Here is a 68710-nt window from a genome sequence, read left to right as displayed (position 1 = left end):
CACAGGTTGAACAAAAGGGTGTAGGCAAGAGAAAGCCTGGGTTTTGTGGGGGAATGCTGCATAATCAGTACTGTGGCTGGGGTAAGGGATCCCCAATGCCAAGAGGAGGGAAGTGGGCCTGGAAGCAAAGACTCGTCTTCAGGTGGCTTTTCTCACCTTCACCCAGGTCTGCCTGTCTCTGACAGCCAAGAGGCTGGCCAGCAAGAACTGTGTAGTCAAGAACCTGGAAGCAGTGGAGACACTGGGCTCCACGTCAGTGATCTGCTCTGACAAGACGGGGACCCTCACTCAGAACCGCATGACTGTGTCCCATCTGTGGTTCGACAACCACATCCACTCAGCTGACACCACGGAAGACCAGTCAGGTTTGGGAGTGCGAAGAGACAGGGCCTGGAGCAGGAGGGAGGCTTAGATGGGAGCTCGGAGGTTACTGAAGAGAACCTGGGAGGGCTATGCATTCATGGAGAGGAACTCCATCCAGATGGGCCCAGAGTCCAGGGCGGGGCTTGGTATGGAGTCTCAGGGGACTCTCAAAGGAGACTCCACACTGGGTCTGAAGAGAAGGCTCCGTCTTGGGGTATGAGGGAGGGTTTGGGTCCCACACAGGTCTGGAGAGGGGAATCCTGTCCTAAATTGGGGGAGGGGGGTTCGGTTGTGATGTGGGAGAGCGGCCGCTCTGTGTCTGGTACAGTCTGGTGTAGTTGCCTCGCGGCCCCAGCCTGGACGTCTGTCCTCCAGGGCAGACGTTTGACCAGTCCTCGGAGACATGGCGGGCGCTGTGCCGCGTCCTCACCCTGTGCAACCGAGCTGCCTTCAAGTCGGGCCAGGACGCGGTGCCCGTGCCAAAGGTGAGAGCCGGGAGACTTGGGGGATAAGGGGAGCCGGGAGCCTGGGACAGCCCGGCGCGCACCTGACGCCCTCCGCTCCCAGCGCATCGTGATCGGGGACGCATCAGAGACGGCGCTGCTGAAGTTCTCGGAGCTGACGCTGGGCAACGCCATGGGCTACCGAGAACGCTTCCCCAAAGTCTGCGAGATCCCCTTCAACTCCACCAACAAGTTCCAGGTGCGAGCCCACCCTGGCCGGCCCCCACTGCCAGCCCGCCCACAGCAAGCCCGGCTCACTGTAGTCTCCACCCACATTCGGGGCTGGCCTGCGGCCCGGCTTCGCTGTCTCCTCCCTCTCGCCCGGCTCCCTTCTCGCCCACCTCCAAAGCCCACCGATGGCCAGGCCACGCCCAGCCCTTAGCCGCGGGCTCTTCGCCTGCTCTCTGCTGTCAGGACTCCGACAGGTGCCAGACCAACTCCGGCGCTCAATCAGTCCATTCCCGGCACCCAGGCCCGTAACTACAGCCGCTCCCCAAACCTCCGCCTCTAGCGAGGACCTGCCCAGCCCCTACCAGTCAGCGATGGGGAACCTTTTGAGCTCGGCGTGTCAGCATTTTGAAAAACCCTAACTTAACTCTGGTGCCGTGTCACATATAGAAATTTTTTGATATTTGCAACCATAGTTAAAGAAAGATTTATATTTTTGATATTTATTTTATATATTTAAATGCCATTTAACAAAGGAAAATCAACCAAAAAAATGAGTTGGTGTGTCATAGTTTCTCCATCACTGCCTAGTCACCCTAAGGCTCTTCGGTCAGCCCCGCCCCCTTCCCTCTACACGCGGCCCACTACACCATCCGCTGATCGCCTGCAGCTGTCCATCCACACCCTGGAGGACCCCCGGGACCCGCGGCACGTGTTGGTGATGAAGGGCGCCCCTGAGCGTGTGCTGGAGCGCTGTAGCTCCATCCTCATCAAGGGCCAGGAGCTGCCCCTGGACGAGCAATGGCGTGAGGCCTTCCAGACGGCCTACCTCAGCCTGGGAGGCCTGGGCGAGCGCGTGCTGGGTGAGACGGCCAGGGCAGGGTAGTGAGGGGAAAACTGGTGTGCAAGAAGCTAGCACAGAGCGAGGCCAATCCTCCCTGCCCTTTCCTGGCTGACTGCTGACCTGCCCCAGTCTACACTCTCACCTTTGTTTCCCCCTATTTCACTCCTGATCTCTGCCTATGCCCAATTCCTACCTTGACTCAGCCTCTCCAGACCTGTCCTCACTTGGACCTTCCCTATCCTGACCCGACCTTTGACCCATTGGTTTTCCTAGCTCTTGCCCCAATTGATGATCTGCCTTTGCTTTCACCTCCACCTTTCAGAGTCCTCCTCTTGACCCTTTGACCTTCCCCAATCCCTACCTCAGCTCAAGACTTTCCCCAATCCTTGTCCTGACCTCTGAGACCTCCCCCAATTCTGTCCTGACTCCTTAAACTTTCCTAACCCCTTCCTCGGCCCTGGAAGGCACAGACCTGTGGTCTAATTCTGGAGTTTTCATTTCACTTGCTGTGCAATGACTGGCAGGAATTGTCCCCCTATCTAAGCCTGTTTTCTCATCTGTAAGAGGAGGATCCTAGTAGGCTCACAGGGTGGGTGTGAGGATGGATTCAGATAATGTGAATGAAGGGTGCAGCACAGGGTCAGGCATCACAGGTGCTTGGTGCAAGGGGCCTGGCCTTGCTAGCAAAGGGTCCACTCAGGACTTTTTCTCTGACTTTTCCTATTTTCTGATCAGGCTTCTGCCAGCTCTACCTGAGTGAGAAGGATTACCCGCCTGGCTATGCCTTCGACGTGGACGCCATGAACTTTCCAACCAGTGGTCTGTGCTTTGCGGGACTTGTGTCCATGATAGACCCGCCCCGGGCCACTGTCCCTGATGCTGTGCTCAAGTGCCGCACAGCAGGCATTCGGGTATGCCACTTGGGAAAGGACCAGGCAGGGGCAAGAACGGAAGATGGCAGTATTTGGGGATGAGGAACCCTGTGTTATCTGAAAATAGCTTGAATCAAAAAGGGAATATATTGGTTCATGAAACTAAAACTTCTTGGGAATGAAGCTTCAGATATAGCTGCATGCAAGTGTTCAGTGTCATTAGGAATTTGCCTTCATGTGCCAGCTCTCCTTTTCTCTCTGCTGGCTTTATTCTCAAGCAGTCCCTCCATTTTGGTAGACAAACATGACCATCCCCCAGCAGCTCCAACTTACCTGTTCAGCCGCCCACTCTTTCTGTGCCTCTTTTGCAGTTGTACTAGACTGGGTCACATGTTCATCCCTGAGTAGTCACTGTGGCTGGGGGATAGAATACCTTGGCCAGAGACCTCAACTACAAGCTGGGGGGAGGAGTGATTCCCCAAAGACAAAGCAAGGGCGGGAGAGCCAATGCTGAGCAAGCATCACTCCCAAGTCTTTCCCATGGTCTGGAGGACCCTGTAGACCTGAGCACAGTTACTTTTCGAAGCCCATTCCTTAGTTCTCTACCTCTTGTTCACTCCTCTCCAGTCATCTTGGCCTGCCTGTTGTTCCTCCAATAGTTCAGCCATGTTCTCACCTCTCTCATTTTGCACTGGCTGTTTCCTTTGCCAGAAACACTCTTCCCCCAGATTTCTATGTGGCCAACTCTTACCTCTTTCAGGTGTCTGCTCAAATGTCACCTTCTTGACGAGGCTTTCTCTGGACACACTTAAAATTGAACCACCACCCCCCCTTTTTTTTTACCCAACACTTGCCATCCCCTTTGCCCAGTTTAATTCCCCCTCCTTTTAACATGCTATATCATTCATTTCTAATTAAAAAATGTTCTGTCTCTCACACCACAATGTCACTCCACGAAGACAGGGATTTTTGTCTGTTTTGTCTCTGCTACTTCCAAGGCACATAGCAGGTGGTCACAATTGGTTGAATAAATGAATGAGTATATCACTAGGAAAGACAGCAAGAATGGGCTGATATGAAGGAGTCAAGGGTCTGCTGGTCCTTTCCACAGGTGATTATGGTGACAGGTGACCACCCCATCACAGCCAAGGCTATTGCGGCCAGTGTGGGCATCATCTCTGAAGGCAGTGAGACAGTGGAGGACATCGCTGCTCGTCTCCGTGTGCCTGTAGAGCAGGTTAATCGGAAGTAAGCCCCCTTCAGTCCTCCCCATGGATCTTCCCAGGCCCTATCCAGACTGAGGGCCCAGTGATGCCCTCCTACCTTCCTCCCCAGGGATGCCCGTGCCTGTGTGATCAATGGCATGCAGCTGAAGGACATGGACCCATCAGAGCTGGTCGAGGTGCTGCGCACCCACCCTGAGATGGTGTTTGCTCGTACGAGTCCCCAGCAGAAGCTAGTGATTGTGGAGAGCTGCCAGCGACTGGTGCGACCTTGCTGATGGAGGTGGGCAGAAGGGCTGGGCTGGCCCTGGGCTGGCCTTTCACTGACCACCTGCCCACCTCCACCCATTCCCTGCAGGGTGCAATCGTGGCTGTGACAGGGGATGGTGTCAATGACTCCCCAGCCCTGAAGAAGGCAGACATTGGTGTGGCCATGGGCATTGCTGGCTCAGATGCTGCCAAAAATGCAGCTGACATGATCCTGCTGGATGACAACTTTGCCTCCATTGTGACGGGCGTGGAGCAGGGTCCGGGCTGGGTCAGGGATAGGGGCAGGCAGTATGGGCACAGGAGGAAGTGTTCTGCGAGGAGGCTGAGGTACCTACTGTACTCTCATAGGCCGACTGATCTTCGACAATCTGAAGAAGTCCATCGCTTACACATTGACCAAGAACATCCCTGAGCTGACGCCATACCTCATTTACATCACTGTCAGTGTGCCCTTGCCCCTCGGGTGCATCACTATCCTCTTCATTGAACTCTGCACTGACATTGTGAGTTTATAGCCCCATGCCTCCTCCCACACGTGGCCATAGACGTATGTCCATAGTTAGACATGATGGGTAGAGACCACCACATTCACTCTTGGAGATAGACAGGCAGGAAGGTAGACACAGACAGAACTACACACAGGTAAATGCTTAGGTAGGTATGGACAAAACCCATGGACATAACCCATGGACACACATGGACTCAGATACAGATACTCAGATAAACAAAAGTATTAACAGATACAGATGTCTGGCTAAACTTGGATCATAGACAGACATCTCTCAATAGGTATGGGCAAATAGATACCATCAGATAGACTCAGGCAGACAGATATGAAAGAGCCACAAATGTAGCCAGAGGCTGGCCATATTGACATGTTTATTCAACAACTTACATAGTGCCTAGTCTGGACGAGGCACACATTAATTTACTTTTTCCTCATAGCCACTCTATGACATGGGCTTTATTTATCACCCTTGTTTTACTGATGAGCTCATTGGGCATAGATAGGTTGAGTAACTTGCCCCAGGTTACACAGCTAATAAGTGGCACAGCGGGGATATGAGGCCAGGCAGTCAGATGCCCCAGAGCCTGTGCTCTTGATCAGTACACCCTGCTGCCACTCTGTAGTCACACACATATGGGGTGGAGCATGTTTTTTCCTGCCAAGATCCATTTGGATATTTACAACATTATTTGCTTAATATAATTTACTTAATACAAGTTATGTTGCTATGAAAAAAGCTCCTAGACTTATTGGATTTTGAGTCCTGCATAAGGTTGCCTTGGCAGGGCCAGACCAAATGGTTTTGTGAGCCTCATATGGCCACGGGCCGGACATTCCCCACCCCTGGATACAGAGAAACAAAGATAGTGACAGACATAGAAGCAGGGACACAGAGTCACAAAAGCAGAGACACAGCCACAGAGAAAGATACCAGAGACGGGGACAAAGAAACAAAGTAAGAGAAGAAAAGAGAGAGGCCCAAGACTAGAGTACCCCAGAGTAAAAAACAGAGACAGAGAAGGAGGAGGCAGCAGTAAGGGAGGAGACAGATACAGAAATGGGGAGAGACTATGTAATAGTGTAGACAAATGCACATGTTCTGATAGAGATGGACAGCAGGACATATGTGGACACAGATGTGGAGTAGATATGCCAACACTCCTGACAGGGGCCAGCTGGACCCGGACTGTTCAGGCAGGTGTGGCTGTGTAGTCACTGCAGGTCTTACCTCCTAACCTCAGTCCTATCCCTGCTCACCGGCAAGGGGGAGGAGAGCTCCAGAGAGTTGGGGACTGGGGCCCAGGAAAACCCTTAACCCAGGTTGCTTCTGCTTCTGGACAGTTCCCATCTGTGTCCCTGGCTTATGAGAAGGCTGAGAGTGACATCATGCATCTGCGGCCACGGAACCCGAAGCGTGACCGATTAGTCAACGAGCCCCTGGCTGCCTACTCCTACTTCCAGATCGGTGAGTTACCCATGGGGCTGGGAAGCCTGGGGCTCTCCTACAGGGCTGCTCACCTGCCTTGAGGTCTCTAACTGAGGCTCTGGCTTGTTCTGGATTTTGGTGTCTGCATTTGATCCTGGGTCTCTGTCATTCTGAGTTTTATCTGTACATAATGGTTTCTATGATCCCGTGTCCCTTCTCTGCCTCTGTTCTCTATGATCCTGTCTCTGGGTTGTTGCCTTCTTCTGGCAATTTTGAGGTCTCTGGTGTCTCTGTCACTCTCTGTGCTGTCTTTAGTGTCCTTGTCAATCTCTGTGTCTGTCTCTCCATGTCTGCTCATGTCATTCTCAAGTCATCATTTCTGTGTCCCTGACTCTGTGTTTCCATCTGTCTCCCTGCCTCTCCCAGGTGCCATCCAGTCATTTGCTGGCTTCACTGACTACTTCACGGCCATGGCCCAGGAGGGCTGGTTCCCACTGCTGTGCGTGGGGCTGCGGCCACAATGGGAGAACCACCACCTACAAGATCTGCAGGACAGCTATGGCCAGGAGTGGGTGAGTCCCATGACTCCCTTATTTCCAATGCCACCAATCTAGGGTGAGGTACACATGCAAACTGAGCTCAGCCAGAGCATCCCAGACACCCAGACTCCCTGCCAGTTCTGGGGCAGAGGGCCTTTCTTTACTGTATCTTGCTCCTGATGATCCCAGCTGCAGATGGGTCCTCTCCCTGCCCTAACAGTAACACATCATCTCAGGTGTGGAACCAGGCCCCTATTCTGTTATTTTTCCTGTAGCACTAACACAGAGCATATGCATTTGTGGCTGACTTTAATGAAGGTCTGGAGCACAGAGGTCAGACCTGATTGGCAGGTGTGTTTAGCTTGTCCTGTAGAGTTACAGATCAGGTTATTTCCCTTAAACATTTACTGCCATGGTTAAGAATGTAGACCTTAGGAGCCAGACTGCGTTAGATTCATATAGTATACCATGTTCCTCACTGTGGTGTAACCCTGGGCAAGTTGCTCTGACTCACTGTGCCCATTTTCTCACCTCTAAAGTGGAGAGAACACTGATGTCTACCTCAGTGATGTTCAGTGTGGCCCCTAGACCAGCAGCATCAGCATCACATAGGAACTTATTTGAAATGCAAATGATCAGCTCCTACCTCAGACGTCAGGGGTCAGAAACTTTGGGGGCAGGCCTGGAATCTGTTTTAACCAGCCCTTCTGGGGTTCTGGTGCACACTGAAGTTTTGAGTACCGCCAATCTACCTCATGGGAATATTGGATTAAATGAGATAAAACATGTGAAACACTTGGAACCTGCAGCATAGGAAGTGTTCCCCACACAATGAGCTGGTATTAAAAAGTTATATTGAAGAAATGAACTGAGTAGTGACTGCCCCTTTAAGTGCTGTTCCCCATAGGCCTACCTGGTCCACTTATATTTGCCATCTGCCTGGGCCCTGGAATCACAGGACTTTGCAAATCCTGCCGTGGAATTCCAATTCCTTTTCCCTAGGTCCCTTATTTCGGGTGCCAGGAAATTCTCCCTTCCTTCTTTCATTATGAAAGCAATTGGATGACCTGTCACCTACCCATGCACTGACACCCAAGCTCTGCTAGACCGTTTCTGCACCTCACACTGTGGGGTCCTACAAACCTAGCAGATCCTGTGCCTCTCCTTTCCTCCCATCGTAGGCTCTGATGCAGGGGAAAAGGCAATTAAGGGTCCCTGGCCCCAGCCCGAGTACCAGGCTGGCTGCAGAGGCTCTCCCTTTGGGCTCAGGCGGCTTTTGTTCCCCGTTCCAGACATTTGGGCAGCGCCTGTACCAGCAGTACACTTGCTACACCGTGTTCTTCATCAGCATCGAGATGTGCCAGATCGCTGACGTTCTCATTCGAAAGACACGCCGCCTCTCTGCCTTCCAGCAGGGCTTCTTCAGGTGTCCCCAGCCCTGTCCTCAAGCCCTAGTCCCAACTTCCATCAGGTCCTGACCAGGGCTTACTGCAGTCAGCGAACACCAGCACCGAATGTACAGATGTGCCAGGTGCTAATATTCCTTATCGATAGCTGGTCGGTAGCTCCCACCATGTGCCTTTCAGCTGGCCCCTCCATGTTTCATCAACTAAAGGGATGATGCTGATAGGCCAGCACTGTTGCGGAGGGGCAGACCACTCCTGTGTCAAATGTTTAGAACATCTCCCTGCTGCTAATGGCATCTGACCCCCAGTTCCTAAAGGCTTTGTCCTGAGTCCGGCAGTCTGAGCCTGTTCTACCCTGTGCCACCCGCAGGAACAAGATCCTGGTGCTGGCCATCGTGTTCCAGATCTGCATCGGCTGCTTCCTGTGCTACTGCCCGGGAATGCCCAACATCTTCAACTTCATGCCCATTCGGTGAGGGGTCATGAGGTGTGACAGAGGGATGGGCATGTGGGACACAGACTGGGGATGGCCCTCACCTTGTCATCTCCCCTGTGCTTTCAGGTTCCAGTGGTGGCTGGTCCCCATGCCCTTTGGCCTCCTCATCTTCGTCTATGATGAGCTCCGGAAACTTGGAGTTCGCTGTTGCCCAGGGAGTGAGTGTGGAGACTGGAGGTCTGGGGGTTGGGGGCTCAAATGTTCTCAGAGCAGCTGTCCGATCTTTGGCCTTCAAACTTGACCTCCAAATCAAACTGCCACAACCTCTGAGACCCTGGCCCCACCTCCTGACCCCTCAACACTGAGAAAACACAGTCTTTGTTTTCTCTCCCAGGCTGGTGGGACCAGGAACTCTACTACTAGAGGGACTGCTGTCTTCAAGTCATCCCTGCCTCTACCACAGACAGGTTGGGGCAAGACTCATGGGACTGTCTGGACAGTCACCAAAACACCTGAGCGAGCAAGAGTCCTAGCCTGACCTGTGTCTGTTCCTGTGTAGCCCATGGCACCCCAACCTGGAAGGGACCCTCCCTACTGCCCTTCCCCATCCAAAAGGGGCCCAACTTCTTGGAGGAAGTCCCTAGGCCCAGTCCTCTGAGCTGGCCCGGGGAAGCCCCCATCTGAGGGGGGAGGTTTGATGGGGAGGAGCTAGTAGCTCCTGTGAGGTGGGGTGCCTGGGGGCTCTTCTTTAAAACACACTTGTGTCTGCGTAATAGTAATAAACCAGCTCACAGTGACTGCTTTTTAATTTGGTGTGGCACCATCTTAAGTGGTTTTCATGAGCCCCTCTGGTCCCACAATCCTACAACTTAGGGAATATTTGTTCAGGGCTGTATCTCCAGTTCCTCAAACACAGCCTGGCACACAGTAGGCACTCAATAACCCTTCCTTGGGAAAATAAAGTCCCATTTCTTTGCCTAGGGTTAAAGCACTTAATGGTGAGTTGGATGTGACCACAGGCACCCTCCAGAGCACTCTAACCACTCCACTAACCTAAACACTACCTCTGGGCTCTCTTTCTCAGCACCCATTCTCCCTCTGGGGAGACTCCTCCACACGGTGTCAAAATCTTTTCCATCTCAGGCTGTCCCCGCCCTCCAGCCTTCACAGGTGTCTCCAGTCTGACTCCACTTACTCATTCCTTTGCAAAGCAATGGGCATCCCAACCTACTCCTGGGATTATAAACTCACAGGCTCCTCCTTACACCCTCACTAAAAGTTAAGCTTCCAACTGCCAGAAATTTCCATCCCGGGCCTTCCACCTCCCTCTGGCCACACTCTTTCTTGTCTCTCTTCCCCTTTCTCTAATGAGTCTCTCTGGCTAGGCCCCTGGCTTCTCCCTCCTCTTCCTCACAGTACTCCTGCCCACATCTCAGTTGTCTCTGCAGTGTTACCCGCATCTGTCTCTAGCTTCCCCAGGCATGTCTGAGGGGACCACTGGTCTCTGTATCACCCTCCAAACCTGCTCCCATCCGCTGTCCCATCAGTAGGTTCCTCCTCCTAGGAAAATGTGATGAGACCTTGGGAAGGGCTCTTCACTCCTTTCTCATCTGTCATTTCCGCAATCCCCCCACCACACAGAAAAAAACAGGCTGTTGGTCACCACCTCCACTGCCTATAGCCACTCTCCTACTTCCACCATCCCTGTCCTGGTCCAGTCCTGATTTTCTGGCCTCAGTCTCCCCACCCAGTGGCCACAGAAATCTTCCCAAAGCCAAATCTGACCCTGTCTTCCCCTCACATAGAACTCTCCCTGGTTCCCCATTGTCCCTGGTCAATTCCTCAGCCCAACCCTCAGAGCCTTCTGGGATCCAGACCCTGACTTCTGTCTCACAAGTCCCCTTGGACTTGTTCCAACCAGTTAGGTTTGATGGAAAGGGAAGGCCCTGACTTCAAGGCCTTTATACAGGCCTTGACACCTGTTTTCTCCTCTTTGCCTCACTAACTCATCTTTCAGGTCTCAGCTCTTCCAGGGAGCCCCGCCTGCCCCGCCCCCCTCCTCCCCTGTCTGGGTCAGCTGGCTCCTTTGGACCACCACTGTTTTACCATCACAGCTCTAATCACTATTTTAGCTCATCAGTCCTACCACTCCGACCAAGCTTCACCCATCACAGCCCTGATTCCTCTGGCCTGTGCTACCCCCTCCCCCACAACCTTAGCCCCAACCACTCTGGTCTGTCTGTATCCCATGGAAGCTGGGATTAATTCATAGACAGCCACCAGAAGCAGGGCCTGGAGGTCCCTGCTCAGCAAATAGTTGTTGAATAATTCCTGCAAACTTCGTTTGTCCCAACACGTGTCAAGAGCTAAGTGGTGCATGGGATAAAGGTGAGAAAGTGACTCCATTACATATCCACCTACCTGGACTGGGAGAGTGCCTGCTCTAATCCCTTTTCAAGTCAAAGTCAGGGTGACCAATCAATCACTTCCCCATTCCTTCCCAAGATACCTGTGGACCCTGTCTTGACTAGGGGCAAGGAGATGGATCTAGATAGTGGTTGTATGTTCCCTCTGAAAACACTAAGACTGCCATAGTAGAGCTGAGCAGCTGTGCATGATGCTTTCCTAGGCCCAGGGTTAAATAACATTATGGCAGGACCTCCATTGGTAGAGTGAGGGAGGGGGCAACTGCCTGGTCTCACACCCTGGGGGATTCCACTGGGAAAACCAGGGCTGGGGAGCACATTCCTGGGTGGCAGGATTTGCATCAAGGTGGAGCTGAAACATGAAATTCAAAGTTCTGCCTCTGATATCCCTCAGGGAGGGGTCAGAAATAGGACAGGGAGCTGACCCCACGGAACCAAGAAAAGGTTGAGGTGGGAAGGGTGGCATCCAGGTCAATATCCAAATTTAGGGGTTCAAATGATCTGCTTGGCTGCAGCGGTCTCTGAACTCTACCCTAAGAAGACTCAGACCAGGATTTTATCTGAGGGCCACAGAACTGAGGAACTCAGAATTACAGAAGTCTGCCCCAACGGTCCAAGGTGCAATGGGGAGCTCTAGATCAGTGGTTCTCAACCTTCTGGTCCTTTAAATACAGTTCCTCATGTTGTGACCCAACCATAAAATTATTTTCGTTGCTACTTCATAACTGTAATTTTGCTAGTTATGAATCGTAATGTAAATATCTGACATGCAGGATGGTCTTAGGCGACCTCTGTGAAAGGGTCGTTCGACCGCCAAAGGGGTCGCGACCCACAGGTTGAGAACCGCTGCTCTAGATGGTTATAATGAGGATGAATTAATGAGACTGGGTTTCAGATAGATCCTCTTGGCTGCCATATAAAGGGTGGATCAAAGGAGATTAGGGATAGGGCTCTCGGAGGTGACCAGTGAGGGAAGGGCCCATATGGTAGAGGGCCAGGTTAAGGCTGTGAGAAGTCCCCAAGAACTTTGGATTCCAGCTTCCCTCTATCGCCTGTTCTCTAATTTGCCACTGCTCAAATATTATATACTTCAAGGCCTTCAGTCTACTCTGGAAAAACAAAGAGCCGAGGAACGGCTATAGGAACACAGGACAAATCAGAGCCAGGCTGTCTACCTGGCTCCAAAGCCAGAACAAGGGCCTCTGGGACACAGGTGAGTGTGGCATTGGCAGACAGCTCCAGAGAGAGATGTAGGCGGAAACAACTTCTCAAATACTGTTTAATTCACTAAAACCTGGAGACAAGGAAAAGGTATGTGAATGCCTGGGACCCAAGCCTAGGAGTGCGCGTTGACAACAGCAACATACAAGGCCAGGGTGCTGAGGGCCAACAGCCCTGTCACTACTGCTCGGGCCAGAAGTGCCGTCCAGCTGCCCAAGGAACAAAGGTGGACGAAGGTCCTGTGGGGAAACATCACAATGAAAGAAGGAAAACAGATCATCCAGCCCCTTTTGGACCCATCCTTGAATCCCACCCAACTCACTCCATGACAAAGGCCTTATAGACGCTGAGAAACATCAGCAGGAGGACAGCTGGCCGGAAAGTGTGGTACAGATCGTAGCGTGTTATCATCCACACCTGGGCAGATGCAATGATGTAATGGACCTGAAGGGAGGCAGGAAGTCAGGGCCAAGTATTGGGGAGAAGTACTGCCACCAACAGAGGGTGTGTATGGGACAGTAGCACTGCCTACCAGACTGATGTTGGAATCAATGCTCATCTGGATGTATTTCCAGTCAAATTCAATGCCCCGGGCTCCAACCCAGAGGGGGATGCAACTGAAAAAGGCAAAGGGAAGGATTCTCCAGTACCCAGAAACCCTCAGCACCCAGAATCTGAGCCCCCACCCTCCAGAACCTCTCTGAAACCCAGGTGTCCTTTCTCAGGAATCTGGGCTTCAGGCTGCTGCACACACCGGGACATAATGAGCTCTGCAGTGGCCCAGCCCAGGGCAGCAACCATAATCTTGTACTCCCCTTTGCCCGCATTCCGAGACATGACCAGGTTGAGGCCTACTAGGTCTGCCACGTCCACGCTGGCCTTCATGAACTCCTGTGGGTCGGGTTAAGGTCGAGTAAGTACAGATGCCAGGGGCCTTACTTCCGCACTCCCTCCCCCCTTCCTCGCCCCACTCACCCCAATGAAGTCATAGATGCCGCCTTCCCAGGTGGGAAAGAAAGTGGCCAGGAACAACATCTGAGAACGGAAAACAGAGGTCACCTCAAGGTGCGGGAAGTTAGTGTGTGCTGGTTCTGGGGTTCCCACATGGAGAGGGACCACCAGATGAGGGGGCAAGATGACAGGACCCGTGGAGATGTAGGGAAGAGGCCTGGAAGCTTTTCTGTGGTGATCACAGGGTCAGACCCGGAGGTGCTGGGCTGGCGGCCACCAGCAGCATTTGCAGCACCCGGTGGTGGTTGGTGGCTCTTAACCATACAAACCCCCTTCACACCATATAACCGAGTTTCTCAGTCTTACAAAATCAGCTACGCAAGAGCTGCTTGGAGGCGTCTCCTCAGGTCCCACCCTCCCAGGGCCATCTTCTATGGGGAGAGCCGAGGACCACACCGCGCCATCGGGCAGCTGGGTCTGCGCGCCTGGGGCCAGACGAGCGGCTGTGGGCGCCCTCACCTTGCACAGCTGCACGAAGAGGTAGGTGACCCCAGCCTGGACGCACTTCCAGAAGGCATTGTACTCGGACCTGCAGGAGCGGGCGGTGAGGGCTCGCCCGGCCCGCGCCCCCGCCCCGCCCCGCGGCCGCCCCGCACTCACAGGCCGCTGCACTTGTAGGTGATGAAGTAGGGGAAGTAGGCCAGCGCGAAGCAGTTCCCGAAGTGAAACAAGGTCATGGCGCCGCCCCCGCCCGCCGCAGCGCAGGTCCCTACCTCGCCCTCCAGACGCCTGAGCCCGCGCCGGGCACCCCGGCCCCCGCCGCGGCCCGCGCGGCCTTCTGGGAGCGGAGTCCAGGGCGCGGGCGCATGACGTCACGAGCTGCGCCCCGGCGCGGAGCGCGGCCGCCGGCGCCTGCGCGGGCCGGTCACCCCCCCGGGGAGTCGGCGCCCAGGGGAGGCGCTCGGCCCTCGCGCGCCGGCCGCGGGAGGAAGTGGGGCCGGGCCCCCGGGAGCGGCGCAGAGACACGGGCCAGGTGTGAGCACGCTGTGTTTATTTCACCGGCGGCCCGCGGGAGGTGGAGGGTCTGGGCAGGGAGCACGGGGGAGTGGAGGGGCTGTCGCGCTTCACTTGTCTCGGCTGAACATGTACCGGAGGAGGTCCACCACCCGGTGGCTGTAACCGTATTCATTGTCGTACCTGGGGAGGGCGTCGAGGGTTAGCGGGCCCCTCGCCGTTCCCCCAGCTCCCCGCGCCCCCTGACCCCTCCCCCCGTACCAGGAAATGAGCTTCACGAAGTTGTCGTTGAGCGCGATGCCGGCTTTAGCATCGAAGACGGACGAGTGGGTGTCGCCGATAAAGTCCGTAGAGACAACCTGGGTGCCAGAATTTCTGAGGTAAGTTTGGGTCGCAGAGAGAGACCTCCAGGAGGCCAGGTTCTGACTCAGGCATATTGATTGGCTATGCCTTCGTCTACGACATCTGATGGAGTCCTCCTGTGTCCAGGCTGTGGGGATGGGATATGAAGAAGGCACCTGGGGGCTTTGCTGGTGGGGGACTGGCCAAAGGACACAACCACGAACACCCTGATGCCGCACCAATAAATACCATTTCCTGGGGATAATTCAGGCATTTGGAACGGGCTGGCAGAGGCCCCAGGTGGAGGCACCAGGCTGGGTCGGGCTGACGGGCCCTCAGCAGAGCTGAGGTAGGAGGAGCCGCAGCGCAGAGGCTGAGGGTTGTGGCCCTGGTGTGGTTTTCTGCAGGGGGGAGGGAGGCGGGTGTGATCTGATTCCATTAAAACAAGAGGCCCTGGTGGCTGTGTGAGGGTGGCCTTGCAAGGAGCTAAACCAGGGAGACAGCACCAGAGATGGTACTACTGGGGGCACAGGGACAGTGGCATCTGTTTTTCACAGGGAAGGTGCCTGCCCATGGCCTGCCCTGAGCAAGTGTTGAAAAATGGTATATTTTGTCTTGTTCAGGAAGCATGTATTGAGCATCTGCTGTGTGCCAGGCCCTGAGAAGATGGCTGGAGCTATGGAAGTGAAAAGATAGTCCCCAGACCCTTGCCTTCTTGGAGTGCACGTGCTCGCAGGACCAGCAGTGACTGAGATGGAATTTCAGGTGAAGAAAGGGGCCACAAAAAGAACACCTTGCTGAGGAGGGAGGGAGGCTGAGGTAAAGAATTGGAGGAGGGGGGACAGATGTATGGCCACTTGGGGGAAAAGCTTTCCAGACCAAAGGGGCAGCAAGTGCAAAGATGCTGAGGCAGGAGATCTGACTCCCAGCCCTGCAGTTCCTATCGGGATTCATTGTGAGCAGCTCCTTGGCAAGTGGGAAGTCACGCTCTCCCCCCAGAGGGTTCCTCCCAGGGTCTCTTCTCCTCAGTCCCTACCTCGTCCTCCGTGTAGGCAAGTATGCCAGCCATTGGCCCCTTGGCTGCTGCTTTTACGGCCTCCTTGATGGCCGAGTATGTGGTAGGCCGGGCCAGGCGGCAGGTCAGGTCCACGACAGACACGTCTGGGGTTGGTACCCGGAACGCCATTCCTGTCAGCTTCCTGGACAGTCCCACATGGAGGTGGAAGTCAGAACCCAAGGACTTCTCCATCTACCCCCTCCCCTCCACCTTCCTCTCATTAGATACCTCAAGGATTGGGGCCCGTCTGCTCTTCCCAGGGTGTGCCTCCCACCCTGGTTGCAGCTTTCTGCCCTCATACCCTTTGAGGTCTGGGATGACTTTGCCCACGGCCTTGGCAGCCCCTGTAGAGGCTGGGATGATGTTCTGGTGAGCTCCTCGTCCGTCTCGCCAGGCCTTCTTTGATGGCCCATCCACTGTCTTCTGGGTGGCCGTGTAGGAATGGACTGTGGTCTTGGGGAAGAAGAGGGCTGGGGTGAGGCCTTCCTGCTCCTAAGTTCCTGTGCCTCTTTATTTTAGGTCTGAAGTGATGAGCCAGGTGTGGAGGTTGTGGGGCCACCACAGACCACTGGAGGGGCACCTGCAAGCTGGGGTTCAGCCTTGCCGAGAGTTACACAGAATTTTAAAAGACTCTACCACTGGCGGGCCTTTCCTCTTGAAACCAGTCTCTTTCTATTAAAGTCACACACTAATCCTGAGAGGAAGCAGTACAGGTTCCCTGCCATCCATCCTGCCCAGCCCTCTCCCCAACTCACCATCAGTCCTTCCACAATCCCGAATCGCTCATGAACGACCTTGGCAAGGGGGGCCAGGCAGTTGGTAGTGCAGGATGCATTGCTGAAACAGCCCAGTATGCAAGGGAACTGTGAGGTGAGTGTCAGAGCCACCTTCCACCCTTACCTCATTTTGGGGAGATGCTCAGAGGCTCGGATTTGTGAAAAGTCAGGATGGGGATGAGAAAGATCATTGGGAATGCCTTTAGACTGAAGGAGGCACTGGAGGTGCAGCTGGGGGAAGCTCCCCAAGCATGTTCTCCAGAAGTTGTGCATTTTTAACAGGTCCAGGGGGAAGTTTACATGGTGGCTGTTAAGACTTTGGGAGGGAGAAGCAGATGGGGATGTGAAAGCAGCACCAGTGGGAGTGGCGGTTGGGGGATGGGGAGGCTGAGCCTGATCCCTTCCCATCACAGGCTGGCATGTTCTCTGGACGTCACCCACCCACTTCTGGATGTTGCTGCCAGTTACCTGACAACTTTCATGGAATCAGGATTATAGTCCTTTTCATTCACCCCCATGACAAACATGGGTGCATCTGGTGAGGGTGCGCTGATGACCACACGTAAGGCACCCGCCTGGATGTGGCTCTAGGGAAGGAGGAAGGAGCACTGGTGTCATGAACTGATGAGATGCTTTGAGTGTCACCCCCCTCCCCCCCCCCCCCCCCCCCCGCCCCCAGCCAGCCCCGCCCACTTCTCCCCACTTACAGAAGCTTCCTCTTGGGACAGGTACACTCCTGTGGACTCCACTACAAAGGGGCTTCCGACAGACTTCCAGGGGATCTCTTTGGGCTGCTTGCTATGGAGAGGTGGCAGGGCTGTGTATCAGCCTCCCTTGCATGGCCTTGCCTTCATAGTCCCTGGCCTTTACTGTTTGAAAGGCTGACTAGACACCTTCCCACCTGGCCTGTAACCATCTGTTCTCCCCACCCCACACATACCTAGTTATCCCAGGTGGATTTGACCCTGCTAGCCTTGCCTGTTGGCATTTTGCTGAGGAGGGAGGCTGAGGTAAAGAATTGGAGGAGGTGAGGACAGATATATGGCCACTTGGGGGAAAAGCTTTCCAGACCAAGTGCAAAGATTCTGAGGCAGGAGATCTGACTCTCCCAGCCCTGCAGTTGCTATCTTGATACATTTCGAGCAGCTCTTGTTGGCCACTTACCTTGATTGCCCTTCCTCTGCTATGCCCAGTATATACAAGTTGCCACCTTCCCTACTCAGGCTCATTCACCCTCTGTCTCCAGGGGACCACCCCTGACTACTGCCAACCAGGTCAGGCCCTTTCTATGCCTAGAATGTAGACTCCAGAAGGGCGAGGCCTGCTGCACTGCTGATTCCCTGTCCTCACAACCTCACCATGGCCCTCCTTGCCTCTTGTCTCTAGCACTCAGCTTCTGCAGCCGGGAGCCTACTGCCAGAGGCTGAGCAAGTCCCTGAAGACAGGAACTACATCCTGGGAGCAATGGGGGGACGGGCTTCCGTGGGGTCAGCAGTGGTTAGTGTTTTACATCAGAAAGGTCAAGGCCTTTTTGGTTTCCACTTTCATAAATTTATATTTTTACTTGATAGTTTAACATTTGCATTTGAAACAAATATTGCTGTTTTCTACTTGGTTTGCATATGAGTCTTCTTCACAGGACTTATCACAACTGCAGTATTCACTTTTGTGATTTTTTTGTTAGCATCTCTCTCATCTTTTAGACCGCTTTGTGGCAAAAGGGTTGTGTCTGTTTCCTTTGTCATTGAGCCTGCTCCCTCCAAAAGGGTTCAGGCAGTGTTTGTAGGGTTATTTTTTATTAGCCATCCTACACATGTTTACTGAACACCTGCCACGTGCCCATGTTCTAAGTGCTTTGCCTTCACTGAATCATTTAACCCTTACACCCTGAGGGTTAAATGCCTTATTGGCATTTTGTAGAGAAGCCAGGGCAGAGGTGAAGGGGTAGGAGAGAGAGCTGTCTGGAAGTATAGGCAGGCTGGTCCTAGGATCTGTACTGGCTGCATACCAGATTAAAGGAACAAATGAGTAGCTTCCTCTCCCTGGGCCACCACGCATGGTTCTCTTTTCCTGGTCACCTGCTCTGTCAGGTCACACTTTTCATCATTTGGCTCAATTACCTCTTCTCTGAGGCCCCCCATCTCCTGCCTTCTCATTTGGAGGGGGAGGGTAACTCAAACTCCTCTGCAACAGTTGTTAAGTTGGCACCTCAGGAGACCCCAGCCCTTTTCCTTAGACTGTCGGGCCCTGCCTTCCTGCCCAGGGTCTTGTTTTGAGGATTCCATTCATTAATTCTTCAAGGAAGTTGTGAGTTTACCCAGAGCCAGGACCTGCACTATAGGTGCCAAAGCAATAGTGGTGACAAACTGACAGGATTCTTCCTGCAAGGAGGCCTTGTGGGAAAATGCCCTTCGCAGTGCTCCCCACATGCCTGTTAACTGGCTGTGCTGCCTGCCATGGATCTGATCCCCATCCCCATCAGTTACATGAAGAAACAGGCTCAAGGAAATTCACTTCCTTAGCCCAAGGTTGTCTAGAAAGGGTTGAACAGGGTATAGTACACACAAAAGCAACATCACTTTTGTGCCTGGAAAACACCCACAGTGCAGTGACAGAGTGGGGTGGTGGGGGGAATAACCACTGCAGTGACCTGACAAGGCAGAACCTGAGTAGGGGTGCACAATGGGGGAGAATGCTGCAAGTGGGAGGAACGACGGTGCCCAGGTTGAAGGAGAGGACACGGTATGTCTAAGTAATGACCTCTGTGCGGGAATTGTTTTTGGTTATGATTTCAAACTTGGGTCAAGAAGCTTCTCTCACTGATGTTCCAGTCCCCACCTCCATCCCCTCCTTCCCAACCCTGACCACCTAACCACAAGCCTTCCTTGTCCCTCTTTTATTCACACTCCCTACACCCCAGTAAATGAGAGGGGCTGGGAGTGGACCTGCTGGGAGGAGCGCTGGGAAGGCTTGTGAGCATGCAAGCACAAGTGTATGTCAAATGGGGGCCAGCAGTGACCAATAGTTTACATTAGAAATATGAAGTAAAATATTTTCCATTTTATAATTTTTTAGTTTTCTTGATGTCTTTGGAGCATATTAAACATCTAATAATGCTTTTGATTTGCAGATTCTGGACATATCTTTAAATGGAGGAAAATTAACATCAATAATTATGTGAAATGGGGCCAAGAGGTGGGTGGCCACTGTGGCTGAGGTTATATTAGAAGGCTCAGGTGTAGGGCTCATAATGCTTGTGGGGCCCTATCAGGAGCTGGGATTTTATTTCTGGGGTGGCGGGAGGGTTTAAGTAGGGGAGTAACGGCCTAGTTGACATTTTAAAAAGGCCTCTGTGGTTGCTGTGTAGGAACCGAGTAGAAGCACTTGGCCATATGTCGATGTCGCTTTGTGGGAAGGGAGATGAATAGGTTTGGGGGTTGATGGAGAATCAAGAGGTGAGGTTTAGACATGTTGAATTGCTATGCCTGTGCAAAAACTTGTAAATGTGCACTAAATCAAAATGCACATTTTGATTTATTCCTGAGTAGAGTGGGGCATCTTTCTAAGTTAGTGCTTCCTAACCATTTTAGCAGTCACAGACTTCTCTGAGACCCCCCTCTTCCAACCAGTACTGAGAGACATACATGCTGAGGGGTTATGAATCCCGAGGAGAGGCTGGGATCCCATTCATGTCATCTTTACACTCCCTCCATTAATGTGTTGCAGGCATGCATCAGACAGCTGCCCTTACCACTGGAAGACACTGATCTCCTGTTTATCCACAACCAGCAGTCCATTCTTGTATTCCACAGTCCCCTTGTATCGGCCATGGGTGGAGTCATACTTAAACATGTACACCTGTGGGAGACAGAATGGCTCCTTATCTTGGGGGTGGCAGGGGTGGGGGAGCAAGCATCCCTAAGGAATCCCTGCCTTGGTGAAGGTTTCATATTGCACCTGAGAACCTCCCTGAGAGCACCCCTGAACCCCCGATCCTACCCTTTACCTGCTACTCACCATGTATTCCGGGTCAATGAATGGATCATTCACTGCCACCACCTTAACACCTTTCTGCATGCAGGCTCGCAGCACCAGGCGACCGATACGTCCAAATCTGTCCAGGACAGGGGTTTGGGGTTGTCTTCCGAATCCTCAGCCAGCAGGCAGAGGAGGGGACAGGAAAGAAGGGGGCAGCAGGAGGCTCCTCAAGGGGACTGGGTGGGACGACTCGGTCTTGGGGAAGAAGACAACCAACCCTTTGCAGGCAGCTATTATCTTGCTCATGATCTCACCAGCTTAACTGATTTGCCTGCTTCCTCACCCATCCATTCTTTACCCCATTCCTAATCGTGTAGTTGGATGGATCTTAAAGAACTTCAGGCCTGATTACGTCTCTTGGCCTGAAAGCCTCTACAGCTCTATCAGTAAAACTAGATCCAAATTCTTTACCATGGCTTACGAGGCCCATCTGCTTTCCAACACTCCTTCCTCTTCTGCCTTGCTTGCTCCACACCAGCACTGAATTCCTGCCTGTCCTTTGCATACTGTGCTGCCACCTGTGCCCCCAAGCCATTGCTTGCTGCACAGCTGCCACTCAGGCCTCACTCCAGTGTCATCTCCCAGAGGTCTTTCCTGACACCCCAGCTAACACTGGCCTCTCAAGTCTTACTATACTTCATACTGTTCATTCACACATCACCAAACCAAATATTTGATGTTTTCCCACCAGAATGTGAGCTCTCTTAGGGGACAAAGCCCTGTCTACGCCCCCCCTCCCCCCCCCAATTCTCCAAGGTGGACAGAGTGAAAGCACTGATGGTGTGAAATGTGGAGATGCCCTATTCAGTAACTGGAGGAATGCCTGGGCCCTATGGCTTCAGGAAGGCTCAGAGGCCAGGGCTGACTCACCCATTGATGCCAACAGTCAGTTCCCGAACCTTCTGAGGTGGAGGAGGAGGTGGAGGAGGTGGGGCTTCCTCCTTGACAGGCTCTGGCTCTGGTTCTGGGTCTGGCTCTACCACTGGCTCTGGCTCTGGCTCTGGCTCTGGCTCAACTTTGGGTGGTGGCGGCGGTGGTGGTGGTCTGGCTACTGTTGGAAAGAGTGGGGGTGGCAATGAACTGCACCATCACAGTGAGAGAAAATGAGCTGTTTCCCAAACCTACCTGATCCACAAAATGAACAGAGGATTGGCTTGCTTTAAAATATCAATGCCAGGGCCCCTTCCCTGGTGATTCTAATTCAGTGAGTACTGTGTATCTTTAACAGTTGCTTGGGATCACACTCTGAGTCAGTTTCCTCCTTTCTAAAATGGAGATAATAGTACTCTCAGAGGGTCACTGTGAGGATTAAATGAAGTAATAATATATGTAGCGCTTATGACAATAGTCTGAGAACATTCCGCATACATTAGTATTTCAAAGGCCTTTTCCCAAATGGTCTGATAATTCATGTAGCCCACTGGTCCCCAGAATGTTCTGATAAGCATCATCCAGAAAGTGCCTCCTAGGGAAATCTGACTCAGTAGGCCTGTTTTGAGGCTCAAGTGTTTCTAAGGAGCACTTCAGGTGATTCTTACCCTCAGAAAAGTTTAGGAAATACAGATATACCAGAACATGAAACAAATGGAGATCTTTATCAGCTCCCGGTTCTCTAAACATACTCCCACTCCCTTACTGCATATTTGAACATCTGTGCTTGGAGGTGTGCCATCTGAGCTCCAGGTGAAGACTTGAGAGGAGGGGAGATGTGGAGAGAGCAGTCAGGGATCTGCCTGGCAGAGGGCTTCATACTGGGGATCAGGCACGGTTGTCATCCCTGCCTCGACTACTTGGCATCTGGCCTTGTGCAAGTTTCCTGTCATCACATCTGACCCTCTCCTTGGGGGCTTTTGGGAGGACTCAGTGAGATCTCAAGGTCCAGTAGTGCTGATTTTAATACAGGGGAGGAAGTCTGATCTACGTATTCATGAGGAAAGGGAGAGAGGAGGGGATGGAGAGGCCGAAGGATGAAGGTGGGAGATGGCTTTGGCACTACTAGAATCAAAAGCACCTGGGAGGTGGTGTGGCTGGGAGCCAGCGGCCCGCTGGCCTGTTGTCTCCCTGACCTCTGGCAGCCACAGACCTTGTGGCCTGAGGCTGGGCTGTGGGTGTTTGCTGTTAGTACAAGTTCATAAAAGTATTAGTCTTTATTGGTGGCAGAGGCCCTGTGATTATTGGTGACCTTAGGATGTTTGCATTCCTTGGGGTTCTGTTCCTGCTATAACAGGAGATTTGTCCATCTGGATTGAGTAGGGATGAATCTACTCTACCTAAACTCTCCCAACTTTCCCTAGCCTTCCCCTCCATTCTAGGGGTGCGGTACCGGGGCTGGAGAAAAGCTGCTGCACTGAGCGGGAGCCCAGCGGAGCTTCTTCCGTAGGTGAAACACTGTCACAGGTGACGCCACGTGCTGGGCTGAGCTCCACTTCATGGGCTCAGAATCCTGTGAGGCAGATGCTACAAATCCACCTGACAAAGGGAAAGCCGAGGCCCAAGGGCACAGAGGGCACAGAGCTGGGCACCTGCAGCAGGCAGCGGGTTCCGGCCACGCCCAGTACCTTGGGGGGGGGGGGGAGGAGCTTCCTGGCTGTTTCTCACCTCCACTCCCCTTCGGTCGGTGAGGAGGCCGGGAGGGAGCGGGTGGCCTCCCGAAGACCTGGGGTCCTTGGGTTGGAGTGTGTGTGCGCACGCGCGCACTTCCGACTAGATCAAGTAGGGCTGCCCAGTGGCCGCGAGCGGGACTCCGAGTCCCAACTCACGATTCCAGTGAGACCCCCACGGGAAGCGGTTTGCGCTCTTTGACAAGCGGACGGTACATACGCTGACCTCGCTATGTGGTTGCGAGGCGTCAGTAAGTGCACGCTTGTGAAGCGCTGGGCACAGCCCTGGGCGGGGCAAGTATCCTCGCTGGGTGCAACACGGAGGGAGCCCACCAACTCCCGGCGGCCCTTCCGCCCTGGTCGACGGGAGCGTCAATTTTAGGTGAAACCTCCCTCGCCGAGCTTCTCAACCCAGCGGCTGTCCTCAGAGATGCCCCCTCATAAACTCGGCCCCAGGTTCCGTCCCGGCCCCTGCTCCTATCCTTCTACCACGCGCGCGCGAGGCGCCCAGCCCATCCTCCCTCCCACTATCGCCGTGAAAACCACTTGGCAGCAAACTCTGGTGGCCGACTGGGGAGGGGTGGCTGGAGGGTGGGAGGAAAGGGGCCCGGATGGTAGAGCCCGTCGGCCAGAGCGCGCCTTCTGACCCTCTTTTGCGGACGCTCTATGAAGGGGGCTCCGACCCAGCGAGCGCTGTGCCCCCTCCTCCCTCCCCCCAACCTCCCCAGCGGGCTCCGCCTCTTCCCTCACCGGGGCATGGCTGTCGTAGCAGCTGGACCACGGTGACATTGGTGAGGACGATGTCGCGCTTCCTCATGGCCTAAAATTTCATGACCTGGCTGCCCAGGGGCTCGCCGCGATGTTACTGCGATGCGGGGCGCGGGGCTAGTGGGGCACGAGCTTTCTGCCTTGACGTCACAGTCCAGTGATGTCACAGAGGCGGTGGCGCAAAGGGCCCATCCCATCCCAGGGGAGGTGTGCTGTCTGCACACCGTGCACCACCATTCCAGTGCCGCCGCTGGCGTCTAGAATGGAATCCAACTTTTTACACTGGTCCTCAAAGCCCTTCCCTCTCCCTAAGCACACTGGCTCCCTGCTGTTCCCCATGGTTACCCCAGCTGTTCCTTTATGCCTGGAAGCTCTGCGGAGGCCTCCCCTCAGCTGGCTGCCTCTTGGTTTCCCTCAGGTGTTGCCCTTTATTTTTATTTATTTTAAAAAAGACATGTTTTTATTGATTTTAGAGAGAAAGGAAAGTAGAGGGAGAGAGAGAAATATCAATAGGTTGTCTTGCACACATCCCTACAGGGCATCAAGCCCACAACCTGGGCATGTGCCCTGACAGGGAATCAAACCAGTGACCTTTTGGTGCACTGGATGATGCTCAACCAACTGAGCCACACTGGCCAGGGGTCAGGGCAGGTGTTACCCTTTAAAAGAGATCCTCCTGACTCCCCATCTAAAGTTCTCTTCTTTCTCAGTCACTACCTCCCATCAGCCTCACCCCCTCAATGTACCCACCCTTCAGGAAGCCTGTCTAACTTCCCATCCTAGATTAGATGTTCCAATCTAAAACTACTCAAAGGTTATGCTATTCTTTTATTTTCCTCATGTTGTAATGTACCCCGCGAATCACAGAAGGACGCCTCAAGAAGTCGAATTAAAGAGTCACATTTATTGCAATCCGGGACTATGAGGGGCCATTCCCCAAATCTCATAGTAACAAGATGGTCACAGCTCCAAGGTTATATAGGCAAAAAAAAATCACAAAGGTATTGATTACATCCCAGGGTTTAGAATGAGAAACCTGGCTCGCAAAAAGCAGTTTACAGAAGCAGAATTAAGCATGTTAATTATAGTTTTGGGTCTCGGGGTCACTGAATTGACAGAAATACATTATCTAGAGCCCTCGGGTTTGCAAAACCTAGTTTGCAAAAAGCAGTTTAAACAGCATGCTATAAACACATTATCTAGAGCCCTTGGGTAACCTGGGTTTATCTAAATTACAGTTTTGGGTCTAGAGCCCTCTGACCTTGGGATAACTGTGCTGTCCTTCCCAGGTGAAGGAAAAATGTGCTTTCTAAGACCAGTATGACCACAACCCATGGGATATTCACATTACAATCAATAAGGCATTTAATTGAATGGGATGATTTATATAATTCAGAAAATCAAAATTTTCCATGTTAAACAAAGCAAATAGCTACATAAGCCAAACAGCAGGGTTAAAGTGAAAGTATAATTTCCAACTGAGATGGTTGCTACCACACTTCACTCACAGCAGATGTCTCTAAACCCCATTCTTTTCCTTGTGGCTTTTCATGTAGTTCAGCGGTTCTCAACTTGTGGGTCGCAACCCTTTTGGCGGTCGAACGACCCTTTCACAGGGGTTGCCTAAGACCATCCTGCATATCAGATATTTACATTAGGATTCAGAATAGTAGCAACATTACAGTTATGAAGTAGCAACGAAAACAATTTTATGGTTGGGTCACAACATGAGGAACTGTGTTTAAAGGGCCAGAAGGTTGAGAACCACTGAATTGTAGTTTGTCATGACCTAGTTATGATTTACTTGTTCATTGTCTCCCACAAGGCATGCATTCTTGTTTATTTTGTTCACCCCTGGGCTCCAGCACCTAGAACTGTGCCTGGAACAAAGCAAGCTTCCACAAACGTTTGGGGAAGAACCAATGGACAGATGGTCCCCTTCCCCTAAAGCACTGTGGGTGGGGGCTTGCTTGCACATATGTGACTCACAGGCAGGTACCTGCAGGGCCAGTTGACACACAACTGTGACCAAGACTTAGGGGTGTGGGGGTTGGAGCCAGGAAGGAGTCACCATCCCAGAAAGAGGTGTGGAAACAAGAAGGGGCACAATGATATGACTTCTTCCCCAACCCTCCATGGGAAAGCAACTGCCATGGGATAGGGTGAGGGTGAGACCTTCCTGCTTGGATGGCCTGGGAGAGGTGGGAATGAATCTACTAAATTGGGTGTACATACTGATAGGGAGACCTCAATAAAAATAAGTAGTGATTAAACAAAGGGGGGACGAACTTTACATGTATGATCAAGAGGGGTGGAAAGACCATACAAATAAAACCAGGACTGAAAAGGGACTGATTTTGTACAACTTTAATAGATATGAAACGCTTGATGAAATTAAAATATTTCTTAGAGAATATAAAGGACCAAAATTGGTACAAAAAGAAATGGCAGATCTGAGTATGTCAATAACAAGAGACAAAGAGTTAAGATCCCAAAGGCTGATTCAGATCCTGATTTTTTTTTTCAGATCCTGATTTTATGACAAGATCTGCCAGAGTATCAGGAACAAGTATTTGCCAGACTATAGGAAATGTTGCAGATCCTAACCAGAGCTGGGAAGCCTGCGGCAGCTCCTGTGCAGAGAGGCTCTGGGCAGGGTGCATGTTCAGAGGCCCTGTGGATTGGCATGCACACTGTGTACTTCCATGGCGAACTTCTTGGGAGTTCTTTGGGGGAGCTGTGATGGCCCCATGACTGAAAGCTCCACCCCTCACTCTAGGAAAGCAACACAGCCATGTAGCCCAAATCAGCAGAGGATGGCAGGCCAGTCTCACAGAGATAGATGCCAAAATCCAAACCAAATAGTGGCCAATGGGAATGGAGCACTGAGGAGGGGGCCTGAGGCTGACAGAAGATGGTAGGGTAGGGCAGAGAGAGGGGTGGAAAGACAAACGGAGAAACCCCACCTGTCAATCTCAGGGAGGATTAGGATTCTGGAGCTCCCCACCCAGCAATCTCCTGGCATGGGAAACTCCCTCATTTAGGCACTGGACAGAAAAGCCACACCTGAGGTTGCCCAGGGATTTGGCTTTGTTCCTGGAGCGTGAAACTTGGAAACCTATGATGAACTCAAGCATGGAGAGGTGGTACAATTAGTCACCCTCTATAGGCAGAGCACAGAGAAGGCAGAAGCTCCTGGGCCTCTGGGTCTCGGATGCCTGGTTCTGGATAGAGCCAAATGTCCAGGATCTGGGGTGGAACCTGGGTCTACCAAGGGAAGTGGGCCGTGTTGTCCTTGTTTGAGCAAAGCCCCAACACACTTGCAGATTCTCACCACACCTGGGCACCCACACACATAACTCTGCCACCCCCACTTGCTCACACCCTGCACATTCCTTCCTGCCTGGCCTTCCCACTTGCAATCCCACCTCCACCCCCTCTCTCAGTCTCTCCTCTTGGCACAAAAACCCAAATATCTTACACCCCTTCACCCAACTGTACCCACCCACTGGCTCTTGTCCTTCTGGTCTCTGTCTCCCTCTCAACTAGCTCCAGATAGATATTCTGCCACAGATCTGCAAACCACTACCTGTCCTTCCTCCTGAGGCCTCTCTTCACACTTAGGCCACCTCTTAGCAGTTTCTTCCTCCAACCCATGCTGCCATGTCAACACCTGGGGCTTCGGGTTGGGACTTATGAGTCTCCAGGGGGAGGAGGCCAGGAAGAATGAGCTCCTGGCCCCCAGCCCAGGTTCTGGCTGACAGTCTCCTGCTGTTCTGGGTCTCCAGCCCCTCCCCATGGCTGCCTTAACCGGCTTTTCAGGAGGCACTGCGTCCTGTCCCAGCTCATGGCAATCAGCCCCCTGCCCTTGCCCAAGGGCTGGGAGGCAGGAGGCTAGGGTTCTGCGAGGAGAATGTGATCCTGGCTCCAAAATCTGCAACCCTTCCCAAGGGACTCTAGGCTACTCTGGGAACCCAGGCACCCTTCCCCCCAAGCACCCTCTGAGACTCAGACTTAGGCCTATCCTTCCTTTGGCTTCTTCTAATCCATCCATTTGTCCAATTTATAAATATCTACTGAACTCCAGGTAATGTTCTAGACGTTGGGGATATAGCAGTAACTAACACAGACAAAGCCCTGTCCTCTGGATGTTTATAATCTGATACGAGGGACAGACAATAAAAAAGGTAGTTTTGGATCAATTAAGTGCTATAAAAACCAAAGGATGATATTATAGAGTATAACTGGGGGACGGCCAGGAAAGTTTTTTGAGAAGGTAATATTTGAGCCAAAAACAGAATGAGGAGGAACCTGCCATGTGAAGATCTAAGTACTGATACCAGACAGAATAGCAAGGGCAAAGGCCATAAAGCAGGGATGAGCTCGGTGTGTTTCAGGACTAGGGAGAACAACAAGGGAAAAGGCCATACAGCAGGAATGAACTTGGTGTTTCTGAAGGCCAGGGAGAAGTCCTGTGTGGCTGAAGCGTAGTAAATTGTGTGTGTGTGTGTGTGTGTGTGTGTGTGTGAGGAGTGGGTCAACAGGAACAATAAGAACAAGGTCTGATGATTTCCTCATCTCCCTGAAAGTGCTCACCTCCCCCTGACTGTACCTCTTATCTTTCTAGAATCTCAATGCTGGGAAGCTGGATCCTTGATCCCCTGAGAGGAGTGAAGAAGCTGAGGAACCAGAGATGGGGGGTTATTGAAGGTGGGGTTGGGAGAGCGGAGGCCTGGCCAGTGGGTGAGGAATGAAAAGAGGAGGTAGTTGGGAGGGCAGACATCTAGGCTCTGGGGTGGAGGGCCTGAATGGGGCAGGGAGCAAAGATGCCATGTGAGTATTCTTTATTCATGACTCACCTTCTCTTCCTCCTCCTCTTCATTGCTCAACCTCAAATCTCCCTGGGAAATACCTCCTTGACTGGAGACCAAGTCAGTGCCTCACGGGGGTAATTGAGTCATGAGGGGTGGAGAAGAGGGAGGGAAGCAGAAGATAAATAGCAGCTTGGCTTCACTGGTTCCTCTCTGCATCCTCCCCACCCTCCCAACAATATGCATCTTGCCAGTTTGATCAGTTCCTGCTCCCTCCTACTGCTTTTGGGGGCCCTGCCTGGATGGGCAGCCAGTGATGACCCCATTGAGAAGGTCATTGAAGGGATCAACCGAGGGCTGAGCAATGCAGAGAGAGAGGTGGGCAAGGCCCTGGAAGGCATCAATAATGGCATCACTCAAGCTGGAAGGGAAGTGGAGAAAGTTTTTAATGGACTTAGCAACATGGGGAGCCAGGCCGGCAAGGAGCTGGACAAGGACATCCAGGGGCTCAACCACGGCTTGGACAAGGTAGCCCATGGTACCAACAATGGCGTCGGACAAGCAGGAAAGGAAGCAGAGAAGTTTATCCATGGGGTCAACAACGCTGCTGGACAGGTTGGGAAGGAGGCAGACAAAGTGATTCAGGGGGTCCATCATGGGGTCAACCAGGCGGGAAGTGAGGCAGGGAGGTTTGGCCAGGGGATCCACCATGCCGCTGGGCAGGCTGGGAACGAGGCAGGGAGGTTTGGCCAGGGGATCCACCATGCCGCTGGGCAGGCTGGGAACGAGGCAGGGAGGTTTGGCCAGGGGGTTCATCATGGGATTGGTGAGGCCTGGAAGGAAGCAGACAAGTTTGGCCAGGGGGTCCACCATGCCGCTGGGCAGGCTGGGAATGAGGCAGGGAGGTTTGGCCAGGGGGTCCACCATGCCGCTGGGCAGGCTGGGAATGAGGCAGGGAGGTTTGGCCAGGGGGTCCACCATGCCGCTGGGCAGGCTGGGAATGAGGCAGGGAGGTTTGGCCAGGGGGTCCACCATGCCGCTGGGCAGGCTGGGAATGAGGCAGGGAGGTTTGGCCAGGGGCTCCACCATGCCGCTGGGCAGGCTGGGAATGAGGCAGGGAGGTTTGGCCAGGGGCTCCACCATGCCGCTGGGCAGGCTGGGAATGAGGCAGGGAGGTTTGGCCAGGGGGTCCATCATGGGATTGGTGAGGCCTGGAAGGAAGCAGACAAGTTTGGCCAGGGGGTCCACCATGCTGCTGGGCAGGCTGGGAAGGAGGTAGAAAAGTTTGGCCAGGGGGTCCACCATGGGATTGGTGAGGCCTGGAAGGAGACTGAAAAGTTTGGCCAGGGGGTTCATCATGGGATTGGTGAGGCCTGGAAGGAGACTGAGAAGTTTGGCCAGGGGGTCCACCATGCTATTGGGCAGGCTGGGAAAGGAGGAGACAAAATAGTCCAAGGGGTCCATCATGGGGTTAACCAGGCTGGGAAGGAGGTGGGGTGGTTTGGGCAGGATGCTCATTATGCCACAGGACAGGCTGAAAAGGAGGGAGACAAAATAGTCCAAGGTGTCCGTCCTGGGGTCAACCAGGCTGGGAAGGAGGTGGAACAGTTGGGCCATGGGGTCCACCATGAGGTTAATGAGGCCTGGAAGGAGGCAGAGAAGTTTGGTCAGGGGGTCCACCATGCAGCAGGGCAGGCTGGGAAAGAGGGGGAAAAAGTGGTCCAAGGGGTTCACAATGGAGTCAACCAGGCTGGGAAGGAGGTGGAACAGTTTGGCCATGGGGTCCACCATGAGGTTAATGAGGCCTGGAAGGAGGCAGAGAAGTTTGGTCAGGGGGTCCACCATGCAGCAGGGCAGGCTGGGAAAGAGGGGGAAAAAGTGGTCCAAGGGGTTCACAATGGAGTCAACCAGCCTGGGAAGGAGGTGGATCAGTTTGGCCAGGGAGTTCACCATGCCGTTGAACAGGCCGGAAAGGAGGCAGACAAAGTAGTCCACGGGGTCTACGATGGGGTCAACCAGGCCGGGAAGGAGGCAGAGAAGTTTGGCCAAGGGGTCAACCACGCTGCTGGCCAGGCTGGAAAGGAAGCGGAGAAACTTGGCCAAGGTGTCCACCATGCTGCTGGCCAGGCCGGGAAGGAGGTGGACAGGTTGCAGCAGAATGCTCATTATGGGGTCAACCAAGACGGCAAGGAGGCCAACCAGCTGCTGAATGTAGGTGAACAGGGGTGGGGAAATGGGGAGAAGGGGGCTGGGGAGGGAGAGGTTAAACATTTAAGACATTTGGGGAGCCCAGGTAACCTTCATGTGGTGAAAGAAGCTTAGGCAGCTATATAACCGTGCCCTCCTTCCTCTCCTTCTTTACAAAGGAGCTGGTGGTCAGATGGTCAGATGGATCAAGCCGTCTTATCTGCAAAGCTTTAAACCAGATAGTGTGAATGTGACCCAGCCCCGCCTCCGGGAGCTGCCCTCCTAGTTGAGGAGGACTGGAGGGAGGAACATGAAGCCTCTCCTGGGGAACAGGAATCAATTACTGAGCCAGTATCTGTGACTGTGGGAGCAGATGAGTATTGAGAAAAGGCAGAATATGAGTGTGAACATGAGGAATAGCTTTGGAGATAAGCCCTTTTTTGTTTAATTTTCATAACGAGCCTTTGAGGTTGTCAGGGCGAGGAGACTGTCTTGACTCCCTGATTCTCAGATGAGAGAACTGGAGCTCAGTGAGGTTTAAGGGGATTTGCCAGGGTCCTGTGGCTAGCACACATCTTCGGCAAATCACAGGCCCGGGTTCTTCCTCTTCTTCACATGCCTCATCAGAATAGGTCTCCTGGAGGGTTTCTGATCCCCATTTAGGTAGAGGGAACAGTTACTGGAGGACAGGAGAGGCAAGCAGCACTATGCTTAGCTGAACAGGTACCAAGGAAGGAGCTTGGCAATAGAAGGCAGACCCCTGCCTGCCTCAATTCTCTACTCTAATCTCCATGAGGAGGCTTTGGGATACTATCTTGAGGGACTGGCCCAGGCCTCAAAGCCTATAACCACATTGGCTTCCAGGCAGGGAGCCAGGGAAGTGGGTGGGGAGGAAGGGTCTATGTAGAAAGCATGCATGGTAGGCTCTGAGACAGACAGCAGGATTCACCATGTAGAGACCAGGAGAGGGAGGTTTGTGATACGGCTCCAGGCTGGCAGCAGCAGCAGAGTGGCACTGCTGAGCATCTGGGGACAGGATTGAAGATAGGGATCAACCTGAGTTAGGGATCAGGCTCAAGTGTGTGTGAAGGGTATAGAGTTGAGGTCAAGGCTGAGGTTAACCATGGTCTTGGTATTTGTGTGGGTCTTCTGGGTTCCCTTTCTAGCCAGGCCACTTCTCAGGGACTGAAAGCATCTCATTAACTAAAATAAAAGGGAATGGGGGGAAGAGTAGTCAGTAGGGGCAGACATCCTTACTGGCTTTTCTTCCCATCTCTTACAGAATTACCACAGCAACAAGGCTTTGGGGTTTCTTTCTGGACAGTGAGGGATAGTGGGTTAGTCACCCTAGGGGGCAGCAGGTAACTGGGGAAAAAGGAACTTGGGAGACCCTCAGGGATTGAGGGGTTGTAATGATGGTCTGGGCTTTGTCAACAGGGCGGTCACCCAGGCGGATCCACCGGCCATCACGGAGGGGGCGCAACCACAACATTAACATCTGGAGTAAGTCTCACGAGCAAAGCATAGACTTGGAAGTGGGGGAATGGAGGCCCTCCCGAGATGGTGCTGGGGTGGATGATGGGCACTGACCCTCTTGTCCTTGAATTCCAGGCTTCGGTCAACAAGCCCTTCATCAACTTTCCAGCTCTATGGAGGGTAAGTGCCCACATGGTTTTAGATTTCTGCTCTCCGTCTTGGGAGATGTTTGTACATTGCCCTTCCCATTGCCTGCTCATAGACAACTTCACTGTGGACAGACTCTCAGCCCTTCAGAGACTATGCAACCCATTTCCCAGCCCTGCTTGTCCCTTTCTTCACCTGCTCCTTACCCTTTACATCCTGTGTTTACCTCTTGGGTGTTTTTCATTCCCACTGAAGCAAACACAATCTGGCAGAAAAGACCTCCAGTGGCACATGTGCATCTATGAGCCAGGGAGGGAGGGGTGGCTGGAACCATCCCCTCCATGTGCCCACCATCTCTCCTCATCATTTCCTCTGTGACTCCCTCCCTACCTCAACCTACTGTAAACACCCCTGCTATGCATCCCTGCTGTCTTACAGCAATATGCTGGGTGGTGGAAACTGTAGCTCTGTCCTTTCCCTGAATCAAGACTCCCATGGGATCCTCATCCAAAGTAAAGTCCTAGCTGTACTCTTTGGATTGAGTACCTCAGCTGCCTGAGGCTGGGCGGAAGGCTAAGGGTGTGTAACAAACAGCTCTTTAGACTGCTCCTGGAATCCAAAGGCACACCTTGCTTATTCCCGGGCTATGGGGTGGCAGGGGATTCTCTGAGGCAAAGCAGACAAGGCTTCTCAGTGCTTACAGAGTCCCCCCTCTTGGCATCTCTGCCCTGGAGTACTGGCTCCCTGTTCTTTCTCAATCTAGGTGCTACCTTCCTTAAGATATTCTCACGAACATAGGCAATTACTGGGCCAACGTAGCTGGTCTCCCTCTCATTTCTCTAGGGAAGGATACGAGGGCAAAGGTCTCACTGCCCTTATGACTGCATACCCTGCATTCACTCCCTGTCTCCTTCTCTCTTCCAGAGCGTCGCCGACATCATTCCCTAAACTGATGCACTGGCCTTGCTGAGCAGACTGGCTTTCCTGTTGGCATACCAGCTGAAATGACTTGGAGGAGCTAGGGATGGGGGGCGGGTAGATTTCGGGCGTCCCTTGAGGGAACTGTACTGAGATTTGTGAATAAATATGACACAACATACTCTCATTATGGTCCACATGCTTCCTAAGGAGGGATGTAAGGGGAGGCTTGTCTTTTCTCTTCTTGCTTCTATTCTGAGAGCTGGGGGTCTGATGTACAGGACAGGTTGAGCTGGAGATTTCAGGCTGATCAGATCTAAGAAGGCGGTTAGAGAGACAAACCGAGTTCCATTAGTGTGCAAGGTTCGTGGTGAGCACTGGGAGGAGCACCATGAAGGAGAGCCACTTCAGGCCAGTAGTGGGGGCGGAAACCAGGGAAGAGATGGCAGAAGCCATCTCCGCATCCTCATTCAGGGGATGTTGCGCCAAAGGAATAACAATGATTACTTGGACTTATTATGCAGTTTAGGCCTGCTAGGCTCCCTGACGGGTGCTTTACATGCATGACATCACTGAAGTCTCCCAACCAGTTAGGTAAGAGGTACTGTTATTGCCCCATTTTATTGAGAAGCATGTAGAGGCTTGCACAGGTTAAGGACATGACTAGTATTTGGAGGGAGAAACAGCCTAACAGCTACAAGGGATATTCTAAACAAAGAGGTCTTTCCTTGTTTGGCACCAGTAGCTATGGGAATCGGTGAATAAGGAGAGAGGAAAGACATGCATTTGGGAGGTCCCCTCTCCGGGAGGAAGGCCAAAGGTTCAGGGGAAAGGCACACTGGTGGCAGGAGGGAGAGCTTCTTCACAGAGGCAGGAATGGTGACGGAGGAGGCCCAGCTTTCAGATCTGTGATGACCAAAGCCTGTGGAGTCATCATAGAGCTACTACCTTCTGAGCACTTACTGTGACGAGTGCTCATGCTCTGTAACCATTTAAACTTCCCCAACCCAAAGGCATAAGTCCTCTTATGATCCCCATTGTATGGATGAGGAAACTGAGGCTCAGAGGTGCAGAGCACTTGCCCTGGGTGGCCCATGAGACAGCAGCAGGCCTTCCTTTTGCCAGAACCTGCTGGGAGACCTGCATTCCAATCAGGATCCTGTGCCTCCACAGGGGCCATTAATTTCCTCCTCTATAAAGCAAGGATGCTTGCTTGCAGAAGAGGACTGTAAACATGGCTTCCAGCATCAAAATTCCATCAATGGTGGGACCAAAAGAAAAAGAAAAAGAGAGACAGTGTTCTGCCCTGTAATTTACAGGCTTCCTGAGGAGACAAGGCATAGAAACAGACTATGAAAACAAATGCAAGGCAATGCAGCAGTAAGAACAAATAACACACCAGGGAGGGTGTGCATGACAAAGGTGATGTTCCTGACACTTTATATTGAAAATGTTTCTAATTTAGCACAAAGATGAAGAACCTTAGAGTGGACATCTGCATACCCACTATTTAGATTTTACCACTAACATTTTTCTATGCTTGCTTTATCACACATCCATCAATCACACACATCTCTCCATCTAGGCATCTATCAACACATTTTTTATGCATTTCAAAGTAAATTTCAGACATCTATTTCCTGCATTTTTTAAAAGAGAAGCATGCATTCATAGCACACATTACTGAGAGACTACTCTGTGCTGGACATTGTTTCATACGGACTGGAGGACTCCCTTCTGGAAAGGGAATACTCAAGGGAATCACCCTGTCATAAAGTAAAAACTTGCACTGATTTTATTTGTATGCACATTTTCTTGCTGGATATATTTGCCAAAGAGGTATGGGGTAAATCATTATGGACTGGGAGTCAACCCTGGGAGGCTTCTGGAAAAGAAGATCGTAGCTGGTTTTGAAGGGTAAAAGGAGCATGGCACATTCTTGCCTCGAGGCCTTGCATGCTCTTCACTCTGCTAGGAATATTCTCTATGTGCTCCCCCTTTTAAATTAAAGTATAGTTTACTGTTTGCAACACCATGAACGGGCCTGACCTAGAAGGCATTATGCTAAGTGAAATAAGTCAGAGAAGAACAAATACCATAAGACTTCAATACATGTGAAATCCAAAAAGCAGAACAAATGAACAAACAAAACAGAAACACACATAGGTACAAAGGACAAATTGATAGCTACCAGAGGAGAGAGGGGTGGGGGCATAGGTGAAAAAGGTGAAGGAGAATTAGAGGTCAAAACCTCCATGTCCCTTTTGTCCCCTATGTTAGTTCCTCCTCGCTCTTTAGGTCTCAGCTACCTTGACCACACAATCTGAACCAAAGACCCCCTTTGTTATTCTTTCTCATGGTACACTGATTTTTTTTCTTCATAGCACATATGACAATTTGTAGTTATATAGAGGGTGTCCCCCCAAAATGTGCACACACACTTTGAATAATTATAAAGGCAATGTTTATCAAAATACATTTCATTCTCAAAATTGAGCAATCAGCTGTTTCAATATATATGTTTTTTTTTGGGGGGGGACACCCTGTATTTACTTATTTCATATCCATTTTCCCTCTAGACTAAGAGGTTTAAAAGGAAAGGTCAGGCTAGGCACACATGGCTGGCAACTGGTAGAGGGAAGGCTTGAGCAGACTTGGGAAAGGCCTTGGAATAAGTGCGAGCAAGAATGAGGCACCTGAGACAGGTAGGTGGAGCCAGGCTGGGGAGTAACAAAGACAGGAGGTGCCAGTTTCTGCAGATGTGGAAGAACAAGGAGAGGACTTTGGGCGGGACCGGACAGCCATCTTTATTGGGTGCTTACTATGTCTATGCTAAGCACTTACAGACATGATTCATTCCAGCCTCACAACCTCTCATGAGGCAGGTACCATGATTATCCCCTTACAGATGATAAAGTTGAGGTTCAGGGAAGGGAGAGAGTTGCCTGAGGCCACCCAGCTAGTAAGTGGTGATGGCGGGCTCTCTTCAAGAGCACTTCCCTGCTGGTGATCTCTGCTAGTGAGGTGGCATGCTTCCCTGGGACCCTTGGGGAGTGGGCTGCTTCAAAGTAAGTCCTCTTTAAAAATAAGTTTCTATATTTGGCTCTTTCAGGAAGTGCATGTGTATGTCTCAAAATTAAACAACTGTCGAGAAAGCATTACAACAACAATGGTAACACGCCCAACATATATTGAGTGCTCTTGTGTGCTGGCACTGCTCTATGCTCTTTGCATTATTACCTCATTTAACCCTCACATTCACCTCTCTTACAGAGAAGGAAATGGCTATACAGATGATTAAAATTGCTATACAGATGGCTAGTAAGTGGTGGACCTAGAATTTCAACCTAGACTCCAGGACAGACACTGTGGAAGAGATGATCCAGTAGGTGCTAGTTTGAGGCCTAGGACCCCCTAGGAGGGAGCAGAAACACTGTCCAGACCCAAGGCCTCCTCTCCTCTCTATACTTGAGTTCAACCTCCAAACCTGCCCCCTCAAGCCCTTTCCCTGATCTCTTTACTCCTCTCTCCCCACAACAGTCTGTTCCCCAGAGGAGCCCTGTTCACACCCAAGTCAGATCACAGCCTTCCTCAGTTCCAAGCCCTCAGCTGGTTCCATCTCAGTCAGATAAAAGTCAAAGTCTTCACAATGGTTACTTCTTCACAAAGTATATAAAGAACGTGTACAACACCAAACAAGCAATCCAATTAAAAAGTGGGCAGAGGACTTGAACAGACACCTCTCCCAAGAAGACATACAAATGCCCCACAGATATACAAAAAGATGCTCAACGTCAGTAGCTATTAGGAAGATGAAAATCAAAACTACAATGAGATACCACCTTGTGCTTGTTAGAATGGCTATGATCACCAAGACAGGTAATAATGAGCATGGGAGAGGTTGTAGAGAAAAGGGAACCCTCATTCACTGCTGGTGGGAATGTAAACTGGTATAACCATTATGGAAAGCAGTCTGGTGGATCCTCAAAAAACCAAGAACAGAGTTACCACATGACCCCAAAATCCCTCTTCTTGGGTATCTACCCGAAAAACTTGACAACATTTATTTGCAAAGATATATGCACCCCTATGTTCATTGCAGCATTATTCACGGTGGCCAAGACAAGGAGACAACCCAAGTGTCCTTCAATAGGGGACTGGATAAAGAAGATGTGGTACTACTCAGCCATAAAAAAGATGAAATATTGACATTTGTGACAACATGGATGGACCTTGAGAATATTATGCTAAGCAAAATAAGTCAGTCACAAAAAGCTAAGAACCATATGATTTCACTTATTATGTGGGATATAAAACTGAAACTCATAGACACAGACAACAGTATGGTGGTTACCAGAGGGAAGAGGTGGGGGGGGGGTAGTAAAAGGTAAAGGGGGCCAAATATATGGTGACAGAAGATACGTTGACTTTGGGTGGCGGGCACACAATGCATTATATAAATCATGTACCATAGAAATGTACACTTGAAATCTATATGATCTTATTAACCAATGTCAGCCCAATAAATTAAATTTAAAAAATGGTTACCTCTTTGATTTAAACTCCTCCCATTCCCCCTGCTCCAGCCTCAAAGCCTCTGCACAACCATTTCCTTGCTTGGGATACACTATCCCCAGATATCCACCTGGCTCAGTTTCTCACTTCCTTTGGGTTTCAGCTCATTGGTGACATCTCAAAGAGCCCTTTCCTGACCACCCTATTTAAAATACCCACTCTGTCTTCTCTATTCCCTCACTCCACTGTGTTTTCCTTCATAGTGTTCATCACCACCTGAGAGGTTTATTGTCCAAATTCCCCCACAATGAATGTGAGCTCCTTAAGGAAAGAGATTTTGATGATCTTGTTCCATGCCTAGAATAGGCATGGCACAGGGTAGGTACTCAATAAATACTTGTTGAATGAATAAAGTGGTGAACGAGAGAGAAAAGATGAAATCAGAGGGTCGTGGACATGATGCGGGCATGACAGCTTTGTGGATGCTATCATATATAAAACATGGGAGGCATGGTGATGTAGGGTCAAAGCTGTTTGGAGTCCAACAGACTTGGGTAAAATTCTGACAACTCCATTTTACCATAATATTTTCACATATGATCCTGTGTATGTGTTTAAAACTCTAGACCTCAGTTACCTCATCTGTAAAATGGGAATAACCTCCTTCCTGAGGTTATAGTGAGGATTAAATGAGATCATGCATGTGAAAGCACCACATCATCTATTGGGTTGGGTATATAATAACTGTGCCTTAAGACTGATTTGAGATGACTGCTCAGGTACAGAGATGTCTGAGGCAGTTTTTCTCAGAAGGTAGAACATGAACCTGCTGGTTGTAGGGGAAAATTTAGGTGGTCTGTGAACATGGCTTTAGATCACTCTGAACAACTCAGTGAGAAACGCTTTTCTCATTTTCTTTGAAGCTTTCTGATTTGTTAAAGAGAAAGACTCAGTTTCTGTGCTGGTGCGCCTTAAAACATCTCTCAGACTTGCTAATAAAGAGGATGCAGAAACTGCAGCCATCTATAATGCAATACCATTGTTTGCTTCTCTCTATGTTTTTCTGGTACTTTCTATTTATGGGCAAGTGATTCTGGCTTTCTACTTCCAGCAGCAATATAAAATATTCTCTTAAAATTAAGAAAGTAAGCTAGCTTAAAGAAAAGTTTTAGCAATAAAGAAGGGAGAGGGCAGACGTATGCCATGGTGAAGGTGTGTCCCACGAGGGAAGTGTGGCAAGGACTCTGAGTCAGTGGGCACTCTGCTGCCTGCCAAGGTCCTGTCCTCGGCCAGTGGAAGCAGCAGGCTCAGGACTGGGGTCTCCATCACCAATTCTGGAGGCCTCAGATTTACTCCTGCTCCCCTCCCCCCACAAGATGCCAGGGCAAAACCCAAACCAATTTTATCCAGGGAAGAATGAGGGCTTTGAAAAGCAGGAGGAAGTCTGAAATACTGAGGTGACAGAAAGTGCTGGGGATCAGGGCTTAGGAGAGAGGCAGGCTGGGCTTGGGTTTTGCTCTACCACACAGTCACATGTCCTCTCTGAACCCCAACTTCTCCATCTCTAAATGGGGTAATAATAAGACTGATCTCCAGGGCTGTCTGAGCCTCAAAGTGTTTAGTCCAGTGCTGGACACATAGAAAGCCCTTCATAGATTGGAGCTGCAATGATTATTATTATTATTATTATTATTATTATTATTATTATTACCACCACATTTATTATCATCATTGAAGAGTCAGAGATGGAGTAACAGGGAGGTAGGAGCTGCTGAGGATAGGCAGGGGTTGTTTTCACATGGTAAGAGGTGTTGAATGTTACAAGTTGGGGTGTGGGTGCCGGGGTGGAGAGAGACTAACTGGGAGACATTGAGAAAGGCAGGTGGAAACTAACCCCTCCTAACTGGGCTATGAGTCGTGGTGATACAAGGCAGTGGCAAGTGGGAGGGCCTGGACTCCTGGGAGCACAGAGGCAGCCATGCTTGCTAAGCAGGGATGAGACCTGACCAAGTTCCACATCCTGAGCTGGGACCCGCAGAGCATCATGCTGCTGACATAGGGTTCCTGCCCTTGTGCTGACCCCTCCTCCCTTTCCAGAGTCATCCTGGCCCCTGGGGAGGCTGGGGGTGGGTGGGGTGAGCTGGTGCAGTCCTAGCCCTCCCGGGAGGCCATGAACTCACACACGTGTCCCTTCTGTAACAGGTAAACAGGATGGGTGCTTGGGTCAGCCGCTCCCTCCCAAGGTCTTTCCCTCCCACTCATTCCCTGGGGGTGGCTGGCCCGCCCAGCTCCCCTGCTCCACACCCAGCTTTCTTAGCCAAGAGCCACCAGGATGCTAACTGAGACACCCTGAGGACCACTCTCAGGGCCGTGGCCACTTCCTTCCCAGAGGCCTGGGGTCTCTACTGAAACCTCAGGCCAGTCTCATAGCTCCCAGGCTCTTCGGAGTTGTGGAAGAGGGTGAGGGCAGGCGCCTTTAGATGGCAGCCTGAGGGAGAAGGGAAATGGGAGAGGCAAAGGCTAGTTGAAACTGAGAGAAAGTCACCTGACTCTATTCTGATGCCCCCGACCTAGGCTAGCTGACACCTAACTCACCTGTCCCCTTTCCCACTGAGTTTCGTATCCTTGCCCCACTGGTAGGGCCCGGCCTGTAATTTCCCTCCACCTACCACCTCTAGGAGACACCAACAGACTATCTCCTCAGGTGCCCCCATCCCCACCCTGCGCCCCAAATTCCTGGGGTTGGGAAACTGAAACACTTTGCAGCCATCTCATTCCATTTCTCCCTCCCTCCCTGATGCATGGGCTCCCTCTCTGTTTCAACACAGACTTTCAGACTCACAATTACAGCTCATTACCCTATCAGTGGCTGGCCCTGAGTCACTGGGAGGAGGGACTCCGGGCTGCCCAGCCCTGTCACCTTCTCCCAAGCTGCAGTATAAGGAGTCGTGGCAGGGAGGAGGCCTCTGGGAAGGCAGGGGAGTCTGGGAAAGGAGAGGGGAGGCTGCAGACCTAGAAGGAGTGAGGACAAGAAGTCAGAAGGAGAAAGAGAGCAGAGGAGGGCACACGGACACAGAGCAGAGAAGGGCCGACAGGAGGAAACTTGGGTGGGAAAAAGACACTTCGGAGGGAGCCGGAGGGAGGCAGAGATGAAGTTACAGGGGTCCCTGGCCTGCCTCCTGCTGGCCCTGTACCTGGGCAGTGGGGAGGCTGGCCCATTGTTAAGTGGAGGGGCAAGCGCTGAAGCAGGTTTTGGGGAAGCCGTGGGACATGCGGCAGGAGAGGCCATTAGTCATGGAATCAGGGAGGCCATTGGCCAAGGGGCCGGAGAGGCAGCCCATGCTCTTGGAAACACTGGGAGTGAGGCTGGCAGGCAGGCTGAGAACATTATCCGACATGGAATAGATGCTGCCCACAGCTCCTGGCAGGGGATGCCTGGCAGCAACGGTGCTTGGGTGAGTGGCTGGAAGGAAGCTCGGTGTGGGAACGGGAGACTGTAGGAAGCTGGGTTGAGAATCTTGGGAATCAATGGAAAGGTGAAGGAGCCTTACTTGTGGCCGTCTGGGGCAGTCTCCGTCCATGCTATGCAACCTTTCTCTACCACCTTGGGGTCTCTCCCTGCCTCTCCTATGCCCTGCTCTGGCTCCTCTCTACCTTAGCTGCTCTGCCTGCCTTGCCCCATCATGAGTGATCAGGTCACACACACTAAGTGCATGCATGTTGTCCTTGCAGGGAACCAATGGCCAGCCTCCATCTGGAGGCCAGGGCACCTTTGGCTCTCAGGGTGGCCTTGGAGCCCACAGCCAGGGCAATCCCGAAGGCCCAGGCAATCCCTGGATCCATGGACACGCTGGAGGCTCAGGTGCCAGCTTCGGAACCAACTCTCAGGGAAGCTCCTGGGGCCAAGGAGGCAATGGAGGGCCATACAACTTGGGACCCAACACTCAGGTAAAGTAAGCACCCAGCCCTGATCCTGTACCTTCACCCCTTCAGGCCCACACTCTCATACTTAGTCTCATCCTCCCTGCAGGGAGCTGTGGCCCAACCTGGTTATGGCTCAGCGAGGGGCAACAGCAACCCAAATACGGAGGTAAGAGGAAGAGTCGGGGGGAGGAGAGGGTGTCTGGGTGCATGTGGCAGAAAGTAGGAGAGACAAAGAGGAAAAAAAGATGGGGGCGCAGATTGGCCAGGGAGAGATGAGTGTGGAGAGGAGGCAAGGGAGAGCGGGATGTCAATGTGATGGGTGGGGGAGGAACACGTTGGGAAAGAAAGCCGAGCCACATGAGGAAGGAGAGCCTGGCGTGGCGACGGCCCTAACTGAAACCTCACAACCCACCTGTCCCCTTTCTTCTGCAGTGCACCAACCCTCCGCCCTCTGGCTCAAGTGGAAGCTCTAGCAACTCTTGGGTAAGAGGCGGGCCACCTGAAGCATTGGGCACAGGGAGAAAACAGGACTCTCTTTCCTCAGACTGGGCAGGAATATGCCCGAGCAAGAGAGCAAGGGGATGGAGGGGAGCAATCTTGGTGTTCTCACCTTTAGTCCTCGCTCTGGTCCCTCAGGGAAGCAGTGGCGGCAGCGGCGGTGGCGGCAGCAACAGCGGTGGCAGCAGTGGCAGTAGCGGCGGCAGTAGCGGCGGTGGCAGCAGTGGCAGTAGCGGCGGCAGTAGCGGCGGTGGCAGCAGTGGCAGCAGCGGCGGTGGCAGCAGTGGCAGTAGCAGCGGCAGTAGCGGCAGTGGTGGTGGCAGTGGCAGCAGCGGCAGTAGTGGCGGCAGTGGTGGTGGCAGTGGCAGCAGTGGCAGCAGCGGCGGCAGCAACGGTGGCAGCAGTGGCAGTGGCAGCTACGGCAACAGCGGCGGTGGCAGCAGTGGTGGTGGCAACAACGGCAATGGTGGCAGCAGCGGCAGCAGTTCTGGGAGCAACTGGGTGAGTTCTGCTCCTATGCTGAAAGGCAGAGATGAGGCTGAGGCCCGTGGAGGTCCCGGCCGAGGAGATGCGCTCCAAGGCCTTCCTGAACGCTGCCAGCCCTGGGGTGGGTGGCGTCACTGGCAGTGTCATCCTGTGGCTCCTTCACTTTGTTTCCCACCTTCCCAGCCCCACCAAGCAGGCTTGCAGAAGAGGTGCCCTCCCTACTTCTGCTCACTCTGTCCCTTATCTCTGCTCCATGATGGTGGGAATCTTCTCTCTCCTGTCTAACCCCTACTCCTGCAGTTGTGGCCACTTGGAAATCTGACTACCGCTGGGGGTGACGAGTGGAAGAAGCGAGGTGGGCACGGAACAACATAATCCTTGTCAGGGATGCTCCCGGCCGGGAGAATGGGGGCAAGCCTGCACACGTGGGGACTTAGGCACTACAGGGCTGTGGTACAGGCGCGCTAATACAGATGCTGCACACGAGGCCCCTCCCTGACGGTGAAAGGACCAGGAAGGGACCACAACCCGTCAGCTGGACTAGGAGGGGTCTCCAGGAGGGGGGCCCGAAGAGAGAGAACACTACTGGCTTCCTTGGGAGTCTGGGAAAGGTGTCGGGCAAGAGGAGGGCGGCAACTAGAACAAGCCAGATCACATAAGCTGCTTTAATTCACTGCCCTTTGTACTGCTGGCTTTTACCCCATCTGATTTTCCCGTAGAAAATTCTAGGCATGTTGATCAGGCTCCCTGACAGTGGCCCTTTCCCCTTTCTAGGTTCCAGGAGAGGGCAGGGGAGAGGAGAGACGGGGCAGGGCAGCACGAGGCCAGCCTGCCCTCAGGTGTCAGGGGACTTTTGTGCAGTTAGGCTCCAGAGGCCTTCCACCCCAGGCATGTGGTGGGAAGTGGGAGCAACAGCTCGGAATCCCCCGATTATCCCACATTCCCACATGCACTTGGCCACACCTGGTCTTCCCTGTGCTCCCACAACTTCCCCCAGTGAACGGCTGGCTGAAGACGGAGGGCAGGGGGGGTTAACATGGCTGGGAATCGTTTGGTCCCTTCCAAGTCCCTTGACGACACCAGATGGACTCTTGCTTTCCCCTTGCAGGAACACAGTAGCAGCTCTTCCTCAGGAAGCAGCGGAGGGAGTGGTGGTGGAAATAAACCCGAGGTGAGTGTCTACGGTTTGCACCTGCATGGATGTCCCTGAAACTGAAACTGTGGGAAGGAACAGAGGAGGCCCCGTGGATGGTGGGACAGTGACCGCTGGGGCTGAGAATGGGGTGGACCGCTGCTGGGGTGGCGCTGACGTGCGTGAACCTCGGGGCTAAAAGACTGCAACTTGAGGGCTGGAATTGGCGTCTGGGTAAAGACTGAGAGGAAGCCTTCTCTTTCTCTCACCCACAGTGTGACAACCCAGGAAATGGAGTCCGAGTGTCCGGAGGATCTGGGGGTCAGGTGAGAGCCAAACTTGTGGTTACCACAGTTCATCACTGCCGCTGTGCCACTCCTTGTAACCAGCTCTGCTCTCCACTCCTAATGCTAATCTTCACGCCAACCACGTCTGTGGGGAATTATAATTTAGGGGTAGAGACCAAGCACATAAAATTACTAACAATCTCCAAAGGAATAATTCATTGCAAATCCTTATGGGACATACCCCCACAGACAGGGCTGTGAAAGTCACCTGAAGACCAGTCCTTTTAGAAACATAAATGTTTCAAATGTCCTATACCTGGCTAGTGAACACAATTTGCTAACCCCTTTGACATTGGTTTGCATGCATCCTCCTCCTAGTTATTCTGGAAATTTGGGCTTTCTGGTCAGAACCTGCAGCACTGACAGAGGAAGTGCTACACCAAGGTGCCCACGAATGGCCCGGAGGTCTTGTGAAAAAGCGGGTTCTGCTTCAGCTCTGGGGTGTTGCCAAGATCCTGGCTTCTAACAAGCTCTGGGGGAGGCTGGTGCAGAGTAGCAACACCTGGTGTGTCGCCTGCAGGGCGAGGAGCATGACCCTATGATGCTACATTGACAAGGCTCTCTGAAGAGCTCCTAAAATATTGGGGATAGTAATCTTTTATGGGTAGACAGGTTTCAAGAAAATGTCTCTCAGTTTGTTACTCTATTTCTAGTTTTTTACATACCAAAGTCCGTTTTTCTATGGTGTCTTCTCTTGAAAATAAAGGTCTTTATTTTCTTCTAGCATTACTAACACTTCTATAGTTTCATTGTTAAACTTAACTCTTTAATCCACCTGGGCGGTATTCTGGTGTCTTCTGTCTAGTCTACTCCTGGATCCAACTAGGCAGGCCCTACACTTTGAATCTGATCTGTGAGCTGCTGTAGGGGACAATCAGATAAAAACAGAAGGGAGGAAACTGTGAGGTATAAATAAGTTTTTCCCCAAAAAACATAACTGGTATTCCCAGCCCTGTATTGAATCATTTCTACCACTGATTTAAAACATCATGTACATATACCTTAATATTTGGGGAGAGTTTCTGGGGGTTCTATTAATCAGTTGATCTGTTCTGGGACAGGAACCACAGTTTTATTCATGGTAGCTTTATAGTACATTAATATCTGCCAGTACAAGTCCCGTTGCTGCTCATCTTTTCCAGTGTTTTCTTACCAATTGTTAGGCATCTATTCTTCCAAATGAACTTCAAGATGATTTTGACAAGTTCCAAAGAGATTTCCATTAGGATTTTAAGAGGAATCATATTAAATCATATATGAATTTGCAGGGATGGACCTGGTAAAACAATAACCTGTGTCTCACTGTCTTGTCCCTCAGGGCTTCAGAGGCCCCAGCGGCTTGGCGACATCAGGGTGAGGAGAGTAGGGACTGTGGCAGCGGCAATACTAACAGGGCAGAGAGTTCCACCTCCCAGCCTGGTCTAGATTTTAGCTCTGGGAATGAAGAGGTGCTCATGGGTCTGGGATCCATACCAAACAGTGAAAGCAGAACTCAAAAGGAGCTGACCTCTGCCATAGGAGGAGACTAGCAGTTGACTTCTGTGCCGCCTCATCTCCCAGGGACTCTTCCAGCGGGCATCACCTTTCTGACTAAAGCAAAACATCAGCCCAGCCTGCATTTTGAATTAATTTAGTACAGCAGCCTGGCGGGTTCCTACTTGGTGGCAAAGGCTATTCCCACTGAACTGTGGACAACTTGCAGACTGAATAGAAACAGATGGTGATGGTACCAATGAGCATCCTAAGTGAGAAGTAGCCCCATCCACAAGGGGGTGAAACAAGATTTGCCAGGAAAGATAGAGCTACCCAGGGAGAAGGGCCTCTCTTGGGGTCCTGGGAAGGACTCGGCCCTGCTCCTGCCTCAGTCCCCCGATTCAGGAATCCTTTACCTACTTCTCACCTCTCATCCTGCCTGCCTCCCCACCAACTCTTCTCCATTTTCTCTCTCCTCAGGGAATAAGCAGGGAAGGTAGTCGCCTCGTTGGGAACTCCCAAGGCAATTATCAGGTGAGCAGGGATGTCTTTAGGAGAAGGGATGGTGGAGTGTGGGGATAGAATGCAAAGGGCTTGGGAAAAGAAAGGGAAATATCAGTTTCTTCTTGCCAGCTTCTCTGAATCTGTCAGGTGACTGCCAGGAGATCAACAGCGGTCCAGGATCCCTGTCCTTCTCCTTGATTCACCCATCCTCTCCCTTTTTACAACTGCAATCACAATCCTATTACCCTGTGAGGGAAGAAAACAGATTAAAATAACAGAAGAATGGCTAGTTAAGGGGGATTTTAAAAATCATATTTAGAAGGCAGTGAACTTTGAGTTAGAAATGGGAGATCACTTGTCATCTGTGATTAGGCAAGTCAGTTGACCTGTGTGAGTCTGGCCTTCCTCTTGGATGAAATGGGCACCGTGAAGCCCAACTTTTTCACCCCCACAGCTACTGCAGAGCTTTCTGCATCATGTCCCGACCAAGGGGGCTTAGGACCCAGACACTGAACTCTGGCATGGAGACAGGTCTGAGGCAAGCTGCTGCACAGCTCCGAGTGTCAGTTTCCTCGTCTGTCAAATGGAGACATCTCCACAAAGGACATAGTGCTTGGCGCACAGTGAGGCTATATATTAGGAAGCGGGTAGGGTTATGCTAGGCAGCAAATAATGAGTCATTCCAGGAAGGCTTTCTGGAGGTGGGGTTCTTAGGTGCTGTGTAAAGAAGAGAGGTGGCTTTACAGAGGGTTCATGGTGCTTGAGCAAAGGCAAAGATGAGTGGGCCAGGAGCAGGCTGATGGGTGGTATGCATAACAAGATGCATGAGCCTTGAACATCAGTCCCCTTTCCCACCCAGGGGCAAGGGTCCAGTGGGGGAGGTGAAGCTGTCGGTGGAATCGATAACTTGGTGAGTGGAGGCATCACCCCACCTTAAGCCAGGACCCTCCAGACATCCATAGCTCCTGCCCCTGCCTCTTGCTCACGAAGTGTGTTCTTACTCTCATCCCATTTCTCATTGGTTCCTTAGAACTCTCAGACTTCTGGGCCCTTCAACTTTGACACTTTCTGGAAGGTGAGTTCAGCAAGACTGCTCTGCTCATTCATTCTCTTTTGGAAAGCCAAAATCCCGTCCCCTTGACCTCACAGGATGAAGCCCTCTTTCTGTAACTACTGTCAGTGGTGGTCCTTGACCTCTCTTGTCCGGAGGCTCCAAGCCAATTACATTGTTGTGATCCAATTTGACCGGTCTCCTTTTTTCTTTTGTCTTCTCTGCAGAACTTTAAAGCCAAGCTGGGCTTCATTAACTGGGATGCCATAAACAAGGTAAGGGCTGGAAGGCCATGCCATATGATCTTTGTGGGAGAGGAATATAGAGAAGAAAGCTAAACCTCTGAGCCAGGTGAAATAATGATGATGGCCATGAAGAGCGTTTTGGCTAGTGCTAAAAAAAAGAACAAAAACAAGGAGGAAGAACAGCTGAGATAAGAAGAGAGGGAGACTTTGCAAACAGTTGGGTATTGAGGGTGAGAAATGAATGGGCCTCTTTCATATCCTAACATGCAGACTTGCAGAGGTCTTAACCTCAGTTTCCCCTCCGAGACCTGGAGGTTAGTGGGAGAGGTAGCAGAGGCCGGGGTGGGAGGGTGGACTGAATGGTCAGGCGGAGCTAAAAGGCCACATGAGGACTGACACAGAGAGCGAAGGGAAGGAGAGAGCCAGCATTTACAGAGTGCCTGATGGGTGCCCTGTACTTACATTATATTGGGGGACACAGGGAGTCCTGGAGCCCTGTCTTCTTCCTCCCTGCTCACCCCCTCCTCTTGTAGGGAAACCCCTGGCCAAGCTAACACGACACCAGAATAGTAGAGAGAGTGAACTGGAAGGAGAGGATGAGAGCAGACAAACCTGAACAAATACCAAAAGCAAAAGCTGTAACTGACAGCTCAATTATGTGATTTTTATGGATATATTAAAAAACACACAATATGAATCAGTTGCCAAAGTTTAAAAATGTATAGACTTTACAAAATGACTTGGATTTCTGACTTCTATTGAAAAATTTGTCAACACAAGGCCCCATTCCATGGGCTACAGTAAACTAAAGCTGAGTAGCAGCTGCTTCTTGCCATGGGGACTTGCTCTCTACAGTCAGACTCCCCCTGCCCATCACAGCCATTCTAGCCACCTGACTGGCCGTGTTCAGTTGAGTTTCTAAGCCTTAACTTAAAAGAATGAAAATTAGGGTCCTGTCCTCCAAAACTTGTGGGGGAAAAGGGGTACTGATAGGGGGAAGCAAAGAGGCAGCCCAAACCCCAGGAAAGCCAAAGCCTTCCCTTTGGGATAAGGGGGAGTGGAAGACAGAAGATACAGACAGAAGATGTTCCCAGATGTAGCACAGTTTGGTGCGCATGAGCTAAATGAACAAAATAGACTGTTTCTGGTTTAGAAGCACAATCTCTGGTGAGGCAAGACTCCTTACTGTGAACTCCTTTCTGGGGAAGCCAGCCCCTGAGCATGGGGACCTTCAGGCACACACGGACACCTCCCAGAGGGCCAGGACAGACAGCCAAGCGTTTTGCACATCTAGAGGGCACAGTACAGTGAGTGCCTGCAGTCAGGCAGGATTCATCTGGGGTGACTTCCCGGAGGCACAGATCTCAGAAGAGGGACAGAACAGAGATGGGCAGAGAAGAGAATGGTGAGCTCTGGCTCCTTCACAGAGCGGGGTGAGGTGCTGAGGACTTCCTACAGAGTGAGGAGTGAAGACAGGGGGGCTGTACATAACATTCCTGGTTCTGGAGCAGGGGTCTAATATAACCTTGACTTTCCATTACTCTCTGAAGTCCTATTCTTCGAGCTCCCTCTTAGAACCCATTTCTTTGCCCAGGATGAGAGGAGCTTTCACATCCCGTGACCTCCAGACAAGGAGCTACCAGATGGATGGGAGACCCCCACCCTTTCTTAAAAAAACACTATTCACCACTAATCTCAACCTTTGCCCTTGAAATAAACCTTAGCTGCTCCACACTCCTGGTGTCTGCTCCTTTCTTACGTCTCAACTGTTATCCCAGGGGGGTGGGGGGGGGGTGGGACTTGGAAGGGGTAACTTAAGCCCCACAGCTTTGGGAAATGGGCTGGAGGTGGCATGAGAGGTGAAAAGGCAGGAAGCTCTGTGGGCAGGTCTTAGTCTTGAGGTTTTGCTACAGTTATGTTCAGCCAGAGGAAGGGGAAATGGGATAGAGAAGAACACTCTGTGTGTGCTAGAGGCGGAAAGGACGGTTAATGGCTCCAGAGATCTAGCTTCTCTCTTCCTCTGCTTGCAAAAATAGTTTTCTGGTCCGTAAAGACACCCAGCTTCCCCCCAAATCTTGGTCAATAGTGCAATTATGAAGACCGAGAAATGGTGGGAGCAGGAGTAGGGGCTTAGATGATGAGGGGGTCAGGCTCTCTGCTAACCTGCTCCCCACCTTTCATCCACAGGGCCAAGTCCCATCCCCCAGCACTCGAGCCCTCCTCTACTTCAGTCGACTCTGGGAGGTAGGACAATTCTCACTTTTTGAAGAACTGGGACCCTGGTCATCCTGTCCCTCTCTCTGTCTCCCTCAAGGCAGCCAAACCCCAGCTCCTGTCACAAAATTCCCCCTCTGTTTATTTTGGAGATGGGAAACCTCATCCAAATCTTATCACTAATACCCTCAAAAATTCTAACACCTGTAATAAGTGTGTCTTCATCTAACCCCAACCATACCCGGGCTCCAAAACCCCTTCTTGTGCGTGGTCTTGAAACTTTCCCAATGAGTTGCCACACTCCACCCTCTGTCTCTCTGTGGCCCACTCATCTCTCCTTCTTCTTCCAGGATTTCAAACACAATACTCCTTTTTTGAACTGGAAAGAAATTATTGAGGTAAGAGTGGCAGAACTTCTTGTTTTGGGGTCAGGAAGCTCAGCTCTGGGGATGTGCGGTGCTGGGTTCTTGACAATGGCTTGCAGATTCTGTGCCAGTTCCTTACTCTGTGAGAGAGGGTGCCTCCCTCCCTCCCCACTTTCCTTTATGCAATGCTAAGTGGGGGTGGGGTGTGAGAGAGAAGCTGTGAGTCACTGAAGAAAGAGCAGGATGGCAGGTCCTCCTTAGGATAAAAGCCCAGGCCAAGGGTGGGGGCTCTCACAGGCCCTGGGTACATGAAGTTGGCCATTGTCTCTGCTCTGCTCCTGCTCCTGCTGGGCCTGGCCTGGCATGGGGAGAGCCACAGCTGGGTGGGTACTGCAGGGTGAACAGGTGATGGGGACCAGGAGGTTGAGAAGAGGGAAGGACCTCAGAACCAGAAATGGGGGGAAACTAGGGAAGAAAGCTGAAGGGAAACAGTAGGTATGGGGTGGGGGGAGGGAATCAAGTCATTGTTAACCGCAGGCAAGTGCACAGGGTCTGAATATCTGCATTCTGAGAAGGACGGGCAGGACTCTGGGTCTCCAGAAAGCCACACCTCGGTTCTGCATGGCCAGTGGCCTTTTCAGGAACCAGATCTCTTAGGCACTGAGGCAAGAGTTGCCCATTTACTCACACATGGGCCAGGAACCTGAAGTGGGACAGGTGGGGCCATGCAAAGGAGGAGGCCAAGGCCTGCCAGCTGAGTGTTGTCATGTACCCATGTAGTCCCAGTGTGACCACATCACCTGATTCTTCAAGAAAAGTTAGAAATCTGGTATTGAATTGCTTATAACAAAATCAATTTTAAAAATGCAAACCAAGTAAAAAATGTCTGGAGGCCTGTGATCAACCAGTTTGTGACCTCAGTATTAGGGCTAAAACTCAGTGTCAGGTGCGGGTGGGTAGGGAGTTAAGTCAGAGTTAAGAAGAACACCCTAACCCTGTGTGTGTGGTGGTGGTGGTGTGTCCTAGTAGAGAAGGAACTGAACTTCTCTCCCACTGCTTAGGAATTTCCCCTGCTTCACCTGGGGGAGGGAGAGGGTAGTGCATCTGCAGTGTCTTAAGTACCTTCATCTATGTCCTTGTATTTCTCCCCTTTCTTTCTCTATGACCCAGAGCTAACGTTACACACTCCACTTTGCCTCACAAACAACATTGTGAACAGGGATAAAAGGGCCTATGCGGGGAGCAGGGTTTGGCATCAGCAAAATGTGGGCTGGGGCTTAGGGCCTGGGTTCTGCTCTCATGGGAGCCTGTGTGGGCACCACACATTTGTCATTCTAGCTCAGTCTCAGGCCAGCCTGCCAACATTCCAGGTGCCTGGGTGCGGATGGTGTTGCTAAACCCAGTTCGCTACCCTCACTTCCCAGCACTGAGTGTGGAAACCTATCATCTGTATCTATCTGGACCATCAGTTTCCTCCAGGCTCACTGCCCTCTCTGTGGACAGCATTCATGGGCCACTGAGAGGGACGGGGCGGGGTAGGTGGGATGCGGGTGCTCCAGAAGAAGGGCAGCGCCCAGGCAGCAGGATGTTGGAGTCCCACAAGTCTGGCAAGCCCTGAGGACCGTGGAGACACTCTAACTGTGGCCCCCTTTCTTGCAGGGTAACTATTCATCATCATCACTTCAGAAGAGGGCAGGCAGTGCTGGTCAGGTAAGTCTCTGCCCTCAGACTGACCTTGGAGGTCCTCAGCCTCTCTCAGTCTTGTTCCTCAGTCTGGCCAACATCATATTCTCCTCCTTCACTCCTCTGTTCTGTAATTTTCTCAGCCTGGTGCAGGATGGCCAGAGGTAGCAGCTGTAACTTCTAAGGTAAGATATCTGCCACATGACCATCTGATTTAGACCTCACTTCTTTCCTTGGTCTTTTCTCCTCACCTCCCAAGTAACACTTGAATTGGGAGAGGGAAGAAGGCAGAGCCATTTGGGCTGGGTCCATAAGGAAGTGAGCGTGTGAGCTTGGATGGCTGAAGGGGATTCTGGAAAAGAAAACACCTGACACCAGGAGGAGGAGAAGGCAGGGGCTTTGAGAAAGGTCCAGCCAGGGCAGGGAAGTTGGGTGTTTATTCCAGAGAAAAAATGGTTTCATCCCTTCTGTGCTGTCCTCCACCCCCCACTACCCACCACCCTTGCTTTCTTCCGCAGAACTACAATTATAACCAGCAGGCATATCCTACTGTGTCTGGTGGGCAGTACTCCGCCAAGGCCCCCGCTAAGGTAAGACTTGCAACTGCCCTGTTTTCCCATTGGGGTCTCTGCATGGAGGTGAGGGAGGGAGGCTTTCGCTGCCAGGGTCTTCTATGGGGGTTAGCTGAGGCCAAATCCTGTTCACTCGGAAAGTCATCTCTTTCCACACCTTCTGTCTTGCACTTCCAAACTGCTCTTAGAGAAAGGAAGAAGGTTCAAGACTCATTGCACCCACATTCAGAAAAGGTTACAAGGGAGCAGTGGCTACATCATGGAGAACACTGGGAGCCACTACCCTCTCAAAGAGAAATCCCAGTATATGCTCCTTAGAGAAATCACAGGAAGCATGGCAGAACAGGCCGCCTTCCTCTGTAGCATCCACTCTCTACCTCTTCAACGGCTGACCTTCTGGGCATGGTGCGGGCAGAGGGGGAAGAGGTTAGGCGAAGCTAGCCCAGGAACTCTTGGTTGGTGAGAATAAATGCTTCATTCCCAAAAGAACTAAAAGGAAGAACATTTGAGAATTTTGTTGTATTCAGTTGCAAAGAAAGCAGTCTTATAAAGTCAGTAAATAAATGTGCTAAATACTAATTGGGCTGGTGAAGCAAAAACAGGTGGTATTTCCCTCCCCCTCTCAGAACAGTAAAGCCCTGTTCTCATGGAGAGGCCTTCCACCGAGAGATCAGAAACTCACTGCTGACAGGTGAAGTGGCAGTCCATACTGCCTGTGGGTGTCCACTTTGCCAATTATTTGTGGCTAATTTCCATCCGCCTTGCAGGCAGAGGGAGACCTACCTATTCTCATTCACTTCCTGTGGGCAAAGTGTGCTAAGGGACCACATTCAGTATCATCTTGGGTAACGTGTACTTAAGATGATAAATTGTGCTGTGAAAAAATTTCCATGGGCTGAATGTCTACAGTCAGACCCAAAGGAGCTTTGAGATAAACTGGTTTGATCTTGCCCCTTCCACTGAGCCCTTTCTGAGCACCAGGAACATGGCAGAGTCCAGGGAGGTCATTGTAGCACCCATATCACCTACTCTGATCATCTCTTTACAGGGGGGAGTCACGCTTTCTTCTTCGGTAAGTAGCGGGGCAAAGAAAATTGGCTTGTGAGAAAAGGGGTCTGAGGGCAGAGGTTGTGCAGGGGAAAGTGCGATGTCCACTCAGACATTCTCCCTGTCCCACAGGCTTCCCGGGCGCGACCTGGCCTGCTGCAGTGGGTGAAGTTCTGGTAGGTGAGTATTAGAGTGAGCCATGCTCAGCTTCATCCAGGAGCTGGGGCACCATCGCCCAGGGGCAGGGCTGGGATCATGGCATTTGCTTTGCTCTGTGTGGGAACTCTAAGGGTACTGAGAAAGTGAATCCAATGTGAGGGTGTGAAGAAAAACTTACAAGATATGATCTACTCAGAAAGCACCTCTGAGTGCTGAGTGAAGGCCTGTTGGAGGGGAGACCGTGCAGGAACAGATATGAGAAGAAGAATGGCACACTAGGTTAAGGAGAGGGACTGGGATAGTAATTGTGCAGGGCAACTGCAGAGAGGTGAGCCTTTCAGGTGTAAAGGGCCAGAGGCAGGAGGAAGAAGTGAGTTCCCAGTGGGGGAGAGGTAATAGATTAACTTGGCAGAACCACATAACCTGTTTTAGGGGACAGAAAAGTGAGGGGATGGCAGGTGAAATAGGCAAGACACAAAGGAACTGTGGGAATGCAGAAGCCCAATGAAGGGATGCCTGGTTTCATAAGCCAATCAGAGAAAGGTAAGTATCACATGATCTCACTCATATGTGGAATCTAATGAACAAAATAAACTGATGAACAAAATAGACCCAGAGACATAGAAACATGGAATCTCAGAAGGAAGGCGGGGATGGAGAGTAGGGAGAGATTAACTGGGGAACTTACTACATATATGCATAGCCCATGGACACAGACACTAGTGCAGGGAAGACCTGGGAAGGATGGGTGTGTGGTGGTGGTGGTGGGGTCAATGAGAAAAAAAGAGGGGCATCTGTAGTGGAGGGGACTTTCAACAATAAAGATTAAAAAAGCACAACACAAAGAACAACCACTTAGCAAACACTTAAATGCGGCAGGCATTGTGATTGGCCCTTTGTTTGTGCCACACTATTAATTCCTGGAAAAGGTGCCATAACTGTTTACATATTACAGATGAAGAAGCTGAGGCTCAGAGAGGAAGTCTCACTCTTGCTGCAAGAATATGACATTCAGTTCTGGGTGCCACTAACCTATTCACAACGGTGTCCCACCCCTACCCCCACCCAAAGTGGGGAATGAAGGGGCAGGGACACTTCTATTTTGTTCTATAAATATCTGTATTATAAAAGGCCTGTGGCCCTAAAGCTGACACGACCAAAGACCTGGGCTGGTGGGTGGGCAGGGCCGCACAATTTCACATGCTGGGCTTCTAGTATATTAATAATGAAATAACACAAAAAGATAGGATGTCTGGTTTCAACAGATTGGAAGTGGTCACATTCTACCATTTTCTCTTTTCTCCTAGAAAATTACTCCCAATTATGCCTGAGACCCTGAGAAACACCAGTCATCGAGGAACCCAACCACGCCCCTCCCCCAGCTCTCCCTCCGGGCCGCCCTGGTCTGGGTGTTGACACCCGCTCTTTCTAGGTTGGGGACCTGTCCTTTGTTTCTTCCCACGCATGTGGTGTCTCCTTGACCACCAGCCTCATCAAATAAACCAGCCACTTTTTCTACCTACTTCATGTGTGACCTGAAGTCACGGACCATCTTTCAGGAGGAGTGTCCCACTTTTGAGTTTCTCTGTGGAAATAAAACATGAATCTTTTTTTCTCTAAGACTTTCGTGAATTTTATTCTTTAACACTACACTGATGGCCCGGATCAGGGAGATGGGAGACTGAATTAGGGGCAGATAATCTACCTCACTCCTGAGACTGATATACAAAATGGTGGGCTGAGAGAGATAAGACCTGGGTAGTCCTGACAGGAAGTAGCTAGCTGACCTCACTGGGCCTCAGTTTCCCCATCTGTAAAAATGATCTTTGCCCAACCTATATCTGAATACCGAGCTTACTGCCCTTGAAGTGGCCATGGATGTTTTGCTAGCCTGCAAATCAGAAAGTGGGAGTAAAGAACCAATTCAGAGAAGACCAATCCCAGAGGGCCAAGGAGAGGGCAGGAACAAGAGCAAGGGGTAGGTGCAGAATATGCCGTGGCCTCTAAATGCAGCGAGGGGTGGGTGAGGGGACCGTTGGGTTGACATTTTAGGAAGATGGCGGTGGGGAGAGGGGTGGGGCAGCTCATATCCAGCATCTCACACGGAGCAGCCCTGTGTCTCCGGGACACAGAGGGGCAGCAGAACACTTCTACTCCAGTAATGTACCAATGAGACCGGCAGAGGGCACGGCTGAACCCAGGCTTATCATAAGCCCAGGAGCCCTGAAGACAGGGCTGGAGACTCTCCAGTTAGAGTCTCTGAGGCAAAGTCCCATCAAGGCCACACTGTGTGTCAAATTAAGGAGCCCCCATCATCACCTCTGACATCCTGCAGGAACCAGGAGCAAAAGCAGGACACGAGACACTCTGCTAACCCAAGTGACTCCCTCTGAGACTGCAAGTGTTCTGAGGGCATGACCTGTCTTCCTTGGTCACTGTGCCAACCTCAGTGCTTAGCACAGGGCTTGGCACAGGGTAGGGTCGGCCTCAAATGTTGATGAGTAAATGAAGGAAATGGACGTGAGGAAACCGACGTGATCAAATCCACCTGACTGGAAGGGAGAGGAGGACTACTCCTTAGCTCTGCATCCTCTTCTCCCTTATGTCCCTGAATTGGAGCTACTGCTTTGTATTTGTCTTGGGTTTCAATTGTATAGGGATAGCCTTGCAGTACCTTCTTGCAGCCACAGGGCGGGAGAACACAGCTGTCCCAGGGCCAACACTCAACCCTTTCTGCTGACTGACAGCTAGCTTCCCGGAGTGCAGGTGAGATTTCAGAAACAGCTGGAGCCAGTCCCTGAGGGATTGAGGGAGAAGCTGAGGTGGTCAACATGGCTGAAAGCATCCCTTTAAAGTTTAAAGTACCATCTGAAGCAGGCTAAGGCCCTCTTGTGTAAAAGACTTTAACAAAAGGGCAGGCCACTCCTTTCTCCTGTCTGGACCTCTGAAGCAACTTTCCTATGTTCTTTCATATTTTCCCTATAATCCATTCTCTCATGACAGCCAGGAAAGATCCCCTGCTCAGAATTCTCTGCAAGCTTTTCATTAGCCCTACAATTAAATCCCAACTCCTCAGCATGGTTTGGGGTGACCTGGCTCTGGCCTCCCTCTCCAGTATCATCTGGACCTGCTGGGACAGGCCCTTGGGGAACACTGCTGTTATCTGGCTCTGGACCCAGGGATTTTCAGAAGTTTGGAGCTTTAGATCTAAATTCACATGGCCTTCCCCAATCCAGCTTAGCCAAGGCTACATACATACATGATCACTATCATTTTAACTTACTCATAGAATTTGTCATTCTCTGACATTATCTTGTTTCCTAATTTTTTTGTTAGATTATGATCTGTTTCCTCCACCAGAAATAGGCTCCACAGGACTGGTATCATGTCCATCTTCAGTCCCTAGCACCAAGAGCCAAAGTGGCTGCTCAATAAATATTTATGAACTAGAGGGATCAGAATTAAGTTGGATTAGTCCAGGAAGTCTTCCTGAAAGAAGTTTAAGCAAAGGATACACAGGGGCAGAGGGTGGGTGGCAAAGGGAAAAACTAGACCTGCTGGGCAAAGTGGCTGCTTTCTTGGGCATGACAATAACAGTGGCAGAGGGAGACAAGGACGGGACAGGGATGCTCCCAATACCCCTCACCCCGGCCCCCTCTCTCTCCAAGGCTTATCACCTGGGTGTTCACCAAGGCCCCGAGGCTCCAGTGTGCGTCCCTTCAGATCCCCCATTTGTTCCCTGAACCCAGGAGGCCAGCCCCCAGCTCCTAGGTGTGTCTGTGATGTAGCAATCAGGGCTCGGCCTCACCTTCTACCCACACTCAAGTTCTGGTATATCTGAGGGAGGGTGGGTGCTGGCCTGTGGGAAAACAGGGCTTTACTGGTATGCTCAGAGAGGGGGCTAGGAGATAAACCAGACTTGGAAATGGGTTGGTGCAGAGCCAGCTCTGTGGCTCTGCCTGGCCATTAACCTGATGTGATGTATCCAAAGCAATGCTAAACCCTACGCCCATTACCCTGCCAGCCACTACCTGAACTGCTGGGACCCTCTCCCAGTGAGAATCCCCCCATTTGCTCAATCACTGGACACAGGACATTCAGGAAACAAACTCACTGAGGCAGAATAGATGGGGGAATGTCAAGGAGCTTGGAGAGAGACATTAGTTAGCACTTTCAGCATAAGTCATGTAAGCCAAAATTCCAACAAGAAGGTACCAAATTGAAACAAAGTCTAGCACACCTAGTTTTTTCTCCAGCACAAGAACAGAATTTCTTTGGTTGTGCACATGAAGTAGCTAGCTTGTGTTTAGAGACATTATTAAAAAGTACCTATCTTTAAACACTGGAACTTTAAACATTAGAACAAAACTAGAAATATCATTAAATACATGCTTGGTGTGGCAAGATGCTCATACTATATGAGGCATCTGGAAACTGAGGCAATTGCAGGTTCATTCTGGGGCATAATCTCTTAGTTCTCTGTTTTCATTTTGCCAAGAGTTTACAGTTTGATTTATTGAGATCAATACATGTATGCTCAGAGCTGCCACCTATGGCTGTGCAGGCTGCATACCACAAAGGACCTCTGGTCAAGTTGGCTAGTGGGGACCAAATGCAGCCTGCCCCCCAGCTCGCAGGGCATGGGTCTAATTCACACAAGGTGGTATGTGGGCTGACCGAGGCCCTTTTTAGGACACTACTCCATAGCATAGCAAAGAGCCAGTACAGGTGGAGGCTCTGGAATCCCAGGGTTTGAACATGGGCCTTGCCACACTGTCTGTGTGACCTTGGGTAAATTACTTAATCTCTATATGCTATGGTTTCCCTACCTAAAGAATTTGGATAATTATAGTGCCTACCTCACAGAACCACTGTGACATTTCAATGAGATCATGCATTTAGAGCACTTGGCACAAGGCCTGCCACATAGTAAGATATCAATAAATTGGCTAACATTATTATTAGTAGCACTAGTATTAGGTAGAGAGGAAAATGGGGAAGTCAATTTGTTGCTAAAGAACTCTAGAGCCAAATAGATAATGGCGTTTAGAGGTGTTTGGATCACCTGTTGCTTTAGATGCCAAAGTGTTCCTACATTAGCATATCTAAGTAGAGTTGATTTTACAATAGCAGTTCTCTTTTGTTGATTTTTCATTCCTTTTACTCCTGGAGTTGACTTTATGCTGACAGAATGGTGTTTAATGAGCTCCTTCGGTCACTGTTAATTAATTAGTAAGAATTCATTACACATATAAACTTGTGTCCTCCAGAAAACTTTTTGGGGAGGTGTTCCACCCACTGCAGTCATTTTTTCACCTGTCCCCTCCAGTAGAACCAACTGTACATTGCATCCACTGTCACAGGTCATCTGTGCTTAGTGAGTGTCCCTTAAGCATTGTCTACTCAGGTAGCTCTATAAAAACAGGAGGCTTCCTAAGGCTAAAGAGGGATAGGTGTCATGGATTGGGCTGTGGGGCCGCATGATAATTGAACTGAAGTGCTTCTGGGGTTCATAAAGATTGTTCATGAATGACTGTAGCCCTCCCACTCGAGGCCTGCCACCTGTGTGCATTGCATCAGGTTGGGTAAAGAGGCCCACTCTTAAATAAGGTCTTGCTTTGTCTTGGTAACACTAGTCCATGTTCCAGCACCTCCCTATTACACCAGGAACTGGTTGGGCCACCTCAACCTCATTGTGGAGAAGGTTGTTTGATTGGGATGTTTTGCCACTTTGAGATGATCAACTCCTAAACTGGGGGAGTGAAGTAGGGGGTGGGATAAGTCAATGAAATGGAGTAGGCACTCAAAGTCAGGACCTAGATCCCATCTCCAATTGATTAGCTCTAAGACCTGTTTTGCATTTCTTCTTTATTCCTTGTCTTAGGGCAAAACAGTCATCTCTCTGAAGACCCAAGAGTAAAAGATGAGCAGTTGGATAATGGGAGGGGTCCATCCCCAAAGGAAGAAATTCTACAACTTGGTGGAAGGATGCTTGAATTCTAACATATCCAATCTAACAAATGTTGGCTCCACTATACTCTGTGTAAGGTGCAGTGCTTGAGGGATAAAAAGGTGATTAAGATATAGTTCCAGACCTTGAGGAACTTAATATTCTAAGAGGGAAATAAGAGAAGAACATACATTACTCTAGATGCAATGTCAGAGAAATACAACTGAATTGTTACGGCAATTCCGAGAAAGGCAAAATGTGTGGGGGAGGCAGGTGAGGGACGATGGGAGAAATCAGGGAAGCTTCATCAAAGATGGCTATTGGATTCTGAGAATTGGAGATCAGAGAAGGGCATTTTAGGAATAAGGAACAGCATGGGAAGATAAGATACTTGGAGGAGGAAAAAGAAGAGTATATTTGGTATGGAGTCCAGTTTGGCCATAATGTAAGAAACATGCAAAGGCAGCATAAGAAGAAAAAGGAAAGGCAGATTGAGACCAGAACATGAAAGGTCTTCAATGCCAGTCTAAGGAGTTTAGACAAAACTGGGTAGGGTGGAAAAAGCCTGAATTATAGGAGAGGAAGGAAGGGCATAAGGAAATGAGACAGACAGAAGGAGAGGTGCTTGGGTGCCACTGCCAATCCCTTGGAAGGACAGGTCCAACTTGTCTCCATCCCAGCTCCATTTGCATGAGGAACCTCATTGCCATCTCACCTTCCTATTGCCTAGGGCAGGATGTGAATTGAGAAATCCAAGGTAAGTGGGGGACAGGCCACACCTTCCCTCCCAGAGTCCCAGGGGTGAGTGACAGGATCTGGGGGTGAGTCAGTGGGGTGGGGACCCCATTTCTGCTCACATCTGCCTCCCTGGGAATATAAAGAGCAAGCAGTGAGGCCCCGCCTCAGAGCACCCTAAACTTGACACCATGAAGATCCCAGTTCTTCCTGCTGTGGTTCTTCTCTCTCTTTTGGCGCTCCACTCTGCTCAGGGGGCTACCCTGGGTAGTTCTGAGGTGAGCACATCACCTGGGTTCTCTTTTTCTTATACCTATTACCTCAATTACTCTTCAATTTCTTTACTTTCTATCCATTACTGGTTAAGTGGTTCTTATTTTTGAATATTATCAGGGGCTGGATGAGAAGCTTGGGCTCTGAGGAAGGGAAGAAAGGAGGAAGGAAACAAAGCATTCCTGGGAAGACCTGTAGGAAAGGAGATGCTATTTCTGGAAGGGATGGTGAAGTATGGGGTGGAGGCTGGACAACTAAACCCTGGGAGGGGACAGGGGCTGAGGCTGGTTGTCTGGGTTCAGCTTCACCTTTGTTTCATTCATATCCCTGGGAATGGCTTCCAGGTGACTGGAAGCTCCCTACTACCTCTGGAGCCTAGGCCATAGCAAAAATCCTTATGAGCCAGTTTCTAGCCAGGAGGAATCCTGAGGCCTCTCTATCCCCACCTTATTCCAAGGTTGGGGGAGAATGTGTATGCTGGATTGAAAAGTCTAAGATAGGGGTCACAAACTCAATTGCTTAAGGATCCAAGCAAGTGATGTCGATGAGCAAAAGGGCTGGTGGGGCCTCAGGGGAGGTGGAGGAAATCTGCTCAATCTAAGAGTCTGTATTCTGTCTGACTGCTGTTAAGAAATGTTTAATTTAAAATAAAATAAAACCCAACCAAACTACTATGAGATCTAAACATTTGGGTCTAGCCTCTGTTGTGGGAAGGAAGGAATCAGAAACATGACGCTGGGCAAGTTGGGAGAGCAACAGCATGGGCTGTGCTTAGGTCTGGGGGACTTACCAAATGGAGGATGGAAATAGAGACTGGGACTTTGGTAGCAATAAAGTCACAAAGCAAACCAACCTCAATCTATTCAAGGCAGAAGGGGCACTTCGGTAGCTTGGCTTCCACTGGCGGGCTAGTCTCCCCCACCCAGCTCTCTGGGCTAAGTGTGGGTGTCTCAGGAACTGGAAGAACTGCAGAACAACACTAGCTCGTTTTTCTTGGGAGGAGTGCTCTTTCTCCACCCTTTCCACCTGATGCAGGTCTGGGTTTTTACTTCTCTATCTTACACATGCCCTTCTCTTCACCTTGTCAGTCTGTCAGGCATCTGCCTTGCTGGGACAGATTGGGTTAAGGAGGCCCTATGGTGGAGAATAGGCTATTTGCTTGTGAACTGGCCTGTGGAAGAAGGCAGAGCTGGTTGAGAGATTTTGGGAAGAGGGATTTGCTGTCACATGATCATTTGGCTCCTTTCTCCCCTTTACTTTCCAGGAAGAAACCACCATTGGTAATTACGCAGCAGGACCTGAGGTAAACGCCCATTTTCCCACACTCCAGCCATGAGTTCGCCCCATCTATTCATCTTCATGCTCCTTAGCAATTTTTCTGACACCCTGCTTCTTTGCCTAGGCCGTTAGCCCTCAGTTCCTGAACATCGAAAAGTTTCGATCTGTAAGTACAACCTCTAGTGCTGCCCCCACAAATATCCACATCAGAAAGGAGATCAACACCTTGGTAGTGAGCTTGCCAAGCTGCCAGGGTCCCTTCATCTTTTCCGGAGGGCTAGGGGCTAAGCTTTGTCCTCCCCTGGAACCAACCCTCTTTTGGTCTCTCTCTCCCCACAGGCTTTTAAGACGGAAGAATTCCTGAACTGGCATGCCCTCTTCGAGGTAAGTGCCGGCGTACTCCTTATTCTCCTAGATTGCTGGCAGTCTATCCAGGGTAGTGGCAACACGTGCTAGTCCTAACCCTCTGGGTTCTTTCCTGAGTTCTAGGAGGGAGTAACTGCCATGCTTGGATGCTGTCTAGCAAAGAAAGTTTCCCCAGGAGGCTGTCATGGCTGTACCTTATACTCCTAACATGGCACTAGGAGAACAAGGCCACAAAGACAATTCCAGAAAAGGAAGAACTGAATCAGTCAAGAGTTTATTTGAATGCCGTCATCCGAAATGAAGAAACTAAGGTCCTAAGTTAGGTGGCCTACCCGAGCTTTGAAGGCTACATCAGTGGCTATGCTGGAGCTAGAGCTTGCGTTGCATGACTTTGCACATACTTGCTATGTGCCCTCATGCAACTGTCTTCAGTTCTCTGAGCCTCAGTTTCCTCACTTGTGATGTGAGGACAATGACAGTACCTACCTCAAAAGGTTGCTGTGAAGACCAAATGATATCATGGCTGTACTGCAGTGAGTACAAGGCAGATACAGAGCAAGGGCCCAGAAAATATTAGTTCTTACAAATTATAAAACAATAATATCATCACCACTACAGAGAGTGGGTGCTTACTGATCCATGCTCAGCTGACCTGCGACATGTCTCTCTTTCTCTTTTTCTATTTTAGATGATCAAAAAGAAGCTTCCTTTCCTCAACTGGGATGCCTTTCCTAAGGTAAGAGGAAGTGAGCATTAGGAGGATAAGGTGGTTGGGGGTGTGGGAAGAAGTAGAGGATCTGGGAGAGAGAGTGGGACAGTGAAAGGAGGATAAACCTCTTCACCGAAGTTAAGGGAAATCTCAGCTACAATAGAGGATGGGAACTTAGCCTGGGACAGATTCCTTCCCATCAGAGGCTTCATTATGGAGGACTCCAGCTTCCTGCACCCGAGGGTCCCTAATCTGATCATACCCTTTCTCCCTCCAGCTGAAGGGATTGAGGAGTGCAACTCCAGATGCCCAGTGACCGTTCCCTTCAACCCCGGCACCACTGATACACACTGGAAGAGGGGGCTAATGTGGGCTCTGATCGCCATCCTGCAATCACTCTTTCTTGGTTCAATAACTTCAATAAAATGTTTCCCAACTAAATAGCACCTGTATCTGTGGCTCTGTCCTTATCCTCCAGAAAGGAATTAAGATGGAGTGGGCTCCAAGGCTGGTAGGCAAAAATCTTAAATTCTGAGAAGGTAGTAAATAGTAAGATAGGGGGAAGTGGGGTGGACATATCAAGATGGCAAGAGATCACTTATGTCTTAGCTCCTTAGTACTGGCTGACATCCTTGAGGAGCATGAAGTTGTGAGTTGCATGGTAAGATGCCTATGGAATCAAATCTGCTTCAAAACTACTGATACCTCCCCCCTCCTGCTTTTTGAGAATCTGACTCTTTTGGTGGTGGCAATTTGGTATAACAGAGCTATCTGAATCCAAGGCTGAGGACCCGGCTTAAATCATGAGTTCATCTGAAATCCTTTTGGTTTTCTCTAAATTGGGTAGGTTATAAATAAGAAAACTAGTGGTGTGACCCTAGGCCTTTGTAAGCAACCATTTCTTTATCTGTGGAAATAAATGAGAATTATAATAACGATCTTGTGGTGTTTTTATGAAGGTCAAATGAGATAAGGTATGTGAAGCCCCTTGCACAAGGCCAGGTATGTAGTAGGTACTCAATGATAGCTTGCTTTCTTCATTCCCCCAAAGAGTTGCCACAATGACCTTACTCACTTCTCACTCATTCACACACTCAATTGTCCATCCACCCACCCACCCACCCATCCATCCATCCATCCATTGCAAATTTCTTGAAACATGAAATGGATTAGTGTCAGTTCCTGCAGATATATTCTGCATGGAATCTCTGTACTCTGTGTGCCTACTCTGTGTCTTAAAATGTTGGGATTATTTTTGGTTTCTCTTGAAAACTGGGAAAAATCAGAGAACAGTGGACCTGTGATTGGCTTAAGTATAAGTAATAGCTGCCCTCCTTGCACAGAACATGGTTTCCAGGTAAGTAAAGTTCCACCTGGCAAGTTTCATTTATCTACTTTGCTTTTTGGCCTCTATAAGCAACTGAGTGTGCAAACTGCAAAGTGGACTGCATACAGAGGGAAATTAAATTTGTGTAGAGGCAGGAAAAACTTTCTCTTACTCTCTTAAATTCTGTGTTTGACTTAAGACTTAAACTGACATAAGACAGATTAACAGGGGAAAGACCTACAAACTTACTTAATATATTTTTTACACGTTCATTGGGGTCTTCAGAAGGAAAATAAAATCTCAAAGGAGCTGTTAGGCCCAAAAGCTTGCATACTTATTTATACAAAGAATAATAAATTATGGGGATGTGCCAACACAAAGCGGCTTGGACTAGGGACATTAAACTGTGGGACAGTGAGTAAGAAACATATGGGGGAAACGAATGAAAGATCAGGGTGATTTGAGAAGGTTTGTTTATATAAACTGGAGTTGACTCCCAGACTCTGGTGATAAATATTGCTCTTCTCTTCTTTGTACAGGGAAGGCACTTTTCTCAAGGAAAATGTTATGACCTGCTTTTAGGCAGAAAGGGGGAGAACAGAGAACCTTTCCTGCATCCTCCGTGTCTCAAGTGTCATCAGTCCCAAATCATCATTGTGCCAAAGTGGCATACTTGGGGGTGGCCTATTCTGAACACTATCACTTGGTTCCTGCTTTCAAATGGCTTACAGATTAGATGACAAAGACACGTAAATGTTGCTCATCCCCTTCCTTCTGGTTAACTAACAATAATAGACACACACACACACACACACACACACACACACGAGAAACTTATAAATGGATACTGGTCAAATGCTACAATCAATTAAAATATTTAATACAGGCAATAGGTTGGTGAAGACCTAGGAGGGTGGGTGGGGGCTGGGAGTGGGGGGTGGGAGGAATGGGAGATATCTGTAATACTATCAACAATAAAAAATATATTAAAAACTTAAAAAAATATTTAGCAAAGATTGAATGCTCATAAACTGGGTGATAGAAAATGGAGTAGAGGAAAAATGAGGGCAGGTCCTTAAGACACATTTATTAAATGTTAGGTTTTAGGGAAGGACAAAGTCATCATATAGAAGTCAAGACTATCTTTGAGGTAAAGCAGCCCTCCAAGTGTAGTCCTGGGATCAGCAGCAGCATCTCATGGACACTTACAAGACACTGAATCAGAAACGGTGGGGCCTGACAATCTGTGTTTTCACAAGCTCTCTAGGTGAATCTGATGCATTAGAGCCTGAGAACCACTGAGAAAAGGAAAGCCAGAGAATGACTAATGCAAAATTCAGGATGGTAGTTACTCTGCTGGGCAAATGGAGGAGGAAGTGGGTGATAAGGCTTCTACTATTAGTGTTTTTTTCCTGCCCCTTAAATATATTGTAGGCTAGGAAAGAATATCTTTTCTTTCTACCCTTCTAGGTTTTTGGCTGGTTCTCTGCAACAAAGTACAGATTAACATGAAAAAAGGATACAAACTTATCCTATCTAATAAAAGAGAAACATGGTAATTAGTGTACGACCGCTACCCTTCCCATTGGCTAATCAGGGCAATATGCAAATTAACCGCCAGCCAAGATGGCGGCCGGCAGCCAGGCAGCTTGAAACTAACATGAGGCTTGCTTGCTTCAGTGACGGAGGACTCCAACATTCCCCGCCTGCCGCTGCAGACCTCTGAGCTGCAACTCTAAGCAACTATGTAACAAATATAGAAGCTAAACAAACCCCCAGAAACCTGCTTTAGTCCGCGGGCTTCAGCCAGCAGGATTGCAACATTGTAAACAAAGGCCAAAAACCATCTTTCAGCAGCGGAGGCCTAAGAGCTGGAGCCAAGCCTCAAAGCTAAAGCTGGCCCAGAATAAAAAAAAAAGAAAAGAAAAAAAGGAGCGGTTGGGAGCTTCAGTCACCCGCGAGTCTGAAAACAGCCCTCAGCCCCTCACCCAGACTGGCCAGGCACCCCAGTGGAGACCCCCACCCTGAAGGGTATGTGACCAGCTGCAAACAGCCATCATCCCCTCACCCAGGCTGACCAGGCACCCCAGTGGGGACCCCCCACCCTGATCCAAGACACCCTTCAGGGCAAACCAGCCGGCACCCACCCATGCACCAGGCCTCTACCCTATATAGTAAAAGGGTAATATGCCTCCCAGCACCGGGATCAGCGGAGCCGCGAGGCCTCCCGGCACCGGGATCAGCGTCACAGGGGGCAGCGCCCAAACCCCATGATCGCCCTGCGGCTCTGTGTGTGACAGGGGGCAGGGCCACAATCTCCCTATCCGCCCTGCTCTGTTTGTGACAGGGGAAGGCGCCCCAACCCCCTGATCAGCCCTGCTCTGTGCCTGATAGCGGGGAGCTCCCCAACCCCCTGATCACCCTGCGGCTCTGTGACAGGGTGCAGCGCCCCAACTCCCACCCCCCACGGGCCCTGCTCTGTGTGTGACAGGGTAGAGCCATAACCTCCCCATTGGCCCTGCCCTGAGTATGAGAGTGGCGGCTCCCCAACCCCCTGATTGGCCCTGCTCTGTGGGTGACGAGGTGGTGCCGCAACCTCCCCATTGACCCTGCCTTGAGTGTGACAGGAGGCGGTGCCCCAACCCCCCAATCGGTCCTACCCTGAGCGTGACTGAGGGTGGCATCACAACCTCCCAATCCGCCCTGATCTGTGCATGACAGGGGGCGGCGTCCCAACTCCCCAATCGGCCCTGCTCTGAGCCCGACCAGGGGCTGCACCTAGGGATTGGGCCTGCCCTCTGTCACCCGGGAGCAGGCCTAAGCCAGCAAGTTGTTATCTCCCGAGGGGTCCCAGACTGCAAGAGGGCACAGGCCGGGCTGAGGGACCCCCCTCCTCCCCCGAGTGCACAAATTTTTGTGCACTGGGCCTCTAGTCTATATATATAAAAGCTCAGCGACCAGACAATGGAGCGACCAGAAAGACCGGTTGTTATGACACGCCCTGTGGTGGGCAACCGGCCCAATCAGGGGCCCCCCAAAATCTCCCGCGCCCCTCCCACTGGCTGGCCTCATCCCCGATTGACCCCCCTGACCCCGATCAAGGGCGGAACTGGCCGGCCAACCTCTCACAGCCCCTCCCCGCTGCCGGCCTGGTCTCTGATCAGCCCCTCCACCCCGATTGGGGGTGGGGCTGGCTGGCCAACCCCCCATGGCCCCTCCACCCAGCTGGTCTGTCCCCATCAGCTCCGATCAGGGTGGGCTGGCCGGATCCCACCCAGGCACAAATTCATGTACCGGGCCTCTAGTTTAATATAACTTTTATGGGACATGGGAATCTTATAAGGAAGTGAAGACCTAAAGAAGAGGTTAAACCTGTATCTTCTGTGCTAGGTTTGATGAAGAGTGGGAAGTCATGCAAAAATGTGATAGGACCAAAGGGGTATGAGCTCAGTGTGGTAAATGGTGGGAAACTTAGCAAGGCCTGTTCTTTCAGATTCCTCTTGGGAGTCCCTCAGTCTTGGAAATGATTGTTTCCTGAGGGTGTAGAGAAGGCACTTCTCACATGAGGGTCTTATGATCTGCTTCAGGGGAAGGACACAGAGTCATTCCTGCATCCATTTTCTCAAACTCCTTCGGCTTGAAATATTCAATATGCCAAGGCATCACATTTTGGGATGTGGTGTCCTGTAACCCATCAATATACATGTTATACACACTTATGTATATTCCCAATAATATATTAATAAAACAAGAGACTGTCTTTGAGTATCTTGTGAATGCTAAAGGGATATAGAATAAAGGAACAATTTGAGTTTAGAGAGACTAAACTCTGAAAAAAAAGTGTAGACATGCTTGTATAAATGAATGATAGATGTGTTCTAGATCAGTGTACCAACATGAACCAGGTAAGTCAGAGAATTGGAAGAATGGAAGACAAGACACCTGGTCTCTCTGGAGAATGGGCAGGATGAGGTCGAACCCAAGAAGTAGTCACATCTCACTGTATACTTCATAAAAACAACCAATAGATCTTATGTGGACACTATGCCACCCACTAAGCAAGGTGTAGAGATATATGATGAGATATAGAACAATCTCTAAGAAATAGTAAAATAAAAAAAGAAAATGGCAGAGCAATGTGAATAATATGTTTAAAGAAGAGAGATGGCACAAATACATGCTCTTATATGTATAAAATGTCTCTAGAATAAAACTCACGAAGTAACAGTGGTCATCTCTGGGGACTGATATACTTTCACTGGGTGCTTTTTTGGATTTTATGGGAAAATATGTATATTTTTTTACCATCTATACTGTTACATATTCAAAAGAATAAATTTAAAAAATAAAACTCTACACCTGAAACTAATATAACTAATATAATATTGTATACCAACTATATTTTAAAAATAAAAATAAAAAATAGAACTCTCGCTCTGGCCAGTGTGGCTCAATTGGTTGGGCATTGTCCTGAGCACCCAGGGTTGCTGGTTTGATTCCTGGTCAAGGGTACATGCCCGGTTTTGGGCTCAATCCCCCCGGGAGGGTGTGTGTGTGCAGGAGGCAG

General features: G+C 50.7%; 6 protein-coding genes across 9 annotated transcripts in view; 4 read left to right on the top strand and 2 right to left on the bottom strand.

Moving 5' to 3' along the window:
• Positions 1 to 9307, top strand: part of ATP4A (ATPase H+/K+ transporting subunit alpha) — a gene marked incomplete at its 5' end in the record, with an annotated part of 13476 nt that extends 4169 nt beyond the window's left edge. Inside the window, 15 exons of one of the 2 annotated variants that reach the window (XM_081107885.1) lie at positions 167 to 365; positions 739 to 848; positions 931 to 1065; positions 1705 to 1897; positions 2614 to 2789; positions 3862 to 3998; positions 4086 to 4209; positions 4332 to 4500; positions 4592 to 4746; positions 6093 to 6216; positions 6604 to 6749; positions 8009 to 8142; positions 8493 to 8594; positions 8685 to 8776; positions 8953 to 9307. In XM_081107885.1, coding sequence (XP_080964011.1) covers positions 167 to 365; positions 739 to 848; positions 931 to 1065; positions 1705 to 1897; positions 2614 to 2789; positions 3862 to 3998; positions 4086 to 4209; positions 4332 to 4500; positions 4592 to 4746; positions 6093 to 6216; positions 6604 to 6749; positions 8009 to 8142; positions 8493 to 8594; positions 8685 to 8776; positions 8953 to 8981 — 2025 coding nt within the window. In that variant the 3' untranslated portion in view covers positions 8982 to 9307. Of the gene's footprint in view, positions 1 to 166; positions 366 to 738; positions 849 to 930; positions 1066 to 1704; positions 1898 to 2613; positions 2790 to 3861; positions 3999 to 4085; positions 4237 to 4331; positions 4501 to 4591; positions 4747 to 6092; positions 6217 to 6603; positions 6750 to 8008; positions 8143 to 8492; positions 8595 to 8684; positions 8777 to 8952 lie in introns of both variants that reach the window. The other variant, XM_081107884.1, reaches the window with a different exon arrangement.
• A 2938-nt stretch (positions 9308 to 12245) lies between these two features.
• Positions 12246 to 13996, bottom strand: TMEM147 (transmembrane protein 147). The gene is made up of 7 exons (XM_081107473.1): positions 13817 to 13996; positions 13676 to 13745; positions 13181 to 13240; positions 12960 to 13096; positions 12738 to 12822; positions 12528 to 12649; positions 12246 to 12444 (listed from the first exon to the last, which is right to left on the bottom strand). The coding sequence occupies exons 1-7, from the start codon at positions 13891 to 13893 to the stop codon at positions 12321 to 12323; spliced, it is 675 nt and encodes a 224-aa protein (XP_080963599.1). The 5' UTR covers positions 13894 to 13996; the 3' UTR covers positions 12246 to 12320.
• A 195-nt stretch (positions 13997 to 14191) lies between these two features.
• Positions 14192 to 23800, bottom strand: GAPDHS (glyceraldehyde-3-phosphate dehydrogenase, spermatogenic; the record flags this gene model as incomplete). Its single annotated transcript, XM_081107864.1, has 11 exons — positions 14192 to 14353; positions 14432 to 14529; positions 15549 to 15711; positions 15871 to 16022; positions 16325 to 16406; positions 16814 to 16932; positions 17053 to 17143; positions 20097 to 20203; positions 20363 to 20459; positions 21254 to 21431; positions 23734 to 23800. The coding sequence occupies 11 exons, from the start codon at positions 23798 to 23800 to the stop codon at positions 14281 to 14283; spliced, it is 1227 nt and encodes a 408-aa protein (XP_080963990.1). The 3' UTR covers positions 14192 to 14280.
• A 4578-nt stretch (positions 23801 to 28378) lies between these two features.
• On the top strand, positions 28379 to 33476 carry SBSN (suprabasin; the record flags this gene model as incomplete). 3 transcript variants are annotated; one of them, XM_081107863.1, is made up of 5 exons in its annotated part: positions 28379 to 29177; positions 30528 to 30773; positions 32187 to 32252; positions 32361 to 32405; positions 33297 to 33476. In XM_081107863.1, the coding sequence occupies 5 exons, from the start codon at positions 28803 to 28805 to the stop codon at positions 33318 to 33320; spliced, it is 756 nt and encodes a 251-aa protein (XP_080963989.1). In that variant the 3' UTR covers positions 33321 to 33476. The 3 variants fall into 3 exon arrangements, with proteins under 3 accessions (XP_080963989.1, XP_080963988.1, XP_080963987.1); XM_081107862.1 differs by having other exon boundaries at positions 28379 to 30773; XM_081107861.1 differs by having other exon boundaries at positions 28803 to 30777.
• A 7478-nt stretch (positions 33477 to 40954) lies between these two features.
• Positions 40955 to 53526, top strand: DMKN (dermokine; the record flags this gene model as incomplete). The annotated part of the gene is made up of 18 exons (XM_081108371.1): positions 40955 to 41260; positions 41538 to 41753; positions 41836 to 41895; positions 42162 to 42212; positions 42366 to 42728; positions 43822 to 43884; positions 44121 to 44171; positions 46146 to 46199; positions 47029 to 47079; positions 47200 to 47244; positions 47448 to 47495; positions 49653 to 49709; positions 50030 to 50077; positions 51704 to 51754; positions 51871 to 51912; positions 52246 to 52317; positions 53348 to 53371; positions 53479 to 53526. The coding sequence occupies 18 exons, from the start codon at positions 40955 to 40957 to the stop codon at positions 53524 to 53526; spliced, it is 1650 nt and encodes a 549-aa protein (XP_080964497.1).
• Positions 53527 to 60381: 6855 nt separating this feature from the next.
• On the top strand, positions 60382 to 63132 carry KRTDAP (keratinocyte differentiation associated protein; the record flags this gene model as incomplete). Its single annotated transcript, XM_081106865.1, has 5 exons — positions 60382 to 60468; positions 61728 to 61766; positions 62081 to 62125; positions 62796 to 62843; positions 63094 to 63132. 5 exons carry the CDS (start codon positions 60382 to 60384, stop codon positions 63130 to 63132), a joined length of 258 nt encoding a protein of 85 aa, XP_080962991.1.
• Positions 63133 to 68710: the final 5578 nt, after the last annotated feature.

Source organism: Myotis nattereri (assembly GCF_964212035.1).
Source record: "Myotis nattereri genome assembly, chromosome: 15".
In the NCBI taxonomy this organism is placed as follows: domain Eukaryota; kingdom Metazoa; phylum Chordata; class Mammalia; order Chiroptera; family Vespertilionidae; genus Myotis; species Myotis nattereri.
This window is presented reverse-complemented; position numbering and strand designations above follow the sequence as displayed.

What these genes read in the sequence shown, in the direction of transcription:
- TMEM147 (XM_081107473.1), bottom strand. Translation starts at nt 13,893, where the DNA reads ATGACCTTGTTTCACTTCGGGAACTGCTTCGCGCTGGCCTACTTCCCC. An exon ending in TCTTCGTGCAGCTGTGCAAG is followed by an intron (nt 13,241 to 13,675) that starts GTGAGGGCGCCC and finishes TTCCGTTCTCAG; the next exon opens with ATGTTGTTCCTGGCCACTTT. An exon ending in TATAAGGCCTTTGTCATGGA is followed by an intron (nt 12,445 to 12,527) that starts GTGAGTTGGGTG and finishes GTTTCCCCACAG; the next exon opens with GACCTTCGTCCACCTTTGTT.